The sequence below is a fragment of the Vanellus vanellus genome (assembly GCF_965231255.1).
Source record: "Vanellus vanellus genome assembly, contig: HAP1_SCAFFOLD_34, whole genome shotgun sequence".
Lineage (NCBI taxonomy): Eukaryota > Metazoa > Chordata > Aves > Charadriiformes > Charadriidae > Vanellus > Vanellus vanellus.
The window spans coordinates 2,806,697-2,877,615 of record NW_028128340.1 but is presented as its reverse complement, the minus strand read 5'-3'; positions in this window follow the sequence as shown (position 1 = coordinate 2,877,615).

Here is a 70,919-nt window from a genome sequence, read left to right as displayed (position 1 = left end):
CCCCATCTCTCCCGGTACCAAACGCCGCAGCTCCCGACCACCGCCGCACAACGGAAACGTTCTCCTTCGCGTCCGCCCACCCGCGCATGCGCCGAGGGGCAGATCCGGGCCACGCCCCCCAACGTCGCCGCGGCAACGGCGGGCGAGAGGGGCGGGGCCGCGCCGAGGACGACGAGGCCCCCTCAGCCCCGCACCACCGCTTCTCTCCGCCCCGGGCACTGCGAGGCCGAAACCAGCGCAGCCCTCCCCCAAATGCGCCGGGACCCCCCTAAACCAGCCCAATCCTCCGCAAAATGAGCCGGGACTCCCTGAAATCAGCTCAGCCCTCCCCAAAATGAGCCACACATCCGCCTGCAGAGCTCCGCCAGCCCCCCCGACGGACATCACAGGGGTGGGGGGAAAGAAAACAACCAGAAAGGTACTGAAAATAACGTGGAGACGGTGCTTAGAGATCCTTCCGAGAGGCAAAACACGGCCTTTGTTCTCATTTTTGAACACGGGGTTTCGCAGTGCTTCGCGGGCAGTGGTTATCCAGGGGCATCAGCTATCCCGGGAAGCGAACGTTCCCATCCCGTGTGGCAAAAATCCACTCGCATGAATAACTTAGACAGAACCCGCCCACAAAAGGACAAGAGGCACCTTTGGTCACCCTTTGCTTGAAGCTTCGCTAAAACTGTATCCTCAGATTGGCCCTGTCCTGCAGTTCCTTTCCCAGAGTTTTGCCCCAAACCCACGCTTCTAGCCCCGCTCCCCAAGCCCTCCCTCGGGGCCCACCGCCTTTCCCCAGCCCAGCCTGTCCTTAAAGCTTTTCTTTCCACACACAGCCCTTTCCACTCACCTCCCTCCGGGGCCTCCTCTCTCACAGACACCTCACAGCCCTGCAAACCTCCTCTCCTTCGCCTCTCCCACTCACGAAAACCCATTCCCCCCTCACAAACATCCATTCCCCTCACTCCCCCCTCACACGCTCACTCCCACACCCCCAACCATTCCCCCCACCATTCTCCCCTCCCCCCTCGACTCTTCTCTCTTCTCTCCTCTCTTCTCTCTCTTCTCTTCTCTTCTCTTCTCTTCTCTTCTCTTCTCTTCTCTTCTCTTCTCTTCTCTTCTCTTCTCTTCTCTTCTCTTCTCTTCTCTTCTCTTCTCTTCTCTTCTCCTCTCCTCTCCTCTCCTCTCCTCTCCTCTCCTCTCCTCTCCTCCTTTTTTCTTCTCCTACCCCTCTCTCTGCCCATGGGCAGCCCTGGGACCCCTTTAAAGCCCACGGAGACCCCAGGGGCCCCCTTGTCTCCCCCAGAGCCGACGGGGAGCCGTAGCTGTGGAGTCAGCTTAAGGAGTCTGCACTAAGGACTGCTGCTTTTTGGAGCGTTGGGGGAGGGGGAGGGTTGGCGGTGTGGGGAGTGGAGGTGTGTGGGTCCCTTCTGCCAAAGTGCAGTGAGAACCACGTTCACTGAACCCCTGTTCTACATGGACAGGGTCAGTTGGATGTATAGGACCAAGTTGTTGGAATAACCTCAGCTCTTTTATTAGCAATTCCAAGGCATTGGTATGTTGGTCAATCCATTCCCAGGATTTTCCCTTCCTGAGCAAATTATCAAGGGGCGAGCAATGATGGAAAGGCCAGGGGTGTGTTTATGCCAATAGCTTAAAGTTCCTAGAACTTGCTGTAACTCCTTCACACTGGGTGGATTCTGCCCCTGTTCTGTTTTTTTTAGGGTATCTTGAGGGACCGAAGCAGCTCCTTTAATCCACCAGAGCCCCAGAATTGCACTTCCTGTGGCGGTCCTTGACACTTGGTGGGGAACGGCCCCAGTTTCAGATCTGACCTTGGGGGATGAAACCAGGCTTGGGTCTAGTGGGAGGTGTCCCTGCCCATGGCGGGGGGGTGGAACTCCATGATCTTCAAGGTCCCTTCCAACCCAAACTGTTCTGTGAGTCTGTGATGGTGTCTGTCCAGCTGATGAGCTCCCACCCGAGTTTCACTCGGCGGAAAGCAGCAGCCGGTGCTTGGGTACCCAAAGGCTTCTTTTACATTTTTCCTCTTCTTTGTTTCTTAACTTTTTCAACTCAAACCAAAGGTGTCGGAAAGGGCGGCCCCGTGGGCAGAGAAATCATTCCTCCCTGCGAGATGGGCTGTGGCACCACGGGGCCATCTCACCTGAAAGGAGGAAACCCACAGGTCACTCCTTTGGGCCAAAGAGTGGAAAAAATAGAAAAGAGAAACAGCAACAACAACACACACACAGACACACACACACACATAAATCCCAACCACCAAACCAGCCCCTCGCTGAAGGCGTAAGGTGGGAAATACTGCAACAACTGTATTTTTTGCAACAGCCCCACTTAAAAAATGCTGTAATGATTCATAACGACCCATCCGACTAAAACCAGGAGTAGCGGTGACCTACCCGTCAGCTTTTAGCATCCTGCTAACCAGCTTAAAGGCACCGGTGAGGAGAAGAGTTTAGCCACAACCAGCTCGAAGGAGAAAAAGAGGATCTTGCTTTTAGGGGAACGGCTGTCTTTGCAGAAGGTAAGTGCCCCCGCGGCTCGACCGCCCCTTCAAACCTCGATTTCTCTGGCTCAGTTTTCTCTGTAACTGCTCCCACAGTGCCGAGGATCCTGCAGCTTTCCCTAAATCGTAATAAAACCTTCCCTAAATCCGGCAGCAGGTTTCTGACGTCTCCAACGCCTCCGAGCATCGCATGGGGATCCCGCACGCCACCGGTCCCCCAGGATTTCCAGGCTCTGACCCCTGGCTTGGCTCAGGTGCCCTCTTTTTTCACTCAGTTCCTCAAGTTTTAGGTAAAAGGGCACTGGGGATGCGCCTGCCTGACCCCACAGACCTGTGCCAGAGGGGGGTTTGAAAGAAATGAATAAAAAAAATACTATATGAAAGATAACTAGAATCTCTTTGGATTTAATGTAATGCTAATTAACTATTGCAAATGGGCAAAAATATACCCCCAAGAATGTAGGGAGGAAGAAATGCTCAATTTCTGTTGTGCGCCGGCCCCTCCCTCCCCCCACTCCCCTTTCTGAGCTCCCTGAGCACCCCACGGTCTGGCAGAGGGGACACGTGTGACACTGCTGTCCCCTCCCTCCTGCAACACAGAGCTCATTGCAATTACTTGCACAGAGAAACAACAAAAATTATGAAAAAAAAAATAAATTTAAAAACCCAAATTAAAGAAAACAACAAAATTTAAACCGCCCAAATTTAATAACCCAAATTACAAAAAAAACAACAAAATTTAAAAACCAAAACGTAGTTAAGTCATTAAATTTTTCAAACCCCCAAACCCACTAATTTCAGCCCTTTCCCCAGTCAGCTGGTTCCCGACCCCCACCCCAGGCAAATGGGCTTTCCCCCAAAAAACAGTGCTGCCCACTCCCCCGCGCCCCCAAAAAAAGCTCCACAGCCCCCTCCGCCTCCTCCCCACCCTCTGCCCACTCCCCCGCGCCCCCAAAAAAAGCTCCACAGCCCCCTCCGCCTCCTCCCCACCCTCCCAAAGACACGGCAGCGGCGCAGTGAGACAAACGAGAGGTTTATTCCATTCTTTTTCCCATTACGTTCAATGGGCAACAAGAGAAAAAGGGCCGACAGTCCCGGCTCCGGCGGGGGGAACCCCTCAGTCCACAGTGACGCTCCACCGACGGGACCCACGCGACGGCGACAGGGATTTGTGTCATTTGTGTTCCACAGAATGAACCCAAAATAAATTAAAAAAACCCAATGAAAAAAAAAAACTAAAACCAAACACAAAACCGCACAAAGATTCAAAGTTATAACTAACACAGATTTGCTTGGGGGATTCCCCCCCCCCCCCGTTTTATTTACAACACGGAGCGTTTCCAAACTAGATCATCTCTTACAATAAAATAAATATATTTCAGCATCTGCACAAGAAAAAGAATTGCTGCATTTCTACATGTAGTGCACTGGGGGGGGTGGGGATTAAAATAATTTAATAACCCCACCCTTTTATATTACCTTTTTACATTACACCCCCCACCCCACCCCACCCCGCTTAAGGATCTCTATTATGCGCATCATTTTAGGAAACTTCTTTCGAGGGGCCCCCGGGGGACGTGAGGAGCTGTTTGAAGGCACCGAAGCGCACAGCAGCCCCCGTCCCGCCTCGCTGGGAAGGGGCTTTGCTGCCAACTAAAGCATTGCGGGTCACTGCAGGGATATCTCTTTTGGTTCCTAAAGCGACTCCAGCAGCAGCTTTGAGAGGGATTCCTCCTCCCGCCTCCTCCCCGTAAAATTCTCCTCTGCACAGGGAAATATTAAATCCTCCCAAATTACGGAGCCGGCCGTGGGATCACGGGGCACGAAGGGGGGGACAGGCGCAGCACTGTGTCCCACAGTCAGCCCGGGGGGTTACAGACGCCTTTTAGGTGGCTCAGTCACGTTGTTAACCAAGACCTCAGCTTTCATTTAATTAAAAATAAATACATAAATAAATAAAAAATCTCACCCTGTAAGCAGCAAAAACCCCCGAGCTTCGAATGCAGAAGAGGGCCGTGCCGGGGAAATTTGCTTTACTTTTTAAGTAAGGAATTTTGGAGGCAGCCACCAAGGTTTTGTGGCCCCTGGGGAAGGGGGAGATGCAGAGCCGGACTCAGCCCGCTCTGCCCCAAAACCGGCCGCGTTTTCCCTCCAGGGTGATTTTCTTCCTTTCTGTCTCTGCTGGAGTGATGCCCGGCACGTGCCGAAAACAAGCCCAGGCTCTGGCCCCGGTCCCGGCCAGGAGGGAGTGAAGCTCAGACCCACTCCCTCCTTTTACAGGGAGCAAAACAAAATGGAAAAAAAAAATCCAAATTGTCCTATATTAGAAGTGTATAATTCCATTTTAAGGGCAGGGCAGCAATAGGGCTGGTACCACAGCCCCCCCGCCCCACAGCCACTGTGGGTCACCAGCGTAACGATTAAATTAAAGTTTCTTTTGGGAAGGGGGGAGAGACGGGGACTCTCCTGCTCTGGGACCTTTCCCCTCCGGGGAGGCAGAGCCGGAGCAGCGAGCACGGTCCTGCCCGGAGGGCAGCGTGGAGGGGACGCGCACGGGCATCCCGGAGGAACAGCAGCAAGGAAACCCGGCGCTGCACCTTTCCCTTCCTCCGAGCCTTTTTCTTTTCCTCTTTTTAAGGGCTCAACCAGTTTCTTCCCCCTCTGACCGTCACCGTGGGGCACTGGCACCAGCCGCTTTGCAAAACCCCATCCCGTAAAAGCCGCCTGATTTTGGCCCTGTTTGGGGATGCGCCGCTTCCATCCTTACAGAGCAAACTGATAGATTTGTTTTTCTCCCCCCTCCCCATTTAGCAAGAAGCACCAACGTGCCGTTGTCGCTTTGGGTGGGTTTGCTGCAGAAAAAGGCTCCCACAGGGGACGGGATAAGCCGATGGCAGGAGGGTCCCTGCACCCATCCCACCGCTGCTGGTGGAGGGCGGCAAGGGGACCTTTTCTTCGGGGTTGTCCTCTCCTCCCGGGCTCCGCGGCCCCACGCCGCAGCCCAACGACCCCCCCGAGACGGGAAGAGAGCCCGAGAACCATCTCTGCTCAACAGCTTCTTCCTGCAAAGGGGCAGGAAAAAGGAGGAGGAAAAGGCACCTTCCCACTTGCCTCCGGGCTCATCCCACCCTGCGAGAGAGACGCGGCTTTGCGAGGAGAGGGGAGGAGAAAAAAACACCACAGAGAGAGAGCCAGGGAGGGAAAAGGAAGGAAAGCGGAGGGACAGCGGAGGGGCAGCCCGGGGACACAGAGCCCCAGGTCTCGCCTGGCCGCTCCCGCCACCACCCGGCGGATTGGAGGGGTTTGATCTGAAGCGCTGCCTTATATTAATTTAACAGCCGGGGGAGGAGAAGGCGCCATTTCTGCCTTTTGCAGCTTCCAGGCTGACGGCAGAGCCGAAACAAGAAAAATAATTATCATAAAAACAAACAAACAAACAAAAATTCCCCCAAAACTCCAATGTAAAACTGGAGCGCAGGGAGCAAATGCTTTTCCTTCGCCTCGGCCCAACCGCTCGGGCGCTCCGCGCTGCCCCGCCACGGAGGGCATCCCTCTCCTGCCAGGGAGAGACAGAAGGGCGAACTGAAGGCAGGACCCCAAGCCAGACCCGAGAACCTGGTCGTGATGAAGAAGAAAGTGGAGAAAGCGTCACATACAACAGAAACATTCAGAGTTTATTTTTGGGGAATAAAAAAAAAAAGAGAAACAGAAGAGGAGGAGTGAGATATTAAAAAAATAGCACTGAACGATGAAGCGGCAGCAGTCCCTCTACCGCTACAAAGCGGCAACAACCCACACACGAACACACGGAGGCGGAACACCACCGAACTCCCACTGACTGTCATGTGCACCTCAGTTTGCTGCTCTGGAGAGAGGGAATGCCTGAAGCACACCAAGGACAGCTGAAACCATCGCCGTGGCTTAAAGAGGAATCCGCCAACTGGAAAACAAAATAAAAGCGGTTTCTGCCCATGTCTGCGTGGGCACATCCCCGAGTCACGTTCTCACGCCTCTCCTTCAAAGTCAAGATTCCTAAACATGAAAACTGGAGTTGGGGGGAGGGAGGAGAGAGAAAAGGAGGGAGAGCGTCATCAGTGGGGCTGTTGCCCCGCTCGTGAGACGGCGCCAGCAGAGAGGAGCTGGTTCGTGTGCTGCAGCCCTCGCCGCTTGCTCGGCATTGCCGGCAAAAAAATACAAAAAGCCGTAGGCACGTGCCACCGCTCGCAAAGGAGCACGGCCACGTTCCCACGCGATCCTTTACCTCTTTCCTCCCCAGATTCAGACTGTTTCCGTGCTCATAGTGAGAGCCTTCCACACGGGTGTTTTTGATATCTCATCCGAGATATTAATCTCCGAAGGATCAGTCCTGCAATAAATATTTGAGACGGCAATCTGTGACTGTGGGAACTGACGCCACCCAGCGCATCAGCACCAGCAAGAGGAACGGGGGGGAGGAGAACCAAAGCTGCGCATAAGCACAGCGGGTTGGGCGGGAGGAGGAGGTTTGGAAGGCGAGCCGGAGAGCCGCAGAGCTACAGCTCTGTGCAAAGGCTCTGCACAGAATCCCAGACTGGTCAGGGCTGGAAGGGCCCTCTGGAGCTCCCCCAGTCCCACGCCTGTCAGAGCAGGGGCACCTACAGCAGTGGCACAGGACACCTCCAGGCGGGTTTGGAATGGCTCCCGAGTGGGAGACTCCCCCACCTCTCTGGGCAGCCTGTGCCAGCGCTCTGCCGCCCGCCCTGCCCATAAATTTGCTCTTCCCACCAAGCTGAGTGCATGGCGCTGGGATGCTCAGCAAAGAAACATGGAGAAAATTCTGCCAACCCACTTCAGGCTAATCTTGCCGGGGGTCCTGCTGCTTGGTGGGGCTTTACCTGTCGCTGCTTGGCTTTGGGATATCCGCGCTGCTGGTCTTGCCCAGCTGCAGCCAAACGGAGTTTGCAGCAGCAGCTTCCATCATCTCCTGGGAGTCCTGACATAAAAAGGGACAAATCAAAGTTCTCTGTCTATGATCGAAGTGGAGATAAACTAAACACCCAGCAAAGCCCACGTGCTGCCCTCTCCTTCTGACCTTCTGTTAGCGCAGCCAGGGAAAGACCTTTCACTCCAAACATTTTGGGGGGGGGTTAAAACCACCCTTACGAGCAAATCTTTCCATCATAATTATAATGTTGATTATAAATGGCACCTTTAAAAATTATACCGCTATTCAAGTGTTAAGCACACTGCTAATTTAAAAACAAGGTTATGATGCGGGATCCAGGCTGTCAGGATCTCTTTCTATTGAGTTCGGATCTTCCCCCAACATTTCAAAAGAAGCTGTGACGGAAAGAGGCAATCTCAGAGCCCGAGGGAGACATCCACCCCCGAGCACCCAGCAAGCATCACCTCTTCTTCTTTGGCTTCATTTTTGGCATCGGACAACTTCTTCCTGCTTTCTGGCATAAGGTCATCCAAAAAGCTGAGCTCCCGCTTTGAGAAGCAGAAGTCCATCACTTTCCGGACAAACACGAGAGCCAAAACCTTCACAAAATAAGAAGGAAGAGGGGGTTGAGGTGTGAGATGATGCTACGTCTCACTCCGACGCTGCAAACGTCTCGCTGCCGAGCGGCACCGGCTCTTACCATCATGGGAAAGATGATGGCAGCACGGGACACCTTGATGGCCCAGAGCAGGACGAGGCAGATGAGCTGGATCACGGTGAAGAAATGCACCTTCCGCAAGGGAACGTGCCGCAGGTAGATGAAATCCGGCTGGTGTTTTGCCGGCATCCAAAAGAGCTTCAAGCGGTCGAAGAACTGCAAAATAAAAGCGGAAAAGTTACTCCTTGGGGCTGCGGAAAGTTTCCGGCCCTGTTGGGACGTGGAAGGAGTTTTCAGGATCTCGCGTGCAGTGAGAAATCCTGGATCCCACTTTGTTCCTCCTGGGAGCAGCACCCGTTTTCCCTTTGCTCCATCTATAAACCAGTGTGTCCATGAGAGCTGCCCACCAAATTGCAATTATTCCACGTCCTTCTATTATAGAATCACAGAAGGGTTTAGGTTGGAAGGGACCTCGAAGATCATCCAGTCCCACCCCCTGCCTTGGGCAGGGACACCTCCCACCAGCCCAGGTTGCTCCAAGCCCCGTCCAACCTGGCCTTGAACACCTCCAGGGATGGGGCAGCCACAGATTCTCAGGGCAACCTGCGCTGGTGCCTCACCACCCTCACAGGGAAAAATTTCTCCCTGATATCTCATCTCAATCTGCCCTCTGTCAGTGTCAAACCATCCCCCCTCGTCCCATTGCTCCCCTCCCTCATCCAGAGTCCCTCCCCAGCTCTCCTGGAGCCCCTTTAGGCACTGGCAGGGGCTCTGAGGGCTCCCCGGAGACCTCTCTTCTCCGGGCTGAACACCCCCACCTCTCCCAGCCTGTCCTCCCAGCAGAGGGGCTCCAGCCCTCCCAGCAGAGGGGCTCCAGCCCTCCCAGCAGCTCCGGGGCCTCCTCTGGCCCCGCTCCACCAGGTCCATGGCTCTCCTGTGCTGTGGCCCCAGAGTTGGAGGCAGCACTGCAGGGGGTCTCCCCAGAGCAGAGCACAGCAGAGGGCACAATCCCCCCCTCGCCCTGCCGGCCACACTGCTGATGCAGCCCAGGATGCGGTCGGCCTTCTGGGCTGCGATCGCGCATTGCCGGCTCACGGTGAGCTTCTCATCAGTCCGCACCCCCAGGTCCTCCTCAGACCATCTCACCCCCCCTCCCTGTTCTTCTATAAAAATATATTTTTAATATATTCTATTCTTCTGTTTGTTATTTGCCATTTCTCAGCCCACTGAATCCCCCAGTGAGGATTCCCACCGGCAGTAGAAATCGCCTTCGCTTTGCACTGAATTCCCCCATTTTCACCACACCAAACACTGCCCTGTCCCAAACCGTGACGCAGAGCGCGCTGAACTTGCCTGGTCCTCCCGCCCTACGTACCTCCTGTGCCCCCACCAATCTTTTCCTTATACAAAATACTTTCACTGCCTGCTTTTGGGGAGGTTTTCTCCCACACCACTGCTTTTTTCCTGCTTCTCTGGAGATGACACAGCAGGGAGCTGCACGCTGTAAGAGTCCGTACCTGAATCCCTCTGAGCGATGACACGCCCATGTAGAGAAAGACACCGTAAAGCACAGGCATGGGTATAAACTGGGAAATTAAAAAAAAAAAAAAAGAATGCAATAATTTATTTTTTTAATTGCTTTTTCAGTATTACTGCTCTCTTCTAGAGGCACTGCCTAAAATTGCCTAAAGCTTTCCAGTTTCCACAGGGTTAGAGATGTTTCAGCTCTCAACCCGTAGAGGTTTTGTGCGTGCGAGTGAGTGAGTGTATGCTCTGCTTTAGGCAGAGCATTTAGTTACGTTTCATTAGAATAATCTAATAAATTTTTAGTTACGTTTCATTAGAATACTCCTGTTTTCCTGAAAGGTTGGAGGAAAATAGGTCATTTCACCCATGAAACTGTACGCCACGTTCTGTGACGGCAGAAGAACATTTCTACACATTTTTGTGGCAACACGCAAAAGCGAAGTGCCTCCTTTTAGCCTAGAGCTGCGGTGACTTTGTGGGAGGAGCACACAAGGAAGCCCACGGGGATGATTTTGGTGTGTTTAGCTACTGGGAAAGGCTGTTGGGAGGCATTTGGGGGAGCCAATTGCATCCCATAAGGTGCTGCCTGCTTGAAAGAGAGCAGTGTACTGGTCTGAATCCGCTTTGTCGTAACCCATAAACACAGGTGGGCCTGAGAGACACCTGGGAATTAAAGCAGTTGTCCTGCTCACTTGCCTCAAGGACACCAAACTGGTGGAAAGGGTAACTGAGGCTGGTTCCCACCATGGGCCAAGCCTCAAGGTTTGGGATCGCCTCCTCCTCTGCTCCACACCTACTCAGGCCTGGAGGGAGGGGATGGTTTTTGTCAAACCTGCAAAAAGCTCACGCTTGTTGGGCGTTTTGCATTTTCCTCTTACCTTTAACACCGAAGTGAAGAAGACAGAGCAGCCCATGAGCACAAAGATCATCAAGCCGGTGACTCTCTGCTCTCGTATCCCCAGAAACTTGGGTTGTTCTCCTGGAGCTGAGCAGCCAGACTCCACTTTGAGGCTACTGACGTGGGTGATGGACAGGACAGTCGCAGCCACAAACCAGGGCAGCCCCATCACGGAGCACACCCCGAGCATCACGGCCACCATGAAAAGGTCCAGGTGGTACCCGCATCCTTTCTGTGGGCAGCAAAACAAGGAACAGAGCATCTCACAGCACAAGAGCGAGGACAACGTCGCGACTCAGACTCAAACCCTACTTGGGCGCAAGTCACCCTCTTGAAAATTTAAGAGAAGAATTGGCAAAAATAAGGATGGATCCAGTCTTTGCGCAAGCACCTTGCATGAAAATCTGGCAGGAGTTCAGACCAAGTGGATTTGGGAGGTTTGTGCAATAGCTACTTCTCAAAAAAAAAACAAACAAAAAAGACTATTTTCATTCATAAAGAAAGTTCTACCACTGGCAAGCAAGGCGTGACCCCGAGTTATCCCTGGCAGCGCGTCAAAACAGTTCGTTCCCCCAGCTCCTGCTGGCGTTTTGAAACAAAAACACGCTTCTATAGTGCTCGAAAATTAATTTGTTCCTCCAAAAGATTGCTCATCTGAGCTCCCCTCGTTTGCTCCCTGTGACATCACTAATCCAGCAGAGCATCCTGCCACACAGCCTGACGTCCCAAACCAACGCCTTCACAAAGCACTTGGCATAGGAGCTTCTCCCCACACCTGCAGCCCAGAGTGGGGTGGGGATGCGGTCAGCTCTTGCAGCCCCTTACCTTCAGCTTGTGCTCCTTCCTGTTGACGATGACAGCCGTGATCTGCTGGTCCATGAATATCAAGATGGTGCAGAGCAGAGCTGGGATGGGCGTGGCCAACACCGTCCACCAAGGGTTGGGCCCTATGGGGTTGACCAACCACCCGCGGTCGTCTCTGGTAGGCTGCAACAAAGCCAAAACACACATCAGGATCAACTCCCAGCCCAGCCACTTCACTGGCTTTGATTTTCCTTTCCATCGCTGTGCCGCCTCATCTCCTGGCCCTGCCTTCATGTCACCCTTTCCTACGGGGTTCAGCAGTGCCAGCGTCCTCATCGCAAGCACCTATAGATACTTCTGTAGGTATCAAGTTTTGGGTCTGGCTTCCTCTTTCCAGAAGGAAACGATGCACTCGGAGGTGGAAGAGGAGATGGTAACACCACCAGCATCCCCAGACTCAGCCCTGTCCTGTCCCACCATCACCTTGTGGCATCCCCAAGGGCTGAAAGCGGCTCCACACGAAAACACCCCATTACCTTGAACATGTGGGGGACATGGAGCTTCGGCGATGGGATCCCAACCAGGAAGTCAATGAGGACCATGATGACGATGGTGAGGAAGACACCAAAGTCACTTACTGTGGACCGTACCTGGGGCAAGAAAGCAGAGCTGAAAGGGACAGCACAAACGGGGCCATATCGTGAGATGGAAAAGTTAAAGACATCAACAGCATTAAGGCTGGTTAACAAATTCCCACCACTCTGAGAAGATGCAGCCAAATCCCTCGGTTAGATGCTGTTGCTGTGTTTGTACCTGCGAGATCTGGTGTCAGGCAATAAAATAAGTTTAATTAGGTGGAAAAGGGTGGTTTAAATTCAAACTTTAAAAAAAAGCCAATAAATATTAAAAAATAACGAAACAGACGTCTGCCACTACAGCTGCACTCACAGCTACAATGGGAATAAGGCACTGAGGCATCATTTACTCCTCAAAAGGAAGAAACAGTGTCTTTTGTGTCTTTTTCTATGGCAGTTCCTCATTTGAATCAACTTTCCCCTTGGGCACACCAGGTGAAAAAAAACCACAAACGAAAAAACAACAACCAACCAACTTTGGAAGACCTGATTTCCCACTGCCTGGGCAAAAAACTGCTCCGGGGCAGGTCGCGAGGCAGGTGGGAAACGCTACGATCGTTTTGCACTCCTGGAAATGAGTGAGGGACATGGAAGTTTGGCCTTCAAGGTCAACATTTCCCAGTTTGACCAAGCGGTGGCAAACACTGCTTAGTGCTCCTGGAAAGCCATTTTGGGAAATGAGTGTGGAGACTGCTGTTGGCCACTCTCTTCTACCTACTCTGGTTGGGAAGTAGCGGCTGGTTTTAAACTTCCTCAATAAGCCCGACAGGACAAAGGTGGAGAAGAAGAGGATGCAGCACCAGAAGAAGACATCAGGTGTGTAGGGGCCATTGTGTCCACAGGCAGGTCCACGAAACTCTCCATGCAAATACCGACATTCCTGGGGAAACAGAGCATCAGAACACAAAGGTAGTGCACATGCGGCAAGGAAACCTCGGATAACTAGGGAGTTTGGAGTATCTTGCTCCAAGATCCGTGACCTCGGGACTGCTGCTGCCAGTGGCGATTTATATTTCACGATCAGCAGCAGCTGAATAAGTGACACATGGAACTACACACGACAGCGGAGAGAGGAGATGTGATGGGACACTGTACCACAGACCTATGGCACATCCTCTGCTTGAACAGCAGGTAACCGTGGCTGAAGAAGACACCAGAGGGGAAGGAAACACTGGAAACTCTTGGGGACGGGGAAGGAGGGCTAAGACAACAGTGGCTGGAAAGGAGAAGAGACAAATTGTCCCTTCCCAGGGGCGGGCTCACAGGACACGGCCAAGGGGGGTGAAGATGTCCATAAGAGCATCCCACCCTGTGCCTGAGCTCTGCTTCCAGCAACAATGGCCCAAGGGGCTGCTCAGACACGCAAGTTTATGCACGTACCTTCAGACAGCGCTGAGTAAGAAAGCAAGGCCTGGAGTTACTAGGAACCAATTAAGGAAGCTAATTACAGCCTTCAAGCATGAACTTAAGTCCTCCAACTTCTCCAATAACCAAAGCACCCACTGAACCTTGCTCCCAGACAGAACCGCTGTCCTGAGGACGACAGTTATTGCCCACCATGTCGGGGATGAGGTGGACTCTCCTTCCCAGGCCCAAGTGGGTTAAACCCACACCATAGACTGAAGTAACGACTTTTCAGAGCAGCACTGGAACAAGTTGGAAGCCCACCATCACCTGAAGGGCTCTGAGCTTTGCACCAGGCCAGCACCCCTGGACCCCGTGGCCACGGCACGAGGAAGCAGTGACTCGGGGCACTTACAGTCACCGTGAGGTTCTCCCAGGTGATGCCAGACACATTGATCTTGGTGCTCTCCCAGAAATGCAGGGTTTCGTTGCTGGGATGGGTCGGTGCCTCACACTTACAGCTGGGAGGAGAGAAGCCAAGACAGGGGTGAGGGGAAGGCGATGGAGGTGCAGCCCTGAGCTCCTGCCAAGGGGCAGCGGCGTTTTAGGAGGAAGAAACCCACTAGGAGATGGTGAGGAAGTCCAGCTTGCTGTGCGTGTGCACAGGGTAGGTCACTCGCAGGTGACTCAGCTTCTCCAGAGCCTCGTAGATGAAGATGATGCAGGTGAGGGAGGCGAAGGCTTCTTCGGTGAAGCGGGTGATGTAGCACACCAAAGAGCTAGCATCGGTGGCCACCAGCACTACGCAGAAGAAGGCGGTCCACAGACCGATGCACGCCCGTAGAGAGAGATAGGAGAGCGCGTAGTCCCTGGGAAAGTAAAAGAAAACGCAGGGTGGAGAGGGCAGCAAGAGGCTCCGAGCCGTGCCTTCCTTCCGGGAAAGTCGGCAGCAATTCAGGAGCGTGTCAAGGCTGCGGATGGTAAATGCAGTTTCCTGCATTCCTGCCTCGGAGGCTAATTGAGGTCAGGTCCCTGTTGCGGAAGGTGGTGTTCTCCCACATCACCCCGATGCCCTAACAGCGAAACCGGCTGGGTTTGCACCCAGTTACCTGCTGCCAGCAAGCTGGGGCTTCGTAATAAATTTAATTGCAAAAAGGGGGGTTAATCTCCCATCACAGTTGCCACAACAAAAAGACTGTCATGGAAAATATCCATTTCGCCTGAAAAGCTCCTGCTTTCTCAAAAATCATCAAAACATTGGACCAGAAAACTCTTTGGATATGTGGGTAAAATATATTTCCACTTCCAGCAAAAATCATGCAAAAAAGTGCCCGAGTTTGTACTGAGAGGAAAGCAAATCTTCCCTCATTCCCAAACCAGAGTCATTTGTCTCATCTTCCCTGTGCAGCCCAGCTCGGGCATCCATATCCTTGTGGTTTCTCCTCCTCCTGCTCTTTCACTTTAACCCTAAAAACCCCGGACCACCCCATCCAACCTTCAGAGACCGAGGGCTCCTGCACCGTCACATACTAAAGCAGCAGCGCGTGATGTCTGTGACACAGAAGACAACTTAAATCTACCAACTACCACTAAGAAAAACATCTTTTCTCCATCCCTGCCTTCTGAAGGCGCTCGCAGCACCTGGCCGCAGCAGCCAGCCTTACTTGCAGAATTTGTAGAGGACCTTCTCGAACACGAGGACGGGGCCGGTGCTGCCAAGAAGGGCGAGAGGTTGGCCAGCAAAGAGGGAATACACCACGCCGGTCATGGATGCGCCCAGCAGCGACTCCATGGCACTCTGTCCGGGGAAGAGAGGCAGCAGTGAGTAATTAAATCATTAGAGGGAAAAAAACAAGTGCAAATTCACTGCAGCAAGGACTTTTGCATGAGTTTTGTCCTCCCCCGTGCCACCCAACAGAGAGAGGTGCTCACTATGTGGCCGTTGGTCGCCTCCCCCAGCAGTCCCCCGAAGGTGATGATGGGGGACATGCAGGCACAGTAGAGGAAGAGGAAGGACGCCAGACACTGCAGGCTCAGACCATCCCGAAAGTCACTCCAGAACCAGGGGGCTTTTCGCTTCACATCCCGGATCAAACCTCCAAAGAGCCTGGAGGAAGGAAAAAAAAAAACAACAAAAAAACATTATCGTGGAAGACCACGTTAAGTTTTCTTGGCTGAGGAAGGACAATCACAAGCACAGAGTAACTTCCGTTGCTAAAAAGAAGTCTCCTTCTTCCATTTTAGCCCCAGTAGAAACTGAGGCATACAAAAAACCCCTCCAACAAAAAGAAAAAGAGACCAAACCTGAGAGCCCGTCCCCTCTTATTGCAACAGTCCCTCACTTTGAGAAGCAGCAGAGCTCTACCTGGAGGTACTTACACATCTGCTTCCACCCCAAAGCAAGAAAACCTCTGTGCAACCATGCTGTGGCTCAGCCCAGCTGCCCAAATGTCCCACCCGCCCAGCCCAGGGGACCAAGCTGGGAACCTGGAGCCCCTTCACCGACCCAGTTCACCCCAAAACTCTGCTAGAAGGGAGGTGCGCACTCAGATTTTAGGGGCAAACAGAAAAACACCCCACCAAACTATTTCAGTTCACACCTTCCTGTCCGCTCCAGTTCAGGACCGCTGTGCTTCTCCGGCTTGCTGTGAGAAGCACTGTCATCGAGAGCTTCTGGCACCTTCCTTTTTTCCTGTTAAAATGGAAATAAGATAAAGATATGTCTTTGCAGCCACTGGCTTGTTTTGCTTTTTGGGCTGGGTACGTGACCTGTGAATTTGGGCCCCTGAGCAGCACCCCCAGCCGTGCTGCCCTCCTGCCCGTCCCCCTCGTGCCTCCTTCTGCCGCAGCACCCACCTGCGAAGGGACGTTTTTCGGGGGCTCAATTCGGATAGAGGGATCCCACTCTCCTGGCGGCAAAACCATGACCTGATCCAGAAACTCATCGATGCCAGCCACCAGGTCAGCCCGGTTCTTGGCTTTATAGGCAACGTCGTGGAAAACCTGCCGTAGGAGACAACCTGGTGAGAGGATGACCCATCTCGGATGTCCTAACCAGTGCAATAAGCTCTTGGCTAAATGCAAGGTCATTTCCCCCAAATCGCCTGTTGGATTGAAATGGCAGGAAATATTCCCCCCAAAGGAAAAATCTGTGCATCACAGTATTTGTAACCATCTCCACCAGGCTTCCGTCTCCTGTGGCACATCACAGCCTTCTGCTTCAAGAGGAGAAGTTTCACTGGCCCTGGCAATGCCACCACTGGGGACAGCATGCTAGGGACCCTGGGGAGAAGGATGAGGCGCGGGCTGCAGCCCAGGTGGGATTTTAGCCTCCAGCAGGCAGCTAAGAGGGACAGCAAACCCTCTTCCTCACTACTACAGAGACAGGGAGAGGTGAAGAAAGCCCCAAAAAATGACCCGGAGATATCTCTTATCTCGTCACACCTCATCCGTCATGATAGTAGCCATGGACCTGCCGATCTCATGGTACTGATGGGCTTTTCCTCCTGGTCCAAGCAAAACAAACAGGAACCTAGGCAAGAAAACCAAAATGAGAGAGAAGAACATGGCCTCACTCAAAGGGCGCCCAAGGAAATCCCTGGGAGCTCCCAGCCCAGAGCATGGCTCCAGGGGGGACATGTAGGCTCACCGACTCCGGTGATGAATTTGAAATGCATCAAAACCAAATGCAAATTTGAATTTTGGGCCAACTTTCATTAAAATTGGCCAATGGGTTTAAAAGCTCCAGCAGGGAAGGGAGAAATGAAAGCAAGGAGATGTGGGTGGGAGAAACGTGCTTGCTCCCACTGGCCGTGTTCCCCTGGGACACCCAACTGATGCGTGAATTTGGTGTTTTGTTGTGGTGTTTGTTTTTTTTTTTAAATAAAAACTTTGCGCTTTTCATTCAGACCTCGTTGGGATGGGAACTTCCGTCATGCCCGAGAGAAGGACAGCTGGGCTCAGGCGGACAAATGCCACGATGGGCTGGCGAAGGAAATCCAGCTCTCCTACGAGCACGTTGCACGCTTCAGCCCCGGTGGGAATTTTCTTCATGAAGCGCAGCTCCGCCTGGGCACGACAAGGGATTTTCAGGCCATTACCCCAAAAGCAAAGCCCACAGCACTCTGCAGAACACTCTGCAGCCAAGTTTGCAAGAGCAAATCTGGCCCTAAAGGCGTAAGAAAGCTACGAGTGTCTCACCTTGCTTAGATCCATCGCATTGCTGTCATAGTTCACCCCATTTTTAGCTTCTGCAGTGGTGGGAGATGGGTGAGGAGTGAGTGTTTGGGCTGGGAGGAGAAAGAAAGACACTCAGAAAGACAGGCAAGGAGCAATCGGGACGCTTCTTTGCCAGGAGAAGTCTAATGGGGCCAAAGCCCTGCAGAAACCTCCACCTGGTGCCAAAGCCTGGCAGAAACCCTCACCGGGTACCAAACCCTGCAGGAACCCTCACCTGGCTTGTCGAGGGGATGCACGTCTAACTGCTTCTTGCTCGTGTCAGCAAATGAGCAGACGATGGAGAGAAGGTTGTTTCTTTTCTTCTCGTTCTGATGGTGATGCTTCTTCAAAAGCACTTCTCGAACTTTTGCCCGCATGCGCTCATCAAACTCCACAGACTGCTCTTGCTGGCCCAAGATCATATCTGGAGATGGCAACGGGAAACGAAGCCGTCAGAGCAGAAAGTCCCCAAGCCCCGAACCCTCAAGCCCCCGGCGAAAGCTGCACCACGCAGGATACCCTAACGCGGGCTCAGCCTTGCTTAGCAAGACGTTTTAACGCAGTTCAGCCTTTGCAGCGAAAGGAAGAATTCTCTTTTGCTAAAAGCCATCATCAAAGTGCTTATTCATCACTCCGCTCAGATAATTATTCCCAATCCTAGATAATGACATTTTTTTGCCCAATCTGGCGTTTCTAGACAGACTCTCTAGACTCGACACATTTCAACAAATTATAAGCAATCTCTAGCACAGACTTTCCCAGAGTTTCCTTTGCCCATCGACTGCAATTTGCCAAACACAGGGAGAAACGTGCTAATAACGGCTCCGATTTCTCCAGCTCTTGCAAGGGCTGAATGGAGACCTGCCAGTCAAAGATAATTTCTCCAAAGCCGCTTTTTCAAGTAACTTCAATTATCTTCCCCACAGAAATATGCTGCTTGGTCACCTGCCATATAAACTCTGCCTTTAAAGCTCTTAAATCCTGGATGTTAAGGCAATAGGAAAAAAACAAAACAAAGAACGGGAGGAAACAGCTTGTAGTAAGTAGCTTATTTAAGGAGGTTCAGCTCTTAGGCAGACTCCGTGTTCCTAAGAGCAGCCTGCCAAGCCCTGACACTCCTTTCTGGCCAGAGAATATTCTCTAATCGCCTCTCTGACCCCACAAATTGCTTTCAAAAGGCTCCCATACTGGGAGAAAAAGCTGATGTGACTGTTGTACACCCAGTCTACATCCAAAAAGCAACCCACGATTTAAAAACACCGCGCGACTTCTGGAAAAGGATGTGCCATTGGGGCAGGGTTTGATACGGGAGTGAAGGGCACCGCGGCAAATTGAGCTCAGCCGTTCCCGGCGGGACACAGCGTGCTCAGTACCTGCGATCTCTTCAATGCTGTTGGCACAAACATCCAGCAGCACCATCCCGTTGCTGATGCAGCTCCGCAGCTCAAAGAGGCTGTGCAAGGACAGCGTGGCCACGTAGGGCTTGCTCCAGCGCTCGCCACCATCTTCCACGTCCTCCTCAAACTTCAGCCACCTGCGGACATTGGGCACGATCAGCCCCGTTGCAAGAAAACAGCCTCAGCTCTGCAACCCCTTCGGTGCAGCTATGGGGCGGCAAGAGGAGAAGGCTCCGCGCATCGGCACCTGCAGCTGCAAAAGCTTCGCGTTCCAGAGAGCGGAAGGCAGAGCCCACGGCCGCCACCGCAGCCGGCGGCAGGGATTTACCTTGCCGTTTCCTTCCACTCGGCATCTTCACCCGCCTTCAGGAAGATCTCATCCAGCTCGGTGAACAAGTGGTGGGGAACATGCTGCTCGTCCTCCTCGGTGCTGAGGATGAACTGCACCCGCTGGGATGGGGTGTCTGGGGGTAGAAGATAAATCCCGTTACCACACCTGCATTCGACCCGTCACGCTCACACGCAAAGTGGCCATCGATCGGCACCAGTTCAGCCCTAAATATTGGGCTAGCCCCTCTCCCCCAGGTCTGGCCAGGCTTGCACAGAGCCACGGAGAAGGAGAAGCATCTATTGCACCTCTGCATAAGGACGGGCCACTTTCCTTCCCCACGTTTCTATTTTTAAAGGCAGGATCCCTCTACGGAAGACCAGCCTCAATCCATTATGCCTTCAACTGCCTCCCAAATAATGCCACTTTCCCTCAGAAGAACAGCAAACCACACAAATCAGCCACACAGACCTGCTTGCAGAGGACCCCGGCACCCACGCAGCCCCGAGAAGGCTCGTGAACACTGCGGCGGGACTTACAGTGGTAGCCCTGCTCCATTGGGGCACAGTCCTTCTCCCGTTCCTTCTTCCGATGCTTCTGGCGGTGGGGTCGGTGGTGCCGGTGGCGCCGGTGGCTTTGCCTCACCAGCGGCATCCGCACGCCCACGGACAGGGTGCGGTGGCCTGCGAAAAAAGCAGTGTTTGCATCACTCTCGATATTGCGGAGATGGTTGACGCCGCTGCCACGATTAAACCAGCGCATCCATCCCAGGAGGAAACACCAACTTCTCTTCATTTTAGTTTCACTGCATCCCTGAATGTCAGAGACATCCTTTTTTCCAAGCCTGTTTAACTTTGCAACAACAGAGCAACAACAAGCGATGGCTCCGGGTCACCTAAAAGTGCCCTGAAAATATCAACCCTTGTCTAAAATTCCAGCTTTGGCTGGACAACACTCAGACCTGCTCATTAAGCAGCGACAGAAGGTAATTATTTTTAAAATCTTTGTATGGCACAAGGCAACAAGAGGAGATCCAATCAGTCCTGTGATAATGAAGTCTGGAACAAAAAAAAAAGAAAATCACAGCCCTGTGTCTGCAGCCATCAAATTATTCTCCTGACCTCTCCAAGCCAAGAGCAGCCTCTGAGAAAACAAGCTGGGAACTACCAAGCTCTGTGGCCAACGCTCACACCGCAGATGCCATGGGGGCTTTTTCCCCTCTGTCTAAAAGCCATAATATTAAAACAATGTGAAAATAACTGTGCTTGTTTATTTAGAAGCACGCCACGTTTCGCTGCAGGTGATGCATACGCTGAGCACAGGACGCGGCAGGGACTTAGCGCGACGGAAAAACGCGTGGGGCTGGTGGCACCTCTCCCGACTCACCTTCCAGCTCCTCCTTCTCATAGTGAATAGTGACAGCGGTGCTCGTTCTTCCCTGGTCAATCACCGCCTCCTCGTCGTGTCTCTGTTTAGTGAGGAGAAGAAGATACAAGTTGGGACCAGGTGAGGAGAGCTCCCTTACGTCCTCCCAGTCATCACCCATCCCTGCGGCCACGTGAGCCCAAGAGCATCACACCTCTGCGTGTCTCCTCCTCCAGGCACAGCCCTAAAAACACGGACTTGGAGGTTTTTATTCCCATACCCAAATAAAACCACCTGTAATGTCACCTGTATTGTATATACCGTGAGTCTGGAAGGATTTACTAAAAGGGGAGACAGTTGAGTGTTTCAAACCAAAACCAAACCTCCTGCTTCGTTCTTGTGGTTCCTTTCGAAAAATTAAAATTAAAAAAGGGATTTCCAAACTGGGGGTGGAGTGGGGTGGGGGAACCCAACTCCACACTTTTGAGCACAGCCAGTTTCATTCTCCAAAAGTGATACCTGCAGGACTCACTAGATGGCACTTGGCCACAAGACATGGCCACCATCAACCTCCAAAGGCCCTCAAGAATCTGCAAGGGTGAAGCTTCGACTTCAGCACAACCAGGCTCGGGCTTCTCTTGCTGCAAGCCTGCTTTCCACACAAAACTGCGTTTTTCTCCTCAAAAGAAAAGCCAAAGACTAACAGCTAATGCCCTCCTTGGCTGAAATACCACTGCCAGCGCTGCACAAAGAGCATCTGTGCCTTAAAAGCTGAAGGAGAATTACAGGCGTTCTCTTCTCCCCTTGCCCCTGGGCTGGGGAAGGGCATCACCGGGATCACCACGCTCAAAGAAATAAAAACCCAACCACGTCTCACACTCGAGTCGCAACTGCAACTTTGAAAGGGCCTCCAGGAAACCCTTCTCTTTAGAGAAGAGCAAAACACCAGAAATCTGCTTTTTATCCCCCAAATCCCTGCTTCGACTGAATGGCATCATCTGCTGCCGCGCAGCAGCAACACTCGGGAAGCTCACACCTCCCGCTCACCAGTTAATTTAATGAGCAAAAGGAACAAACGTTCCCATCTGGGAATGAGTTTTTTCTGGCCCCCGAGTACTAATTTCAAAGCCGACTTGCTGCGACCTCCCCGCCACCTCCCGGCACTCGCCCGCGTCACCCGGCAGCCGGATTATGACGCGCCTGTGGCTTTCCCGTCCTCTCTCCCACAACGATCTCCACCACCCTCCGTCCCTTCTTAGCAATGCGTCTACTCCCCTCCAGATTTACCGGAAAAAAAACTCAAAAACCCAAACCCCATCCTCAGAAAAGGCACGGGACAAAAGGGGCTTAATCAAATCGCTTTAAATGGCAATTTTAGTAAAATCATTACTTAAGTAAAACACCAATTTGAATTAAATCACAATTTAAGTAAAATCGCCACCGAAATAAAACCCCAATTTGAATTAAATCACTGTTTAAATTAAATCGCAACTTAGATACAATCACAATTGAAATAAAATCGCAATTTAAATACAACAGCGAGCTTGAGTGTGTTACAGGGGTGTCAGAGTGGGAATAAACGGAGCGATTTGGGCATCACAGCTCCCCAAATCCCCCCCGAGCAACATGGGGAAAGTCTGCTTCTCTCTCAGAAACCATTTTGGCTCCGTGCTCCCACCCACGATGCTAAACCTGCCCCCGGCAGGGCACAAAGCATCGTCCCCCCGCATCCTTCCCTGCTCTGGCGACATGCCAGTGGGATTTTGGGAAGTCTCCCCCCCTTTTTGGGGGATGCGCAGACCCTCGGCACAGCCCTCCCACCTGTAACTCTTCCAGAAGTGTCATTTTGGGACGCTCCTCCTGCTTCATCCTCAAGTCGGTCACCGGTTTTGGGGGATAACTGAGCCTCCAGATCAATCAGAGGACCAAACCCTCCGACTGCAGCCCAGTGACTCCCAGTCTGCACCATCTCCAGCACATAAACAGCGACCGTTGCTGGGATCGGAATGTTCAGGGTGACCCTGGCAGTTATTTAAAGCTATACACCCCAATACTGATCCCGCTTGGAAAACTTAGCGAATGGGGAGAAACCTGCTCTGTTTTGAGGAAAAACTCTCCAGAATAGAGAAAAGGGGTGGAAACGCTGCATCTCGGCAGGGCAAAAGGTGTTACACAGTGTTTGGGTGTATTTGAAAGCCCAAACTGCCAAAAGACCACGTGAGGCACAAACCATTGGGGAAATGCCCGTTATGGGGCAGCCCTGATCTTCATCAACATTTCCTGCATCAAATCAGGGTGTTTCAGGGAGGTCTCCCTTCGGCACAGCCTCCGTCCCTTCGCGGCTTCCATAAACCCTCATTAGCCAGACCAAGTTCTACGCCGTACGGAAATGTCCAGGGAAGCCCCATGTTTTACTCTCCTCGCTTCCGCCAGCTATCTCCAGCCCTTCTTTATGTTCCGAGCGGAGCTAATCCCTCATTTCCAGCCTACAGATTCATTTGCTGTCATGAACTTCCTCCCCGACGCTGCTCAGCACAAAGGTTGACAGCCCCGGCTCGCCCTGAAAGGTGACATGGGATGTAAAATAACACAGCGAAGGAGGGTGACAATGAGGTCTAATCCGTTAAAATCCCATCGGGATCCAAGCTCAGATCTCTGCTGCTTTTTTATTATTTAGTATTAAAGCTTCAGGCGCAAATACAGGAGAAAGAAGCCAAGCGGGTCCGTGGCAAGACACTCCGAGAATCCCATCGCCCTTCCCCAGTTGTTGCAGCAGAAATCGCGGCAAACCTCGCACAGAGATGCCACCGAAGGAAACGGTGCCACTCAAAACCCTCTTTTTCCCGATTAAGACACCCAAATGGACTCAGAAAGGTTATTTCATTGAGGAAATCGCTGGAGGATTTAAGGATTTAATAAGTCTATGGGATCTGTGGACGCGTGGGCTTGGGATGGGATGGAGCAGGATGGAGAGATGCCTCCAGAAAGCAAATTATCCCATCCCAGGATGGGTACCAGCACTTGCAGACACTTCGCCTTCCCTCTTTGTCCTTCTCCGCTGCTGCCAGGCGCCTGGAAAACATCAAATCATCGAAACTGGGCTGGGAAAGGGGATGGCAAGCTCACTTTTGAGTTTCGGAGCAGAGGGTGTTGTTCCCTCTCAAGAAAACTTCTCCAAATTATTATTTTGCTGCAGGGTCCCAGCAGGAGAGAGAGGGACTTTTGACTGTCCTGCCTCAGTTTACCTGTCTCAGTGCAACTCCTCCAGTTAGAAAGAAAAATCTTTCCCTGGGGAAGTGTTGGTGTAATTGAGGATGAGGAAAAGCACAAAGCAGAGGTTCAGGTCCGGCTTTGAGTCCTCCCGGTGCCAGGGGAGGCCAAAAGCATCGCACGAGCAGGCAAACTTCCCATCTCAGCCCCCTCATTCCGTCACTCGCAAGCTGGACTGGCCACCAGCAGCAGGAGGGAGGATTGATGTAATTAATCTCGCGCAAAGTGTAATTAATAACACTGATCCCAGTGTTATAAGGGGATGAGGGGCCAAACTGGGGGAGCTGCTCTAGTGGTGGAGCAGGAAACCCCCCTCCTCGCCCCTCTCCATCTCCATCCTACCCAGACGAAGCCACCGGTCCTGTGGCTCCCTCCTTTGCTATCGTGGGGGTCAGCACCGTCCCCTGCAGGGACCCCTCTGGCTCCTGAGCCAGGATTTGGGCTGTGACGGGGACTGGACCTGGGAGAGGACACATCTCCAGAGCCCCAAAGTGGGGCTGTGAGGGGGGGACACACGCAGGTCACAGCTGAGCATCACCAGGACGTGACCGTCTTCCCTTGCTGGCAGAGACGCAAATTCCTCTCAGTCTTTCCCGTGAGCTGTAATTTCAGGGCAGATTAATTAATTCCCCACCTCTCGTTTGCCCCCGAGAGCACCTCCTGCAGCTGGGTCCCATGGGTGCAGCGGGGGGGCGGACAGGCCCTCCCCCGGGCCAAGGAGATGCAGAAAGAGGGGGGGACCACCCAGCCACCTCCTGCCTGCACCCCAACACCGGGCGCATCCGTGCAAGCGCCCGGTGGGACAATAGCTGAGGTGACCGGGTGGCATGGGGCTCTGTGGGGACAGTGGCCTTTATCCCCCTGCTCTGAAGGGCCACAGCATCACCAGGGGGTCACATCGAGATGCGGAGGAGGGGGGGTCTGGTGGGGAGACCCCCAACAGGCATTGCCCAGGTGCCTTCCTCCCCTCCTCACATCCCTCCCGCACCCAACTTGGGTACCCCTCGCCTCCCCCTTTGAGCCCCCACCCCTCTGCCTTGCAGATGCCTTGCTGATGCCTTACACCCCCTTTCAGCGGCCTGCTGTCCCCCCTCCTTGCACACCCCCAGCACCCTATTTTAGACACCTACCACCCTCCTTACCCCCTCCAACCTTGCAGATGCCCTTCACTCCCCTTTCCATGGCCCTCACAGCCCCTTGCAGATGCTTTGCCTCCCCCATTCACCCCCACCCCCTGCTCCCAACGTGTTTCCCCCCAGCCATGAGAAATGCCGCAGTGAGCAGCCATGGAGCATTCTCCAGCCACACCGTCGGCATGGCCCGCCCGGGGGTACCAGGCATCGCCCTCCCTGCCCTGGTGCCGCTGCCCCCCACCTGACAGCTGAGGATCCCATCGGCCCGTTGCTGCTGGTGGGCATGGCGGGGCTGGGGGGGAGATAATTGCTTGATAACGATACTCTTAAGACATCCAAACAAAACACAAACAAAAATCACTACGATCACAAAAATGAGTAGGTTTCACAATAGGCTTTGCAGCTGTCAGCTCAGGGCAAACTCAAAGCCATGCAAGATTTTGTTCAACCATCCGACTTCTATTGCCTCTCGTAGATTTCTGCCATCCAAGTAGAAAACAAATTAATTTTTCTTATTTTCTCTTTTGACTGATTCCCTGTCCAATCAATACACCAAGGAGGAGATCGCGTGTAATGCCATTCTCCGTGTTCTGCCGTCTTCCAAACTGAAGGGAACTGCATTCGAGAAAGTGCTCGAAAGCCCAGCAGTTATCGCCTCTGTTTTGGACCCGCGCTTCAAGGAGATGCAGTTTCTCAGCCCCAGCCTGAGAAGCGAGTTGCACCAGCCAGTGAGAACCACGCTGTTGTGGGTTTGCAACCACCAGTCCCCATCTGCCACCCAGTCTGGGGTGCCAAACTCAGATTCCAAAGCCACGGGCGCAGATGCCGGCAGCCAGCTGCCTGCTCGCAAGGACCCATGCGCCAGCGCCCCGTCTCAGAGTAGCTACGACATCCTTCTGGGGTAGGACCCGATGGAGAGCATGCCCGAGATCCACCAGCAACTGGAAAACTACATCCTGGAGCCCCTCTGCAAGCACAGCACCAGCTGGTGGAAGAAGAACGAGCATCGCTTCCTGGCCGTGGGGCGGCTGAGCCGGCAGTACCTCGCCATCCCCGCCACCGCCCTCCTGCCAGACCAGGCCTTCGCTGCTGGGGAAAGCGCCCTGGAGCATCGGTGCACTGTCCTGGTGCCAGAGAATCTGGTCCAAATTCTGTTCTTGCATCCACATTCTGATTTTTTAGAATCAATGTGAAACAGCAACAAGACTTGGAACAGGAACTGGCACGTGGAGCCCTTCCCTGGGTCAGTGGGGGGTTAAATCGACCCGCGGGGTTTTGGACACCACAGTTAGATAGGGTGCCGGGTATTTTTCCCAAACTCCCGCCTTTTTGGCATCGCTTGGGCAGCACCGGCAGTGAGGAGCAGGCTTAGGGAAGAGGTGTGAACACGCCGATGCCTCTTCTGACTTTTAGGGTAGTTTTTTTATAAATACAAGTGATGGGAAACAAAAGGAGAATGTTCGTACCCGCTCTGCAAAGCGGGCGCTTCGGGGAAAGAAGTTTACCATGGCCCAGACCTGAAGATCAATACTTTAAAGACAAAACAGAACCAAAATACAGATTTGCTTCAACCGGGCGGGAATATTCAGCCACACAAAAAAAAAAAAACAAAACCAAAACAAAAAAAAAAAAAAAAAAAACAAAGCCATGAAAATCAGGTGGCCTGGCAACGAAAAGTAAACCTTTTCTCCCTCCCGGTACACCGCCAGCAGAGACCAGCCCCCTTCTTTAGATGTCATTCCCTGAACTAACCCAACCACCATTGTCACTGCCAAACGCTGCGTTATTTGTGCAAACAAACACCGATGGGCGCTACAGCGCAGCACGAAAGGCCAACGCCGACTCTGGCAAATAACCAAGAGGCCTCGCAGACATCCAACGCCTTCACCCGCCCCAATCCTGCTGCCGGCTTTGTCATGGCAGTGCCGCTGCGCTCTCCAGTGGGAAAACCAACCCGGGAACAGCACTGTGTGGCGCAGGCCCAGGTTCTCCTTTGCTTCGCACCACCAACCGCACAGAACGGGTTTTGACGGCTTCGATTATTTCTGGCTCAAACCCAGCAAGAGCAGCCCCAGGACTTGAACGTTCAACAGCTCAATTTAATAAATTGAGAACACATAAAAAAAAAACCTTACTCCTCTCAGAAGAGCAACAAACCTTACTCCTATCAGAACAACACTAAAGCCTAAAACTAAGAGCTAAAAGATGCCTAACTAAGACCGAAAATCTACACGTCACTATCACCTAAGGGGGAAACACTATTAAATACAATACCTTATTCTCTGCTGTTCTTATCTTCTGGGTCTTTCTGGAGCGGGGGTGACCTCGTGGTGGTGGACCCTCCGCAGAGCTCAGGCGCTGCTGGAGGCGAGAGATGGTGGGTGGGGTTTTCTTAGTGGTGGAAAGGGACCTGGTTGCTGGGCTGCACCGGCAGTTGCCCAGTTGCCAACGGGAGGAGGTCACCCTCTGGGCTTCTGCCGGCTTCGCCGCCCTTTGAAGACGTCCCCAGGGCCTTCCGATCCTCCCGTGGGCGATGGTATTTCACATGCGCGTTCCTCCCGTTGACTGTCCCAAACACCCTGGAAGGGAAAAAACAAACGGGGATTTTTAACTCCTTTTCTAAGAAAAAAAAATTTGTTAGACGACGTTTCATTACTTCTAATTTTGTGAGTTTCTTGTGCGTTTTGCTGCGTGGTGCCACACAGTCTCTGCCGGTACCCCCGGCTGGGTGGGACCTCGTTGGTTAAACACGGCAGATCATTGGGGATTAAAATAGGAGAATTAACATCACGATGGATCAAAATCGGGTCGGACTGAAACTCGAGTGGCTCTGCGTGGCACGAGCAATGTCGCTTGGCACGAGCGACTGCAGCGCGGGAGACCTCGGGCCGCAAACCGCAAGAAGGAACTTCAGTGGAACCTTTTTCTCAGCCAAACAAAGGAGAAACGCTGGGATTCTCGCCCAAGGAGATGAACCGCCCCGAGCCTGTAATGGGAGGAAAGGGCCTTCAAAGTGAGAGAGAGAAACCGTTGTGGCTGCAGTCAGCGGGAGACGGAGGAGCCCCGAGTGTAGGGGAGACGGGAGGAGGATGGAACTGAGCAGGAACAATCCCGACAGGTTCGTTGCTCCAACGGGCGCAGAGGAAAAGAGGCTATTAAACAAATGGTGGTGACAACACGTGGCCACGTGCGGCGCGGGACAGGTGCCCCAACACCTCAGGGAAGAGACCGTGAGGCCTTCAAAGGCACAGGAAAACACAGCGGTTTCAGCTAAAAGTCCAACAAAAGCAGCAGGTGGCGGCGGGACAGGGGGAATCCTCCAGCTGCCCTTAGTTCTGCTCCCCCCCGGCCATCTCGGAGAGTTTCCATCTGTTTGAGCCCAAAGCAGTGAGTTTCAAGAAGAAAAAGCGAGCAGCTCACCTTCCACACTGCCCGCAGGGAAACCCAGCTGCATCGCCTGCGCCTCCAACCCCGCGCGGAGCGTCCCCGGGATGGCGGGAGGGACTGCCTGTGCCACGGGGCGTCTTTTCGCTGCTCTTCTGCTTCTTGGTGGGCCCAAGCCGGCGCCTCTTCTTTGGGCTGCAACCAGCCTGTAAACCAGACAGCTTGTGCTCATTTCTCCTGCTCCTCAGCAAGGGGGACAGCTAAAGCGAAAAACTGGCTGGAAACATCCCCAAACGGCCCAGGCAGTGAGGGGTTTATTTGTGTGCTGGGTGGAACGCCTTCTATCAGCCCCAGCCTGCCCCGCTGAGCTCCTCCAAATGCTAAAACAGCCAAAACAATGCTGAAATTCGACGGGGAGGATGGGGTGCAAAGACAGATGGTGAAAGAAAAACCATATTATTTCTACTGTCCTCAGCAGAACAGTAGAATTACAGAGAACTGAAGTGACATGCTTACCCAGTGGCTGCCATCAAAAAAAAACCCTAAATAATATGTATTTCTGTGAGCCACATTTCTGCTTCCTGGCAAGGAACATTTTGGCAAGACCCACACAGAGGCGGATCACCGGCAGTTCCTGTGACGGAGCACTGGGACGTCATGAAACATCCCCGAAAATCATCAGAAGCAAGTTTAATGCAAAGGGGATCGTTTCCCAGAGCCCGAGACAATGCGTCCATGGGGCATCTCGCACCCACCCCCGGCAGTTCTCTTACCTTCTCTTCAGCCGCCTCCACCTCATCCGTGCCTCGCTGGAGCCTTTTGGCTGTCTGTCCTGGTCGGGTGGCGCCAAACCTGACGTGTTTTTTCCAGGTGTAGTAATATTCCACACACTGGGCCACGGTCTTCGTCTGAATCTGTCAGGAAAAAACCAGAAGCGATCGATGAGGGAAATACTGCAGGAAAACACTGAAGGCACAGACCCACAACAAATCTATCCAGTGCTCTTTGTCTGTCCCCCCCTCTGTCTGCAGTCCCCACAGCACAATGCACAGGTGAGATCAGGCCGAAAACGAGCCCCCTTCTTCTGAAAGGGCCGTAAAGAAGCCTTGGGAGGGCAGAACTGTACGTTTCGTGCCGATGGTCAGCGGAATGTGTCATTATTCTTTTAATATTTCCCATATTTTGTACCGGAGAGATTCAATTTCTTTGGTAATTACACATTAGGAAAATTATGTTTCGTACCGGTGTCTTTTTAGCATGAAGCTGCATCCCAAGGACAGGATTCCGACACGCCGTTCAAAAGATGACTTTTCTGGGTTAAAACTCCCCTCCACACTAACAACCCGCAACCCGCCTTGGTCTAACGGCTTTACCTTCTTCTGGATCAGGTGGAAATTCTTCTTATGCACATAAAAAGCCTCTTTAAACAACTGCTCCTCCAGGGGCGTCCAAGTGTCTGAGCCTGGGAAGAAACAGCCACGTGCAAATGATTAGACCACTCGCAGCCTACCTGAAATCCGCACAAGTTATTCATCACACATCCACATCTCTCCTCCTGTGGAAAGTGATTAGCCAATGCTGCAGGGAGTTCGTTAGCACGAGCAGTTATGGCTGCCAGCAGAGCTGCCGTGAAGCCAGCATGCAAAAGGAGCGTACAGCAGCGTGGGGCATCACTGTACAGGACAGCAGTGGGCTGGAACACAGGGACAAGGCACTCCCCATGCCAAAAGACCCCCGGAACAGATTAAAACAACTATTTTCCCTGCCCCGAAGAACATGAACCGTTGCTCGCACATTTTTAAAAATCACTTCTTTCAATCAGAACAAAGGGAACGGCAGTACCCGCTCGCATTCCTGGAGAAGCAACAAGCTCTGCTTCCACTTTACCTGCGTAATGATAATCAGCCAGGGGATGGGATTCAGGTCGCTGAGGTGCCCCAGACTGCAGCATCTCCAGACCCTCCTGCGGGAGTTCAGAGAACAAGACTTAGATTCCCCCTCAGGAGGGACCTCAACTCTTCAGCCCACTGTAGGAAGACGGTGCTCAGTCGATGCTCAGCAACAGTGCGTCGGGGTCACCTCCGCCCACGGCAGTCGATGGGAATATTTCCTCAATCCACACTGATGTGTTTTAAGAAACCAGAACCCGCGCAGATCTCCGGGGACCAAGCTGTGGCACCCCAACGGCCACTGCTTGCTGCTGGAGTCCTTCTGGGCTCGTCCCCGCTGCAGGCAGAGCTGCCTGCAGGAGTAGGAGGACTTCTAGTCTCCAAATTGTCAGAATTGACAAGAGACAGAACAAGCTCTTATTGATACACAGGGTCTGTCATCCCACAAGACCTTAATGCAGACGGCGGCCAACAGGCAGCACGCAAGAACTCTGCCCCTTTAGCAAAGGGATTCGAGCCTGCGGAACAGAAAACTCAGGAGCGACTCCCAGCTCACCCCAGTAATTAAGTCTGTCCTACTCCAGCAGGAATTCAAAAATAGCTGCTTCTTACCAGGGCTTCATGCAGGCGGTGCAAGGCGTGCTCCAGGTTGCCTCTTCCCCCTGGCACCACATTGGAGCAGGCGAAGTTGAGCAGATTTGTCACTAGAAATGCAATAAAAACCAACAGAAAGTCAGTTCCCATCAAGAAAGAGGAAAAGGTACGATACAAGGCCGAGGGCAAACAGAGCAGACAGACTGGAGACCCAGAAAAGGCACCGAAAAAAAGGCAGGTTATCCACTATCGCTCTCTCTCCCTTCAGAGCAGCTTTGGGACCAGAAGCTCCAGAGACAGATCTCCCCTCTACCGAGGTCGCTGCAGTTGAGGTGGGACAGCTACAAACACCCCTGACCGTCTCTCCCAGAGGATGCGACTGAGAGTGCCACCAGTTATCTGTCCCATCAGATCTGAGCACCCTCGGGTGCTACCAGCCACGAAGGCAGTCAAGGAAAGGAGGGAGAGGGTCCCAACGGACAAACAGCTGCTGTGAAAACGTGCAGTTTTCGACCCTTAGTATCTCGGGGGGGAACTGACAAGAAAAGCGTGAAGAGAAACCTCTGTCCTGTGTTTCCGGGTTCGTTGCGATGTCTCCCCAGGGCTTCCACACTAGCGACGCTCCCTCCTCCTCCTCCTCTTCCAACCGGGATCTGTCCTGCAGGTCTGGGATCTCGGCCTGAAAGTCGCTGCCAATGTTGACGTGTCTGAAATTGTTAAGGCAGAGGAGGTGAGGAAGGAGAGCTGGGAACAGCACGATAGCACGCACCCGCTTCGAAGGAGGGGACGTGTCAGGTATGGCAGTTATTTCCCAGCACAGCATCACCAACTGCCCTCTGACAACTCCCACAGCCCCTTCTCGCCACCAACAGCATTACCGTTCCACCACGTGAGCCCTTTTGCGCCCCATCGGGCAAGAAAATTGCCACTTCCTTCCTCAAAAGCCTGAGCAAACTCGCAAAGATCACTCCGAGACCGACAGCCAGCAGCAGAAGAGCTGCAACGGTGGGCCAAGACCACCATCGGAATGTTGTGCAGAAGGCGGGAGGCCGGCAACCGGCATCATGAGGTCAGCCTGAGTGGCAAGCCCAGCCTCGGCTAGCTCTGGCCATTTCTGGCCAGCACAGGGGTATACTCCAGCCAAAAATAACCCTCCATGACCCTCTGCAGTGCTGTGGGGCAGTGGGAGAAGTGGCCGATCCACAGGGAGAAGGTCAACGGCAACAGCGACGGCTGGCAGAGCCCCGGTGCCGAACCAACCACGCACCCGCTCCTCAGCCCCCTTTCCCCAGGGTTTGCAGTTATTCTGACCGCTGGGCTGGAACTCATGGCCCAATGCGGATTTTAGAGTTGACCTTCATCGGCCTAAACACAAAGTCCCCGGCCATTCTGCCCAAAAGATATATGAAAAAACCCGCTCACGGTAAAAATCATCAAGACCATCCTTTAGCCTTCCTCGCCACCCTCATCATTGCACCACTCCCCATTCTCCCAGAACTTCCCTCTTTTCGGGGAAATCTCTCACTGGACACGGAAGGTGTGGAGATGGACCCTCCGGATCTCCTGGCACAGCTGCCCCTCACCTGGGTCACAGTCGGCCCCACAGGGATTGAGCCGTTCCGGGCTTTTTCCAAGCCAAAGCCAGGAGCGGAGCAAAAGCCCGGTGGGCTGTTTCCATCCCCTCTGACACAAGCAATCCCAAAGGAGAAAGGCACATCCTTTTTCACTTTTCCAGACTTTCTTTGGAAGGCAGGAGTCTTTTAACAATATAGTTTAATCACAGTCAACGTTAGATCTGCACTCGCATTCCCTCCGTAGAGCTCACTGCCTGTCTAGCTGGGAAATCTCTGCCGCTCAATTAGCCGCAAAAGATGGGAACTGGAGAAAAATCTCCAGCGGGACATCAATCCCTGGCGTTATCAGGATACAGCCTGAAATAAGAGAGGTGGTTAAGATCCCTTCTCCTTCCAGCGACTACGTGAATTGCACCCATTGACAAATATGTACAAATATTTGTTTCAAAGTTACAGACGTCACTTTTTAATTGCGACACCAAAAAGGAATGACCTGCATTAAAAGTTCCAGGAGCGTTTTCTTCCCATACCGTGCTGGAATTTCTGAAAAATCCTGTTTCCTGCACAGAAAATCGCATCATTTGTGGATAACAAATGGCAAACTCAGCGTTTGGGGAAGGTGAGCTCCAAAGTGCTGAGGATCCATCTCTCCATTCACAGGAGGAAGATAGCAAAGGCAGTCAAAGCTTCCCAGCACAGCATCCTTACTGCCTGCCTGTTCCTATAGCCCAGGAGATCCTCGGAGCCTTCCCACAGGGAAAGGGAGGAGGGGGCTGACCACTAAGGCCGGCTGGACTGGGTAACGATTGTCACCATATTCATTTCTTGCCAAAGAACAATAAAATTCATCCATCTAACAATATAGCAGGTCCCTTCCCTGCCATGGTTCCAGCGCTGGAGGAAAGGTGCCTCTCCCGAGGCTGCATTGGGATGGCAGTGCTGCACAGAAGGACAGAGATTTTTAAATCTCTTTTTTTCCTTCCAGGGAAAAACTTGCTTTCTCATTCAGTAAAGGACAAGCTCCCCAGGCCGGGCAGGAAGGCGGCACAGCCACAATTTACTTACAGAGAAAGGACCAGAGGGGTGTGCGGTCCCTGCGCCCAAGGAAAGCGGCCATTGCCAAAGCAGAGGGCAGGACGTGTCTCATCTTCAGCAGAGAGATCCGAGTCACAGACTCACTCTAAAAGAAAAAAGCATTAACCACAAAATTAGCTAATGGCTTCCCAAACCTAAACTCAGGGCCTGTCTCTGTGGTTATAATGCAGTAACGGTCTTAACAGGCAGGCAGCTCACCAGGAATGAGATGGAGACTGACCCCCATATTCCCCTGGAAACCCTTCGATGAGGCAAATCCCTGAACGCCCTCCCAGATTGTCGGTTCTTTACCTCCACGAGGAACTTGTGGCCTTTTATTGTCATATTGGGTGACCAGAACAAGCCCTGCCATTCCTTATTCCAGCCTTAACAGCCTTCAGCGTTTCACTCCGGTCACCTCCCTGTCCCACTTCCGTCCCTGCACAGTTTTTAAGATGGCAACTGAGAAATTAGGTCTTGTGGTTCCCATTGAAACACCCATTAATTCATACAACCAAAAGCTAGGCAAATGAAAAGGCGATGTTAAACCTCAGCCCCCCCCAGGGAAAAGAAATGTGCCCGACGAGGGGCTAAAAGGCGCTCTGGCAAACCACCCCCCTCTCCAAACTGCAGTTTGCTCCAGGAAACTGACAAGTTTTCTTCCTCTGCGGCCTTAGCCAGGCTATAGAATTTTCCCACCCTGCAGGGAAAGAAACAATCCTCAAAAGCAGATGTCATTCTGCCTGCAAGGAAAGCTTTAAAATAGGCATTCTGCCTTTAAAAAAAGAAAAATAAAGGGAACATCTGAGCTAGTTTCTCCATGAAAATAACACTTTGCACTTGCTCAGCAAAGCAACGCTCATTAACCAATCTCGTAAAGCTTCACAGGCATTAAGAAACACTCCAAGTAACACACGTGCGTGCACCCTGTAAGCACACGTGCAAAGAGGAATCCCCGTTTACGCACCCCGGCTATATCAAACCGCACTATTTCCCTCACAAGCTGTGATGCAAATGGGCCACGCTCCCATTCCTCGGCTCCAGAGCTCCGGCGATGCCGGGATCATGCCAACCCTCAGCCGCTGCGGGCATCAGCTCTGCTAACACCCCGCTGACGGGTCAGTGACAGGAATCTGGGAGCAGGAAGGGGATTGTACCACCCAGGCTCCCCAAAATCCCCCGCACTTAAGAGGAATGCAAATCTCAGGCTCCCCTAAGCCAACACATTTCTCACCGTGACCGCCGCACTAACACCCAGAGCAGTTTTTAAGCAGCACGCACCAGGTTTAACCTCCACGCCTGAGAAAGTCCCTGTCCTGAGGGCTGCCGGTCCCCTTGGCCCAATGCAGGAGGCAGCAGCAAACCCCTCCAGACAGGGCAAGAGGTGCTTGTAAGAGTGACATCCAGCTAATAACCAAAAAGCACTTAAACCAATCCCAAACTTTGGAGACATTTAGTCTCGGGCCAGCAGCAGCATGTTGCTCAGTAAGGCACACTTCCACGACTCCCCTCAATTAACCGTCACCTCCAGAGCGCGACCTCTGAAGGTGAGAAGTTCCTTTAGGTTGACTCTTGACGTCCCTTTCCCTCCCACAGGCAACGAGACCCCAAGTATTTCTACTTGAGAGTGCGGTTCCCCTTCCACGGGCACCCAGCTCGCTCTGCAGTTTTGGATTATCACCGACCTCTGTGCCAGCTCCACCAAGAAGCCAGGTGAGAGGCTCCGAATCACGTTACTAAAGATCCCAAGGCTTGACCTTGTTCCATTTATTTCTAAACCTTTGGCCCTGGATCAATGAGTTCATTGTTTTCAGGGAGTTCCAGATGTAAGCGCTGAGTACTGTTATTGGTGAATCCAGAACTGTCAACAGTGATAAAAAACAGAGCGCAGGAAGACAGTAAGGCCTCCGAGTCCCAAACTCAAATAACAGATGGCTAAAAAGGAAGGAGGAGCACACAGACATACTCGAATCCTGCTGAAAATAGTCAGCCATGGCCAACAGGAGCCGAGGAGGCAGTGGCCGTGGCCACCTGGCTCGGGGGAGCCGCGCAGCTCTGCACGTATTTCGAGAGCTTTTCAGAACAAGTAATAAAAGCTTGACAGCAGCAGGGAGTGCAGGAGTCGCGGCAGCAGTTGCATCGATAAGCAATCTGCGCAACAGTTCCTAAAACAGGGGCTGCCCACAATCAGAAGTTGACTCTTTGGTACAAACTCCCTCCACACCAGTCATCACACAGGGGAAAAAAAACAACCAAGCTATTGTAGGGCTCAGTATTACCCATTTCTCTGCAGCTGGACAGAAATACACACTTCTGCGGCTTTTCCCACACTGGAAAATTCAAAGCACCCAAACAGGGCGCGCTTTTAGAGACATCAGCAATTAAGTTCTCTGTCCCCTCCAGAAAAGCCTTTTCCTAAAGGCGCTCTCCTCCCAAGGGCAGACCCACAAAAAGAAGCCCTCTCTGCTTAATCCATTTCACAGAGAATTTCAAATGCAAACAAGAATTAAACAGGACGTCTTTTCCCCGCTTCAGGAAAAGCCACTAATAGAGACCTTGGCAACATATTTAGCAAATCTGTCATTGTAATGCCTTTGCATTGCCCATTTCCACCTGGAGAGCAGGCTGAAAGGACTCTTATAAAAAAACCCAAACCAACCACAAAACATATTCCTGTCTAGGGGGTAATTTTATGAAACGATTTGAACACCTTAACGACTTGAACATCTTTTTACAGGTACAAGGCAACAAGAAACATTCTCGAGGTGAAAAAAAAAACAAACCACCTATTCACCTCTTTACCCCAAAGATCTTTTCACCACACGGATTCCACCACCAATACACAGCTGCTAAATATCCCCGGCTGCTGCTGATCCGTAAGAAACCCTTCAAAATACAAGAGAATGCCAAGCCTGGCGCGCTGATGGTGCTGCTAGGGCTGTGAGTCGGAGCCCCTGAGGACGGAGTCGCAGCCCCTGAGGTTGAAATCAGCCCCACACTCAGGCACAACCCGGGGTTTTAAGCCTCGCTACAAACCAGCCCCCCGCTTTTCAAGACAAACAGGGAGATTCACCTCAAAATAAACCACGTTCTCGACGCCAAAGGGGCACTGGTCCATGGCCGCCGCCGCCCTTAGGGCCAGTTCCATGGGGCTTCGCTTGACCTGGAGCAGAACTCGCGGGCGTGAGGACAACGAGCCCCCTACACAAAATCTGAAAAAAAGGAAAAGTTAAATAAGATTTGCTGTTACTCACCCACCAAAGCCTAACCACTACAACTGGCCCTTTCACAACCATGCCTGATCGCAGAAGAAAACTGAAATATCCCAATTCCCGCTTCAAACACAAGGCGTGGAGCTGCCCAGACCCTACGTGTGGGCTGGGAAGACAGGGGGCTCTACTCAAAACCCGCAGGAAAAGAAAGGGCAGGAGTGTTTTCCCAGCCCTGGAAGAGCTGTGGGGAGAAGGTGGGAGGGAGGAAAAGGCTGCCCAGGAGTGGGGTAGGGGGAAGGAGAGGGCTCCATCCATGGGGGAAACGCCGTTCCTGGCCACACAGGCGGCTGTGGGACCACCCTGGGGATGGATTTGGGGGCTCTCCCTGAGGGAAACACTGCTCCCAGCCATGCAGGAGGCTGTGGGACCACCCTGGGGATAGGTTTGGGGATGAGGGGGGATCTATCCCTGAGGGAATCACTGCTCCCAGCCATGCAGGAGGCTGTAGTGCAATGACAGAGATGGATTTGGGGGCTCTCCCTGAGGGAAACCCCATTCCCGGACACACAGGAGGCTGTGGAGCCGCCCAGGGGACAGATTTGGGGGCTCCCCCTGAGGAGAGCCTGTGGGGAGGAGGGAGGCGGGGGCCGCCCCAGGGCCGGGGCCACTCCTGGAAGGGGAGGGGGGGATCTCCAGCCGCCCACGCGGGGCTGCCCGAAGCCTGAGGAGATGAAAAGAAGAGGAAAAAAGAGGAAAATTCCCTCACCGCCATCGCCTCTCACAGCCCCGGCCCTCCCCGCCGCGCCTCATGGCGGCTGTGTGCGGTGTCACCTGAGCGGGGGGCGGGGGCTGAGGCAGGAAAAGGCGAGAGGGGGAGGGAAGGGCCATTTTGAATGGGAGAAGAGGGGAAGGGGGGGCGAAAGATGGGGGGAGGGGAGGAGAGAGGAAGAGAGGATGGGGGGGGGGGTGGGAGCGAGTGTGTGAGGGGAAGAGGTGTTGCGTGAGGGGGGAGCGAGGGGGGAATGGGTTTTCGTGAGAGGGAGGTTTGCAGGGCTGTGAGGTGCCTGTGAGAGAGGAGGCCCCGGAGGGAGGTGAGTGGAAAGGGCTGCGTGTGGAAAGAAAAGCTTTAAGGACAGGCTGGGCTGGGGAAAGGCGGTGGGCCCCGAGGGAGGGCTTGGGGAGCGGGGCTAGAAGCGTGGGTTTGGGGCAAAACTCTGGGAAAGAAACTGCAGGACAGGGCCAATCTGAGGATACAGTTTTAGCGAAGCTTCAAGCAAAAGGTGACCAAAGGTGCCTCTTGTCCTTTTGTGGGCGGGTTTTGTCTAAGTTATTCATGCGAGTGGATTTTTGCCACACGGGATGGGAACGTTCGCTTCCCGGGATAGCTGATGCCCCTGGATAACCACTGCCCGCGAAGCACTGCGAAACCCCGTGTTCGAAAATGAGAACAAAGGCCGTGTTTTGCCTCTCGGAAGGATCTCTAAGCACCGTCTCCACGTTATTTTCAGTACCTTTCTGGTTGTTTTCTTTCCCCCCATCCCCGCGATGTCCGTCGGGGGGGCTGGCGGAGCTCTGCAGGCGGATGTCCATCTCATTTTGGAGAAGGCTGGGCTGGTTTCGGGCGGTCCCGGCTGATTTTGGGGAGGGCAGGGATGGTTTCGAACTCGCAGTGCCCGGTGCGGGGCTGCGGTGGGGCCCGGCCCCCTCGTTCTCCTCGGCGCGGCCCCGCCCCTCTCGCCCGCTTTCGCCGCGGCGACGCTGGGGGGCGTGGCCCGGGTTTGCCCTTCGGCGCGTGCGCGGTTGGGCGGACGTGAAGGAGAACGTTTCCGGTGTGCGTCGGCGGTCGGGAGCTGCGACGGTCGGTACCGGGGGAGATGGGGGGGACCGGGGCCGAGGAGAGCGGGAGCGGGAGCGGGAGAGGGAGAGTGGGCGGGCGGGCGGGCGGGCGGGCGGGGCGGCGGCGGCAGGAGCGGTGGTGCGGAGGTGTGCAGGGCCAGTTCGGGGGGTTTGTGGGGTTGCGGGACCGGGCTGGGGGGCTCGGGGGGCGGCCTGGGCCTGTTTGGGGGGGACAGAGCCGAGTGGGGGGTCCCCGGGGGGAACAGGGCCGATTCAGGCTCCCCCGTCCCCCGCTGCCGCCCCCTCACCCCCCGCTCGCTCCCCGCAGGTGGCGGCAGCCCCGGCCGCAGCGCAGAGTGCCCGGGGCCGGCCTGTCCGGGCGCTTGGCTCCGCTCTGGGCTCCGCTCTCAGCCCCCCCCGGCAGGTCAGCCCGGCCGTGCCCCCTTCGCCCGCCTCCAGCCCACGGCCGAGCCCCCCCACGTACCCCCGAGATGGGTCGGGGGGTGTCAGCGCTGGGCCCCCTGAAGCGGGGGTGGGTGGTGGGCACGGGCATTGCTGGGAGCCCGTGGGCAGCCCTGGGACCCCCTTAAAGCCCACGGAGAGCCCCGGGGCCCCCTTGTCTCCCCCAGAGCCGACGGGGAGCCGTAGCTGTGGAGTCAGCTTAAGGAGTCTGCCCTAAGGACTGCTGCTTTTTGGAGCGTTGGGGGAGGGGAAGGGTTGGCGGTGCGGGGAGTGGAGGTGTGTGGGAGGAGTCCCGTATCTTTGGGAGCTTTGGGGATGTTGGGCAGATTTGGGGGAGTGGGGGAGGGGTCCCCTCCTTTGGAGCTCCCTGGTTCTTTTCTTCCAAACTGTGGGAGGCAGCGGGCGAAGGGGGAAGGCAATAGAGTGAGTTGCTGTACTTCAGTCCTGGGTTGAGAGTCAGCGACTCTGCTCCCTTGCTGCTCAGCAGACTCTTAGCTCCGTGGGGCTCTTTCTCCAGACAGGCTACGACTACAGAAACGGCCCCACTTCCTCGGAAGAGTTGTCAGCGGTGACGTCTGCTGGGAACGTACTGCCTGACGTTGGATAGACCTGGCACCACGCAGCAGCTCAGAGCTCCACAGCGTATGCTTCCACACTCAGTCCCGTCCCCTGCCTGGGAACCCGCTCTTTCTCGGTCCCTGCTGGCAGCTCCCGTGGAGGCTCCTGGCCCAGGACCGGCCCCGGTTTCCCCACTGCTCCACTAGCAGTGATGGGAGAGCTGGGGTGTCCTGAGTGTGTGAGCACCACTGGCTCTGTTGCTGCACTGGGCCAGGGCTCCAGGATGTCGTAGAGGGAGCTCTGAGAAGAGAAGCTGCTCCTCAACAGGCTGCTGCAGTCCTCCGAGTTGGCCAGCAAGCACAGGCTGCAGGGTGCAGCCGCACAACCCTGGGGTGCCCGCCGTGGGAAATGTTAAAGAAATAAAATGTTGGTCTCTATCCCTGGTGCTGTGGTTCATCCTGCCATCCCGCGGCTGGGGCTGTGCCCCCCTCAGTGCCCGACCCAGTGGGACAGGCTGGCACTGTGGGCACCCACCAACCTGGGGGGGTGGTGGTGTTGGGGGAGCTGGGTGGGCTGGAGAAAGGGAGGAAGCACCTCTTGCAACCAGCTGGGCCCTCTCCAGCCACAAAAGCCTCCCCAGAGGCACCAGAGGGGACCCCTAGATCCTTGAAGGGCTGCCCCAGACACCCTCTGGCCTGCAAGACTCCCCCCCCAGGACCCCATAAGGACCGCCCAGGACCCCTTATGGACACCCCAGTGGCGTCCGAAATCTGGGTTCTTTACCTGCTGGGCAAGCCAGTAACACACTGTGTGGGAGCAGCCAGCCAAGCCGGTTTCAGAGCACCAGAGGTGAGAGGCAGGGAGCTGCCATCCCACTCAGCTCCATCCCCGCCGTGCCTTGGCTGTGCAGAGAGAACTTGGGGGGAGCTGCAAAACAGCTCAGCCCGGGCTTATCTCAAGATGGCACAGAACAACCAAAACCAAATGGCCCTTAACAATCAAAATGCCCCGAGTCCCATCCCACCACTCTTCCCGTGACGTTGAGCGCCGGACATCACAAATTGGCAACAGAGACTTCGCTATGGCACCACCAGAGGGAAATATCCCAGACAGTGTAATCCACTCGGGCATAATCCTGCACCCTCACCGAGTCAGGAAATATAAACCGCGGGGTCTGGGGAGACAAATGGGGAATCCTCCAAGGATACAGCTGGCCCCTAGGAGATCCGTCCCCCCCATCCAGGACGCTGTACAGGGTAACTTCCCCGGGATGGAGCGACCTCACCTGAGAGAGAGAGGGTAAGTGACTAAGAAACATCCGTACGGTATAGGGCATGCGATTGAGTTTGTGACTGGTGCACTCTTCTAAGGCATTAATATCTAGCGCCCTTGTGGTTTGTGTTGCTACTTGTCAGGGGCATTTGTAGCTCGCAATAGTGGATCCCGCTAATTTCTTTTAAACTGCAATAGCGTAATCGCCATCGCACACACAGAACTTGCAATAGTGGTGTATTGGACCTGTGAGAGAAGTCCAAAGAAATTGTTAATTTGAACCTCTCAGTGAAGCCCTTTTTCCCGTTTTTTCACACACACAGAGCAGAGGTATTTCTAAGTTTATGCCATTAATGCGCAGAAATGGGCTGCTTGTCCCAAAACAGGAGTGCTCACACCTTAGTTCCAAAAATCTCCACTTTCATTCATTAATTATTACATATTCGAACAATTAATACATATTCCCTGTCATTCCCTCTAATGACTGGTCCAGATTTCTTTGCTTCCCACGTAAAGGAGTGCGCAGACTCTGTCTTTTTTTTCCTTCTTTTGAGTAGGTGGTACCGTTTGGGGAGGTGGTCAATGAGTGGGTGGTCACCATCTCCCCCTGCCGGAACTCCCCTTTACCTGCTTTTCCTCTCATCTTGGCACTTCCGAGTGGTTTTCGGGGTTTGCTGACCAGGCCTACAGTTCATGGCTCTCTCGACAGGAACCCCCTGCTTCTCAACAGTGCTCCATCGCCTGCTGGGTAGTTCCTTAACTGAACCATAGATAAATCGTGTCCAGTAACTATTTCTCTATGTGAAGATGAGGTCAAGAAATGGCGTTGGGGCAGTAGAGAGGACTTGAGCAGCAGCAGGTTTCCTTTGTTGCTTCAATGACATTTAATTTTCCTAGTTGATGTCCGTTTTACTACAACAATTCCCCCCTTTGAGACTTATCCAAGTCTTTCTGTACTTGGATGAGCCTCATTTTCTATCCCGTATCACTAATACATAAGATTGAGATAATTGCTTGATAACGAGACTCTTAAGACATTCGAACAAAACTCACTATGATGACAAAAACCTTTGCAGCCATCCGGTCAGGGAAAACTCAAATGTCATTCCCTGGACTAATCCAACTGCCATTTTCACTGCCGAAAGCCGCGTTATTTGTGCAATCAAACACCGATGGGCGCTACAGCGCAGCACAAAAGGCCAACGCCGACTCTGGCGGATAACCGAGAGGCTTCGCGGCCATCCAACGCCTTCACCCACCCCAATCCTGCTGCTGGCTCTGCCGCGGTGGTGCCACAGTGCTTTCCAGTGGGAAAACCAACCAGGGAACAGCACCACGCGGCGCGGACCCAGGTTCTCCTTCACTTTGCACCATCAACCGTGTGGAACGGGTTTTGACGGCTTCAGTTATTTACAGCACAAACCCAGCAAGAGCAGCCCCAGGACTGGAACGTTCAACAACCCAATGTAATAAATTAAGGAGAACAACACATAACCCCCCCCACTTACTCCTATAACAAGATAAACATCCTGACTCGTACCAGAAGAACAACAAACCTCACTCCTATCAGAAGAACACTAAAGCCTAAAACTAAGACCTAAAGGATGGCTAGCTAAGACCTAAAACCTACACGGGACTATTACCTAAGGGGGAAACACTACACTATTAAATATGATAACTCTTTCTCTGCCGTTCTCAACTTGTGGGTCTTTCGTGAGTGGGGGTGACCTCGTGGTGGTGGACCCTCCGCAGAGCTCAGGTGCTGCCGGAGGCGAGAGATGGTGGGTGGGTTTTCCCAGTGGAGGAAAGGGACCCGATTGCCGGGCTGAACCGGCAGTTGCCCAGTTGCCAACTAGAGGCGGTCACCCTCTGGGCTTCTGCCGGCTTCGCCGCCCTTTAAAGACTCCTCTGGGGCCTTCCGATCCTCCTGCAGGCGATGGTATTTCACGTGCGCATTCCTCCCGTTGACTGTCCCAAACACCCTGGAAGGGAGAATACAAACAGGGATTTTGAATTCCTTTTTTTTTTTTTTTTAAAAAAAAAAAAAAAAATCATTAGATGACATTTCATTATTTCTACTTTTGTGAGCTTCTGGTCTGTTTTGCTGCGTGGTGCCATACAGCTTGTGCCAGTACCCCCGGGTGGGTGGGACCTCGGTGGTTAAACACGGCAGATCATTAGGGATTAAAATAAGAGAAGTAACGGCGAGACGGCTTAAAATCGGGTCAGACTGAAACTCAAGTGGCTCTGCGTGGCACAAGCGACTGTAGTGCGGGAGCCCTCGGGCCGCAAACCGCAAGAAGGAACTTCAGTGGAACCTTTTTCTCAGCCAAAAAAAACGAGAAACGCTGGGATTCTCGCCCGAGGAGATGAACCGCCCCAGGCCTGTAATGGGAGGAAAGGGCCTTCAAAGGGAGAGAGAGAGAGAGAGACCCTTGTGGCTGCAGTCAGCGGGAGACGGAGGAGCCCCGAGTGCGGAGGAGATGGGAAGAGGATGGAAATGCCGAGTCTCCATCGGTTTGAGCCCAAAGCAGCGGGTTTTGAGAATTAAAAACGAGCGGCTCACCTTCCACACTGCCCGCAGGGAAACCCAGCCACATCGCCTGCGCCTCCAGCCCCACACGGAGCGTCCCCGGAATGGCGGGAGGGACTGCCTGTGCCACGGGGTGTCTTTTCGCTGCTCTTCTGCTTCTTGGTGGGCTTTTCATTGGGCCCGAGCCGGCGCCTCTTCTTCGGGCTGCAACCAGCCTGTAAAGCAGACAGCCTGTGCTCATTTCTCCTTCTCCTCAGCAAGGGGGACAGCTAAAGCGAAAAACTGGCTGGAAACATCCCCAAATGGCCCAGGCAGTGAGGGGTCTATTTGTGTGCCGGGTGGAACGTGTTCTATCAGCCCCAGCCTGCCCCAGTGAGCTCCTCCAAACACTAAAACAGCCCAAACAATGCTGAAACTCGGCGGGGAGGATGGGGTGCAAAGACAGATGGTGAAAGAAAAACCGTATTATTTCTACCGTCCTCAGCGGAACAGCACTTTCCTCCACAAAAGTCTGTAAAATGGGTTTAAAACGTAGAATTACTGAGCACTGAAGGGACATGGTTACCCGGTGTCTACCACCAAAAAAAACCCTAAATAATATGTGTTTCTGTGAGCCAAAGTCCCATTTCCTGGCAAGGAAGGTTTTGGCAACACCCGCGCAGAGGTGGGTCACCAACAGTTCCTTTGACGGAGTACTGGGACGTTACAGAACATCCCCAAAAATCAGCAGCAGCAAGTTTAACGCAAAGGGGATCGTTTCCCAGAGCCCGGGACAATGCGTCCATGGAGGAGCAGCATCTCGCACCCACCCCGGCAGTTTTCCTACCTTCTCTTCAGCCTCCTCCACCTCATCCGTGCCTCGCTGCAGCCTTTTGGCTGTCCATCCTGGTCGGGTGGCGCCAAACCTGACGTGTTTTTTCCAGGTGTAGTAATATTCCACGCACTGGGCCACGGTCTTCGTCTGAATCTGTCGGGAGAAAACCAGAAGCGATCGATGAGGGAAATACCACAGGAAAACAATGAAGGCACAGACCCAGGACGGATCTATCCAGCGCTGTTTGTCCTCCCCTGTGTCTGCGGTTCCCACAGCACAACGCACGGGTGAGATCAGGCCGAAAACGAGCCCCCTTCTTCTGAAAGGGCCGTAAAGAAGCCTTGGGAGGGCAGAACTGTACGTTTCGTGCCGATGGTCAGCGGAACGTGTCAGTATTCTTCTAGTATTTCCTGTATTTTGTACTGGAGAGATTAAATATTCGCTTGATATTCGGGCAAATTCGGTAGACATTAGAGCCAATTATGTCTTGTACCGGTATCTTTTTAGCATGAAGCAGCATCCCAAGGACAGGATTACAATGCACCATTCAAAAGACGACTTTTCTGGGTTAAAACTCCCCTCCACGCTACCAACCCGTGACCCGCCTCGGTCTAACGGCTTTACCTTCTTCTGGATCAGGTGGAAATTCTTCTTATGCACATAAAAAGCCTCTTTAAACAACTGCTCCTCCAGGGGCGTCCAAGTGTCTGAGCCTGGGAAGAAACAGCCACGTGCAAACGATTAGACCCCTTGCAACCTCACGGAAACGCGCACAATTTATTCGTCACGCGTCCACATGTCTCCTCCTTCGGAAAGCAATTAGCCAACACCGCAGGCAGTTTGTTAGCACGAGCAGTTATGGCTGCCAGCAGAGCAAGCCCTGCACGCAGTAAAGCCGGGGCGCGAGGGAAAGGAGGAGCGTTGGGCGGCGTGGGGTGTCACCGCAAGGGACAGCAGCAGGCTAGAACACAGGGACGAGGCATTCCCCGTGCCAAAAGGCCCCCAGAACAGATTAAAAAGACTACTTCCCTGCCCCGAAGAACACAAACCGCTGCTCGCACGTTTCTAAAAATCACTTCTTTCAATCAGAACAAAGGGCAGTACCGCTCGCATTCCCGGAGAAGCAACAAGCTCTGCTTCCACTTTACCTGCGTAATGATAATCAGCCAGGGGATGGGATTCAGGTCGCTGGGGTGCCCCAGACTGCAACATCTCCAGACCCTCCTGCAGGAGTTCAGAGAACAAGACTTAGATTCCCCCTCAGCAGGGGCCAAAAGATCAACTCTTCAGCCCACTGTGGGAAGATGGTACTCAGTCGACGCTCAGCAACAGCGTGTCGGGGTCACCTCCGCCCACGGCAGTTGATGAGAATATTTCCTAGTCCAGTAGGAATTCGAAAAGAGCTGCTTCTTACCAGAGCTTCATGCAGGCGGTGCAAGGCGTGCTCCAGGTTGGCTCTTCCCCCCGGCACCACATTGGAGCAGGCGAAGTTGAGCAGATTTGTCACTAGAAATGCAACAAAAACCAACAGAAAGTCAGTTTTCGTCAAGAAAGGAGAAAAAGTGCGATACAAGGCAGAGGGCAAACAGAGCAGACAGACTGGAGACCCAGAAAAGGCACCGAAAAAAAGGCAGGTTATCCGGTATCGCTCTCTCTCCCTTCAGAGCAGCTTTGGGACCGGTAGCTCCAGAGACAGATCTCCCCTCTCCCGAGGTCGCTGCAGCTGACGTGGGACAGCTACAAACGCCCCTGACCGTCTCTCCCAGAGGACGCGACTCAGAGCACCACCGGTTGTTATCTGTTCACTGTCCCACCAGATCTGAGCCACCCTCGGGTGCTACCAGCCACGAATGCTGTCAAGGAAAAGAGGGAGAGGGTCCCAACGGACAAACAGCTGCTGTGAAAACGTGCAGTTTTCGACCCTTAGTATCTCGGGGGGGACCTGGGAAGAAAAGCGTTAAGAGAAACCTCTGTCCTGTGTTTCCGGGTTCATTGCGATGTCTCCCCAGGGCTTCCACACTAGCGATGCTCCCTCCTCCTCCTCCTCCAACCAGGATCTGTCCTGGAGGTCTGGGATCTCGGCCTGAAATTCACTGCCGACGTTGACGTGTCTGAAATTGTTAAGGCAGAGGAGGTGAGGAAGGAGAGCTGGGAACAGCACGCTAGCACGCACCCGCTTCGAAGGAGGGGACGTGTCAGGTACGGCAGTTATTTCCCAGCACAGCGTCACCAACTGCCCTCTAACAACTCCCACAGCCCCTTCTCACCACCAACAGCATTACCGTTCCACCACGTGAGCCCTTTTGCGCCCCATCGGGCAAGAAAATTGCCACTTCCTTCCTCAAACGCTGAGCAAACTGGCGAGGTTCACTCTGAGACCGACAGCCAGCAGCAGAAGAGCTGCGACGGTGGGCCAAGACCACCGTTGGAATGTTGTGTAGAACGCGGGAGGCCGGCAACCGGCATCATGAGGTCAGCCTGAGTGGCAAGCCCAGCCTGGGCTAGCACTGGCCATTTCTGGCAAGCACGGGGGTATACTCCAGCCAAAATAACCCCTCTGTTACCCTCTGCAGCGCTGCGGGGCAGTGGGAGAACTGGCCAAGCCACAGGGAGCAGGTCAACAGCAACAGCAAGGACTGGCAGAGCCCCGGTGCCGAACCAACCGTGCACCCGCTCCTCAGCCCCCTTTCCCCAGGGTTTGCGGTTATTCTGACCGCTGGGCCGGAACTCACGGCCCAACGCTGATTTTAGGGTTATCCTTCTTCGGCTAAACCCAAAGTCCCCATCCATTCTGCCCAAAAGATGTATAGAAAAAACAGCACAAGTTAAAATCATCGAGATCATCCTTTAGCCTTCCTCGCCGCCCTCATCATCACACACCGCTCCCCATTCTCCCAGAATTTCCCTCCTTTCGGGGAAACTGCTCACTGGACACGGAAGCTGTGGAGATGGACCCTCTGGATCTCCTGGCACAGCTGCCCCTCACCCTGCTCAGAGTTGGCCCCACAGGGATCAAACCGTTCAGGGCTTTTTCCAAGCCAAAGCCAGGAGCGGAGCAAAACCCCCGTGGGTTGTTTCCATCCCCTCTGCCACAACAGCAATCCCAAAGGAGAAAGGCACCTCCTTTTTCACTTTTCCAGACTTTCATTAAAAGGAGGAACCTCTGAACAACGTAATTTAATTACCGTCAACGTTGGATCCGCGCTCACATTCCTGCGTAGAGCTCACTGCCTGTCTAGCTGGGAAATCTCTGCCGCTCATTTAGTGGCAAAAGGTGGAAACTGGAGAAAAATCTCCAGCGCGACATCAATCCCCGGCATTATCACGATACAGCCTAAAATCAGAAATGCGGTTAAGATCCCTTCTCCTGTGAGCGGCTATGTGAATTGTACCCGTTGACAGATGCATACAAATATTCATTTCAAAGTTACAGACATCACGTTTTAACCGCTACACCAAAAAAGAATGACCTGCATTAAAAACTCCAGGAGCGTTTTCTTTCCATAACACGCTGGAATTTCTGAAAAATCCATTTCCTGCACGGAAAAACACATTGTTTGTGGATAACAAATGGCAAACTCAGCGTTTGGGGAAGGTGAGCTCCCAAGTGCTGCGGATCCATCTCTCCATCTGGAAGACAGCAAGGGCAGTCAAAGCTCCCCAGCACAGCATCCTTACTGCCTCCCCTTTCCTACAGCCCAGGAGATCCTCGGAGCCTTCCCACAGGGAAAGGGAGGAGCGGACTGATCACCAAGGCTGGCTGGACCAGGTCACCATTGTCACCACATTCGTTTGTTGCCAAAGAACGATGAAATTCGTCCACCTAACGATATAGCAGGTCCCTTCCCTGCCATGGTTCCAGCGCTGGAGGAAAGGTGCCTCTCCCGAGGCCGCATTGGGACGGCACTGCTGCACAGAAGGATAGAGATTTTTAAATCTCTTTATTTCTTCCAGGGAAAAACTTGCTTTCTCACTCAGTAAAGGACAAGCTCCCCAGGCCGGGCAGGAAGGCGGCACAGCCACAATTTACTTACCGAGAAACGTGCAGAGGGCTGTGTGGTCCCTGTGCCCAAGGAAAGCGGCCATTGCCAAAGCAGAGGGAAGGACGTGTCTCACCTTCAGCACAGAGAACCGATTCACAGACTCACTCTGAAAAAAAAAAAAAAGCATTAACCACAAAATTAGCTAATGGCTTCCCAAACCTGAATTCAGGGCCTCCCTCCGTGATTATAAAGTAATAATGGTCTTAACAGGCAGGCAGCTCACCAGGAATGAGATGGAGAGTGACCCCCATATTCCCCTGGAAACCCTTCGATGAGGCAAATCCCTGAACGCCCTCCCAGATTGTCGGTTCTTTACCTCCATGAGGAACTCGTGGCCTTTTATTGTCATAGTGTGTGACCAGAACAAGCCCCGCCATTCCTTATTCCAGCCTTAACAGCCTTCAGCGTTTCACTCCGGTCACCTCCCTGTCCCACTTCCGTCCCTGCACAATTTTTAAGATGGCGACTGAGAAATTAGGTCTTGTGGTTCCCATTGAAACACCCATTAATTCATACAACCAAGAGCTAGGCAAATGAAAAGGCCATGTTAAACCTCAGCCCCCAGGGAAAAGAAATGTGCCCGACGAGGTGCTAAAAGGCGCTCTGGCAAAACACCCCCCTCTCCAAACTGCAGTTTGCTCCAGGAAACTGACAAGTTTTCTTCCTCTGCGGCCTTAGCCAGGCTGTAGATTTTTCCACCCTGCAGGGAAAGAAACAATCCTCAAAAGCAGATGTCATTCTGCCTGCAAGGAAAGCTTTAAAATAGGCATTCTGCCTTTAAAAAAAGAAAAATAAACGGAACACCTGAGCTGGTTTCTCCATGAAAATAACACTTTGCACTTGCACAGCAAAGCAACACTCATTAACCAATCTCGTAAAGCTTCGCAGGCATTAAGAAACACTCCGTGTAACACACGTGCGTGCACAAGCTGTGATGGAAATGGGCCACGCTCCCATTCCTTGGCTCCAGAGCTCCGGCGATGCCGGGATCATGCCGACCCTCAGCCGCTGCGGGCATCAGCTCTGCTAACACCCCGCTGACGGGTCAGTGACAGGAATCTGGGAGCAGGAAGGGGATTGTACCACCCAGGCTCCCCAAAATCCCCCGCACTTAAGAGGAATGCAAATCTCGGGCTCCCCTAAGCCAACACGTTTCTCACCGTGACCGCCGCACTAACACCCAGAGCAGTTTTTAAGCAGCACGCACCGGGTTTAACCTCCGCGCCTGAGAAAATCCCTGTCCTGAGGGCTGCCGGTCCCCTCGGCCCAATGCAGGAGGCAGCAGCAAACCCCTCCAGACAGGGCAAGAGGTGCTTGTAAGAGTGACATCCAGCTAATAACCAAAAAGCACTTAAACCAACCCCAAACTTTGGAGACATTTAGTCTCGGGCCAGCAGCAGCATGTTGCTCAGTAAGGCACACTTCCACGACTCCCCTCAATTAACCGTCACCTCCAGAGCGCGACCTCTGAAGGTGAGAAGTTCCTTTAGGTTGACTCTTGACGTCCCTTTCCCTCCCACAGGCAACGAGACCCCAAGTATTTCCACTTGAGAGCGCGGTTCCCCTTCCACGGGCACCCAGCTCGCTCTGCAGTTTTGGATTATCACCGACCTCTGTGCCAGCTCCACCAAGAAGCCAGGTGAGAGGCTCCGAATCACGTTACTAAAGATCCCAAGGCTTGACCTTGTTCAATTTATTTCTAAACCTTTGGCCCTGGACTAATGAGTTCATTGTTTTCAGGGAGTTCCAGATGTAAGCGCTGAGTACTGTTATTGGTGAATCCAGAACTGTCAACAGTGATAAAAAACAGAGTGCAGGAAGACAGTAAGGCCTCCGAGTCCCAAACTCAAATAACAGATGGCTAAAAAGGAAGGAGGAGCACACAGACATATTCGAATCCTGCTGAAAATAGTCAGCCATGGCCAACAGGAGCCGAGGAGGCAGTGGCCGTGGACACCTGGCTCGGGGGAGCCGCGCAGCTCAGCACGTATTTCGAGAGCTTTTCAGAACAAGTAATAAAAGCTTGACAGCAGCAGGGAGTGCGGGAGTCGCGGCAGCAGTTGCATCGATAAGCAATCTGCGCAACAGTTCCTAAAACAGGGGCTGCCCACAATCAGAAGTTGACTCTTTGGTACAAACTCCCTCCACACCAGTCATCACACAGGGGAAAAAAAACAACCAAGCTATTGTAGGGCTCAGTATTACCCATTTCTCTGCAGCTGGACAGAAATACACACTTCTGCGGCTTTTCCCACACTGGAAAATTCAAAGCACCCAAACAGGGCGCGCTTTTAGAGACATCAGCAATTAAGTTCTCCATCCCCTCCAGAAAAGCCTTTTCCTAAAGGCGTTCTCCTCCCAAGGGCAGACCCACAAAAAGAAGCCCTCTCTGCTTAATCCATTTCACAGAGAATTTGAAATGCAAACAAGAATTAAACAGGACGTCTTTTCCCCGCTTCAGGGAAAGCCACTAATATAGACCTTGGCAACATATTTAGCAAATCTATCATTGTAATGCCTTTGCATTGCCCATTTCCACCTGGAGAGCAGGCTGAAAGGACTCATAAAAAAACCTCAAACCAACCACAAAACATATTCCTGTCTAGGGGGTAATTTTATGAAACGATTTGAACACCTTAACGATTTGAACATCTTTTTACAGGTACAAGGCAACAAGAAACATTCTCGAGGTGAAAAAAAAACAAACCACCTATTCACCTCTTTACCCCAAAGATCTTTTCACCACACGGATTCCACCACCAATACACAGCTGCTAAATATCCCCGGCTGCTGCCGATCCGTAAGAAACCCTTCAAAATACAAGAGAACGCTGAGCCCAGCGCGCTGACGGTGCTGCCAGGGCTGTGAGTCGGAGCCCCTGAGGACGGAGTCGCAGCCCCTGAGGTTGAAATCAGCCCCACACTTAGGCACAACCCGGGGTTTTAAGCCTCACTACAAACCAGCCCCCCGCTTCTCAAGAAAAACAGGGAGATTCACCTCAAAATAAACCACGTTCTCGACGCCAAAGGGGCACTGGTCCATGGCCGCCGCCGCCCTTAGGGCCAGTTCCATGGGGCTTCGCTTGACCTGGAGCAGAACTCGCGGGCGTGAGGACAACGAGCCCCCTACACAAAATCTGAAAAAAAGGAAAAGTTCAATAAGATTTGCTGTTACTCACCCACCAAAGCCTAACCACTACAACTGGCCCTTTCACAACCATTCCTGATCGCAGAAGAAAACTGAAATGTCCCAATTCCCGCTTCAAACACAAGGCGTGGAGCTGCCCACACCCCACGTGTGGGCTGGGCAGACGGGGGGCTCTTCTTCTCAAAACCCGCAGGAAGAGAAAGGGCAGGAGTGTTTTCCCAGCCCTGGAAGAGCTGTGGGGAGAAGGTGGGAGGGAGGAAAAGGCTGCCCAGGAGTGGGGTAGGGGGAAGGAGAGGGCTCCATCCATGGGGGAAACGCTGTTCCTGGCCACACAGGCGGCTGTGGGACCACCCTGGGGATGGATTTGGGGGCTCTCCCTGAGGGAAACACTGCTCCCAGCCATGCAGGAGGCTGTGGGACCACCCTGGGGATAGGTTTGGGGATGAGGGGGGATCTATCCCTGAGGGAATCACTGCTCCCAGCCATGCAGGAGGCTGTAGGGCAATGACAGAGATGGATTTGGGGACTCTCCCTGAGGGAAACCCCATTCCCGGACACACAGGAGGCTGTGGGGCCACCCAGGGGACAGATTTGGGGGCTCCCCCTGAGGAGAGCCTGTGGGGAGGAGGGAGGCGGGGGCCGCCCCAGGGCCGGGGCCACTCCTGGAAGGGGAGGGGGGGATCTCCAGCCGCCCACGCGGGGCTGCCCGAAGCCTGAGGAGATGAAAAGAAGAGGAAAAAAGAGGAAAATTCCCTCACCGCAATCGCCTCTCACAGCCCCGGCCCTCCCCGCCGCGCCTCATGGCGGCTGTGTGCGGTGTCACCTGAGCGGGGGGCGGGGGCTGAGGCAGGAAAAGGCGAGAGGGGAAGGGAAGGGAAGGGCGGCGGCATTTTGAATGGGAGGAGAAGGGAAGGGGGGGCGAAAGATGGGGGGAGGGGGAGGGGGAGGAGAGAGGATGGTGGGGGGTGTGGGAGCGAGTGTGTGAGGGGAAGAGGTGTTGCGTGAGGGGGGAGTGAGGGGGGAATGGGTTTTCGTGAGAGGGAGGTTTGCAGGGCTGTGAGGTGCCTGTGAGAGAGGAGGCCCCGGAGGGAGGTGAGTGGAAAGGGCTGTGTGTGGAAAGAAAAGCTTTAAGGACAGGCTGGGCTGGGGAAAGGTGGTGGGCCCCGAGGGAGGGCTTGGGGAGCGGGGCTAGAAGCGTGGGTTTGGGGCAAAACTCTGGGAAAGAAACTGCAGGACAGGGCCAATCTGAGTATACAGTTTTAGCGAAGCTTCAAGCAAAAGGTGACCAAAGGTGCCTCTTGTCCTTTTGTGGGCGGGTTTTGTCTACGTTATTCATGCGAGTGGACTTTTGCCACACGGGATGGGAACGTTCGCTTCCCGGGATAGCTGATGCCCCTGGATAACCACTGCCCGCGAAGCACTGCGAAACCCCGTGTTCAAAAATGAGAACAAAGGCCATGTTTTGCCTCTCGGAAGGATCTCTAAGCACCGTCTCCACGTTATTTTCAGTACCTTTCTGGTTGTTTTCTTTGCCCCCATCCCCGTGATGTCCGTTGGGGGGGCTGGCGGAGCTCTGCAGGCGGACGTCCGTCTCATTTTGGAGAAGGCTGGGCTGGTTTCGGGCGGTCCCGGCTGATTTTGGGGAGGGCAGGGATGGTTTCGAACTCGCAGTGCCCGGTGCGGGGCTGCGGTGGGGCCCGGCCCCCTCGTTCTCCTCGGCGCGGCCCCGCCCCTCTCGCCCGCTTTCGCCGCGGCGACGCTGGGGGGCGTGGCCCGGGTTTGCCCTTCGGCGCGTGCGCGGTTGGGCGGACGCGAAGGAGAACGTTTCTGGTGTGCGTCGGCGGTCGGTACCGGGAGAGACGGGGGGGACCGGGGCCGAGGAGAGCAGGAGCGGGACAAGGAGAGCAGGAGCGGGACAAGGAGAGCAGGAGCGGGACAAGGAGAGTGGGCGGGCGGGGCGGCGGCGGCGGCAGCGGCAGGAGCGGTGGTGCGGAGGTGTCCAGGGCCAGTTCGGGGGATTGTGGGGTGTCGGGACCGGGCTGGGGGACTCGGGGGGCGGCCTGGGCCTTTTTGGGGGGGAGCAGAGCCGAGTGGGGGGTCCCCGGGGGGAACAGGGCCGATTTAGCTCCCCCCTCCCCCGTCCTCCGCTGCCGCCCCCTCACCCCCCGCTCGCTCCCCGCAGGTGGCGGCAGCCCCGGCCGCAGCGCAGGGTGCCCGGGGCCGGCCTGGGCGGGCGCTTGGCTCCGCTCTCAGCTCCCCCCGGCAGGTCAGCCCGGCCGTGCCCCCTTCGCCCGCCTCCAGCCCACGGCCGAGTCCCCCCAGGTACCCCCGAGATGGGTCGGGGGGTGTCAGCGCTGGGCCCCCTGAAGCGTGGGTGGGTGGTGGGCACGGGCATTGCTGGGAGCCCGTGGGCAGCCCTGGGACCCCCTTAAAGCCCACGGAGAGCCCCGGGGCCCCCTTGTCTCCCCCGGAGCCGACGGGGAGCCGTAGCTGTGGAGTCAGCTTAAGGAGTCTGCCCTAAGGACTGCTGCTTTTTGGAGCGTTGGGGGAGGGGGAGGCTTGCGGTGTGGGGAGTGGAGGTGTGTGGGAGGAGTCCCGTGTCTTGAGGGAGCTTTGGAGGTGTTGGGCAGATTTGGGGGAGTGGGGGAGGGGTCCCCTCCTTTGGAGCTCCCTGGTTCTTTTCTTCTAGACTGTGGGAGGCAGCGGGCGAAGGGGGAAGGCAATAGAGTGGGTTGCTGTATTTCAGTCCTTGGTTGAGAGTCAGCGACTCTGCTCCCTTGCTGCTCAGCAGATTCTTAGCTCCGTGGGGCTGTTTCTCCAGGCAGGCTACGACAACAGAAACGGCCCCACTTCCTCGGAAGAGTTGTTAGCAGTGAAGTCTCCTGGGAACGTACTGCCTGACGTTGGATAGACCTGGCACCACGCAGCAGCTCAGAGCCCCGCAACGTATGCTGCCGCTCTCAGTTGGCTCCATCAAATCCTCCGACCTGAGAATGCCAGAGGTACAGAGTTGAAACGGGCCCTTCCTCACCCACTGAGTCAGATGAACCTTTTTGCGCCCAAGTTGGCTGGAGACTGCTTCTGCCTCGCCGCCTTCAGGCGGAGCATGGCTGTGAGCAGGGGAGCTCAACACAGAGTGCTTGCTGATTGCAGCCTGCTCCCTCGGGGGAGCACCCGCAGCCGTGGGACGGGAGGAGGAAGGACAGCACGAGGGCTAGAGACAAACATTTTATTTCTTTAACGTTTCACATAGGGGGTACCCCAGAGGGGTTCCTGGCCCCACACCCCACAGCCGCTCAGTATTCGGGGCACTGTTGGTCTTCTGGGCCTGGCGCTGTCACCGCTTGCAGGGCTGGCAGAAGCAGACACGGCTAGTGGCATCTCCACCAGCCCTTCAAGTAGCCCCACAGCCAGGCGCAGCCCTGCCGCGGGCACCTTCCTGTCCTGCACAGCCCTGGGTCTGCCTGGCCACACTCCCTGCCCGTGGTCTTGCAGGACTCCTCCGTCTTTGCCTTCAAGGCCTGGAAAGTGCGGGTGATCTCCAGCACCCGCTCCACCTGGTCCATGTCCATGGCTGGGGGCCTTCCGGGGGACAGGTGCTTGTCCGTGGGCCTCTGTGTCCTGTCCATCCCCTACCTGGGAACCCACTCTTTCTCGGTCCCTGCTGGCAGCTCCTGGCTGAGGACCAGCCCGTTTCCCCACTGCCCCACCAGCAGCCATGGGAGAGCGGGGTTGTCCTGAGTGTGTGAGCACCACTGGCTCTGTTGCTGCACTGGGCCAGGGCTCCAGGAAGTGGTAGAGGGAGCTGTGGGAAGAGGAGCTGCTCCTCAACAGGCTGCTGCAGTCCTCCGAGTTGGCCAGCGAGCACAGGCTGCAGGGGCTCTTGCGGTGGCCCTCGGGGGGCCCAGGAGCCCGGGGGGTGCCTGGACCAGAAGGAGCTGTCCCCACTGATAGGACCTATAGGCGGCAGAGGAGGGCAGGGGGACCTGGGGGCTTGGGGGGGGGGGGGGCAGGGGGTAGAGAGAGGCATCACTGCTCAGATGGTATATGGTTGGCAGGGAGCCCAGTGGGTCCTGTGGGGCCTGGTGCTCCCTCCTCGCTGCCTCCTTGGTTGCCCTGCAGAGGAGGAGAGAGAAGAGACCCGCTGCACCCCGTCTCCTCCGCTGGAGCCCACGGGCAGCACCCCCTCATCAGCAGGCGGGCAGGGCTGCCCAGCGCAGGCAGGGCAGGGCACGGGCTGAGGGTCTGGGGCAGGATCTGGGGGTCTCCCCCACACTCCCTGCTTCTCCTGTGTCGACTTGAGCTCCCATCCTTCATCCGCTAGCCGAGAAGCTGCTGAGGGAGGGGACGGAGTGAGCGGCCGGCAGCCCCTGGCAGAGCCCCGGCTCAGGGCTGCCGTGGGGTGTGGGCTGTTTGCACGGTGCTCGGTGCCAGGGCCACTCACCTCTCTGCTCCTGCGCGTGGGCTCTTGCATCCGTTATCCCTTGATTCGGCTTCTTCCAGTCCCTCTGCAGGACCCCGGGAGCTGGGTGAGACAGGAGCAGCTCCCAGCCCCGCGCCGCAGCCCCCCACACCACCCCACGCTGCGGCACAGTGCGGTGCAGCAGTCGCCTACCTGGAGCCGCTTGGTCCGTAGCACAGAAGAGACCGCGCTGAGCCCCATCAAAAGCATCACGAGCGGAGCCAGGTGAGCTGCGGGGGGGACGTTGGAGTCCCTCCTGGCACCAGCTGCGGTGCAGCCGCGCAACCCTGGGGTGCCCCCCATGGGAAATGTTAAAGAAATAAAATGTTGGTCTCTATCCCTGGTGCTGTGGTTCCTCCTCCCATCCCGCGGCTGGGGCTGTGCCCCCCTCAGTGCCCGACCCAGTGGGACAGGCTGGCACTGCTGGCACCCGCCAACCTGGGGGGGTGGTGGTGTCGGGGGAGCTGGGTGGGCTGGAGAAAGGGAGGAAGCACCTCTTGAAACCAGCTGGGCCCTCCCCAGCCACAAAACCCTCCCCAGAGGCACCAGAGGGGACCCCCAGATCCTTGAAGGGCTGCCCCAGACTCCCTCTGGCCTGCAAGAGTCCCCCCCAGGACCCCTTACAGACACCCCAGTGGCATCCCAAATCTGGGTTCTTTACCTGCTGGGCAAGCCAGTAACACACTGTGTGGGAGCAGCCAGCCAAGCCGGTTTCAGAGCACCAGAGGTGAGAGGCAGGGAGCTGCCATCCCACTCAGCTCCATCCCCGCCGTGCCTTGGCTGTGCAGAGAGAACTTGGGGGGAGCTGCAAAACAGCTCAGCCCGGGCTTATCTCAAGATGGCACAGAACAACCAAAACCAAATGGCCCTTAACAATCAAAATGCCCCGAGTCCCATCCCACCACTCTTCCCGTGACGTTGAGCACCGGACATCACAAATTGGCAACAGAGACTTCGCTATGGCACCACCAGAGGGAAATATCCCAGACAGTGTAATCCACTCGGGCATAATCCTGCACCCTCACCGAGTCAGGAAATATAAACCGCAGGGTCTGGGGAGACAAATGGGGAATCCTCCAAGGATACAGCTGGCCCCTCGGAGATCCGTCCCCCCCATCCAGGACGCTGGAGGGGAGCATTTGCATCTGAGCACGGCCTTTCCTTTAACCTCTAGAAAAGCCGGCTTTTGCTAAAAAACAAATGTTCCCCTCCCGCCCCGGCCCCCTCTGAAATGAAATAAATAAATAAATAATTAAAATCCTTACAAAACTTTAAAATCACCCTTAGTTTTGTTAGTGTTATATTAATTCTAAAAACTGATGAGCCGCTGCGCTGTGCGCCGCAGCCCAACCTCCCCCCCTCAACGCTGGGCGAGCTCCTCTGGCCATGCCTGGGATGAAAACCCGGTGGCTTTTTGGAAATAAAAAATAAAAAATTAAAAAAAAAAGAATAATAAAACCTCTCTTTCTCTCTCTCTCTGCCTGTGTTAGTCCAACTAAAGGGATAGCGTCGGGAGGCGAGGGAGGAGGAAGGGGGAGGCTGTGGGATGGAGAGAGCCCTCCCCATACCCCTCGGCTGTGCATCCTCGCAGCGCCGCGGGGAATGGGGGGAGTGGGGTGTGTTTGGGGGATCTTTGGTTTGCACAGGGTGGCCGTGGTGGGGGCTCAGCCCCATCCTTACACTGCTGGGGCGCACGGGGCTACCAGGCACAGGGTCCCTCCCCCAGTGAGGTGCTTTGGTGCATTGAGGTGTTAGATGGGGTGGCACAGCCCCTGCCCGCCCCGGGAGGGGGGACACCGCCTCTCTGGTGGCACTGGATGGGTGGGAGGGATCAGAGCTGTGGGAGCCATGGAGAAAGGCGTGGGGGTGTCCCTCGTCATGGCAGCCCCCAACAGCCCTAACCCGCCACCCCAAGGGACACCCAAGCCCCATCTTGGTCCTCTCCCCGTTGGGTGACGCCCTTCCACCCACCCCGGAGGTGCGCTCCTCTCCTGCGGGGGGGACGCCCAGCGCTCGCCTGGCTAGAGAAGCACCGGGGGGGGGGTTGGTTAGGGGGCATCTGAGCTTCCCCATTACACGGGCCTAATTACTGTGCTGTTAATAACCATTAATAACCACTTTGGCTCTGCTAACCAACTGCGGCGAGGCCCCCACCCCGCTTTAGCGCAGGCTTCCTGATGCCAACACCTCCCACAGCCACTGGGTAAAGCGACGCCTGGCAAAAAACCACCACCCCCCAAAAAAACCCCCACACCACATCCCCCACTCCCCACCCACCCCTTCTCCCCCCATCACAGCCATGGGGCAAACTCCCACCATCACCACCCCCCAATCTCAGCTCGGCCGTGACCCCCCCCGAGACACTGGAAAGAGAGCAACGGAGAGCGAGCTCAGGCTCGTGTGAGCTGGAGAGATTTCTCTTTGGGTTTTGATGTTGTCGTTGGGTGGGATTTGGTTGTTTTTTTCACAGAACACTTTGCAGTAGAGGACAAAAACGTGGTGTCGCAGCCCCCGGGGCCGGCGCTGGCACCGCCACCTCCCCCCACGCCCCGACCCCCCGGGTCCTGTCCCTCCTCCTGCCCGGCGGCTGTTCCCACTTTCCTTCCTTGGTTTGTTTGGTTTTTTTTTTCTTTTCTACCTTTGTTTTTTAATATGTGGGGTTTTTTTCCGTTTTCCCTTTTTCTTTTTTCTCCCTTTTGTTTTTTGCTTCCCCCTCCTTTTTCCTCTTTTTCCCCTTTTTGCTTTTTCCCCCTTTTTTCTGTTTCCCCTTCCCCCCCCCCCCGTTTTTTTCTCTCCCCCCGCCTTTTCCCCTGTTTTTCTTTTTCATTTTTCCCCCTTTTTTTCTATTTCCCCTTTTTTCTTTTCCCACTTTTTTTTTTTCTCCTCCCCCCCCCCCCCCCTTTTCTTTTTCCTCTTTTTAAACAAGCTCTCTCCCGAAGGAGCGGCCCCTGGCTCTCCGCTGGCAGAAGGAGCCTACGGAAGAGCTCTGGCACTGACACGGGCAGGAACACCCACTCCCACATCGCAGCACAGCAGTTAGTTTGGCAACACCCCCACCCCCTGTCACAAGTGAGACCTGCACAGACAAAAGGCTCCTGAGTGAGGGCACTGGGGCAGCCCCACCTTAGAAGCAGCAGAGGAGCAGAGCCGTCCGGAGCCATCAAGAGCACAGGAAGGGCTATTCAGGGCCTCATTGTCTGCGCCGAGTGACCGTCTGCTGAGAACTGCTCTGGCGGCTCAGAGCTCAGCCCCAGCAGCAGTCTGGAGCCAACGGGGAAAAGTACACTGGGAGGAAGACTGGCAGCCTTCCTCCACAACGCCCCGGAGAGAATGACCACAGTGGTGCCTATCCCCATCGTTTTGTCCAACTCGTTTCTTTTTTTATTAGAAAATTAATAAAAAAACCCTCCAACTCTCAGGTTTCCAAGGCATACAAAATCTCTAAAAGGGAGACACAAGCGTGAGGTGCTGAGGTACCCAAACCTGCCCCTGTTAGTCCAACTAAAGGGACAGCGTCGGGAGGCGACGGAGGAGGAAGGGGGAGGCTGTGGGATGGAGAGAGCCCTCCCAGTACCCCTCGGCTGTGCATCCTCGCAGCGCCGCGGGGAATGGGGGGCTGTGTGTTTGGGGGGGTCTTTGGTTTGCTCCCCTGACCTGCTGGGGGTGGAGGAGGAGGATTTGGGAGGGGTGGGTGTCCAGTGGCGGGGTTACATTCATCAGGTGGTGCTGGGCGGCACGGCGGGAGCCTCCCTTGCTGTGCTGCGAGGCCGGGGCTCCCGGAGCGTGTTTCTGCTCCTGCTGCTTCACCTGCTGGAGCATTTCCCTCATCCTGCACCGTGCAGTCTTGGGGAGGAGAGGGGAAAAGCAAGAGGTGGGGGTCAGGGCACTGTTTCTCCCCCCACCAACCACTCCCGAGCCCCCACTGAGCATCTCGCTGCTCCCAACTTGTCACTCTGGACAAGCTGTAATTAATTTCAGGTTGTTTGGTTTTGTTTTTTTTTTTTTTAACTTGTGCTTCACTCCTCGAGAGAGCCTGTATTTTTTGGGGGGTCGCCATCCCGCCAAAGTGGACAGGAGACAAGGTTATGGAAGATGCACCCAGGTGGGATGCGCATGGATTTGCCCGCACCGGGGAGTCCATTCACACCCTGGGTGCTGCTCTGCACAGCATCCAAAACACCCAATTTTAGCTCAATCGAGCCAATCTTCAATTTCAGTTCTCGCACAGCCGGGGGGAGCTACCGAAACACCTTCAGTGCCTCTTGGGGACACAGGGACCTCCCAAAAGAAGAGCAGCAGGTCGCTCGGGTGGTGCTGGGCTCAGCAAGCCCCACACCTTTCCTCGGTGGATGAAAGCGGCCGGGGAATATCGGGTAAAGCCACAGCCAAACAGTACCTGACTGGCAAAGAAATGCCCAATGATTTTAACGATGACCTCCTCGTTCTCGTCCGGGGTTTGGTCTCATGGCACAATGACTTCCACACTGGTTAAGTTTTGCAGTTCGTTCACCTGGAGGAACCACAAGAGGCTTCTGTTGTGGAAGAGCCAAAAACCTCCACTACCGGTGTCACCACGGCACCAGGCACCCTGTGTGTCTCCCCCTTCCTTGGGACCAACGAGAACCACCACCAGGACATGGGGGCTGAGGGTCAAGACATCGCTGAAACCACTGTGCACCCGGGATTTGTCCCCCTGGGGTGGGCAGGGGTGATGGGTGATGCCCAACTCTGCGTCCCCGGGGCACCACCACCTACCGTTTTGCCACCTTTGCCTATCACACGGCCAGCAGCGAAGGAAGGCACCTTGATGTGGGCTTCAAGCTTCACTTCTTTCGCGTTAAAGAAGTTTGCCTCTTTCAGCTTCCCAAATATTCACCCCTGGGCCTGGGAAGCAGACGGACGGGAAGGAAAACCATCAGGCAACGCCCGCTGTGCCTCTCCATCCCCAAAGCTGATAATGTCCCCACGTCCAGCAGCATCAAAACCACTGTACCCAGCAAAGAGCTCCCCTGGCGCTGAGGGAGGCCAAGCCAGGCTGCCAGCACAGTGCTGACCACAGGGACGCCCGCGACTTGTCCCTTACTGTCCCCCCCACCCACAGCCCCCACCCAGAGCACCTTGAACTGAGCCTCGGGCGGCCCTGTGATGATCACCATCCGCTCGCTGGCCTCGGGACCTTCTGCCGTGGCGATCTGGGGAGGGATGGGGGAGAGGGAGCATGAGCGCGGCCCCCACTTTGGCGAGACCTTCCCTCGGTGGCATTTTCCCCCCAGCGCAGGGCAACCCCCCCATGCAGGAGCATCCCCTCCCACCCAAGCCGGGCTGATAACCGGGGTGCTGCAGGCCTTGCCTTCCACTAATGACAGGCTGGAGAGGTGGGCACATGCCAACCTCATGAAGGTCAATGAGGCCCAGTGCAAGGTTCTGCACGTGGGTCGGGGCAATCCCAAGCCCAAATCCAGGCTGGGTGGAGAATGGACGGAGCGCAGCCCTGAGGAGAAGGACCTGGGGGTGCTGATTGATGAGAAGCTCAACATGAGCCGGCAACACATGATCGCAGCCCAGAAAGCCATCCATATCCCAGCCTGCATCAGAAGAAGTGGGCCAGCAGGGCAAGGGATGTGGTTCTGCCCCTCTGCTGCGTTCTGGTGAGACCCCACCTGGAGTACTGCGTCCAGCTCTGGAGCCCCCAACATAGGAAAGACATGGACCTGCTGGAGCGGGGCCAGAGGAGGCCACAGAGATGCTGTGAGGGCTGGAGCCCCTCTGCTGGGAGGACAGGCTGAGCGTTGGGGTTGTTCAGCCTGGAGCAGGCGCCGGCCAGGTGGCTCCGTACAGACCCGAGAGGTACGCCCAGGAGCTCTATGGTGGGAGAGAAAACGAGGGTCAGTGACGGCCACAGCGTGCCAGACCTTTCCCAGCCACCCCCAGCCCGACGCAGAGCAGCGTGCCACCACCATGAGCCCGGCAGGGACACGGGGACAACCCTTCAGGCCCTGAAACCCCCCCTCACAGAGCACGGGGGCACCCGAAGGGTGCATTGGGGTGAGCTGCGGCCCCGACCCAGCACAACGGGGCTGGGATGCGGATGGGGACACCCAGGTACCCCCAGTTCCTCCCCGCTGCCATGTTTCTGCCTGTGTCCTGCCTTTGTAGGGGAAAACCGGCCCCAATGGCCTTTCAGAGCAGCCAAAACCCCTCAAAGCTGAAACCGTGCTGTGACCACCATCGGTCCCCTGCGCAGAAAGTAGGGGGTTGGCGAGAACCGAGCACCATGTCTGGTTTGGCTCTGATTTCAACCACCGTTTCACTTTTCCAGGTCCAAGAGAAGAGAAAGCCAAGGCTGAGGAAGATGTTCCCCCAAGACCTGGGCTGGGGACAGGGGGGAAAGCAGCAAGGGGTGCGTGCCAGCACCCCAACCCAAGTCAACCCAACCCAAAGCCTCGTCAACTCTTCCATGTCTCAAATCCATCAGAAATCTCCCCTGGCAGTAGACACAACTCTTTCCTGCTCTGCGTTCCAGCAAGTGCAACCAGATGCTACCTGCAAACCACCATTTCTCACGTGGAGAAGGAGCAGACCCAGCTCCCCTGCCCAGGCTGGATGCCGCTCTCGCTCCCAGCCCTCTGGCTAAACCCGCTGCGCCGAGGTTGTGCTCCCTCGCACATTGAGCCCACGCTCCCCGTGTCCACCCTCTGCTTCTGGCCACGGGCTGCTCCATGGCTCCTACACCAACATGTCCTCTCCTGCCCAGCCAGTCCTCAAGGCCAGCTTGGACACCGCACCTCCTCACTTCCCTCCCTTCACCAGGAGCCTCATTCCTTCTCCTCCATCCTTGCCAGGTCTCTCGAGCTCCACAGTTGAAGCTACAGCCACTGGCCCCAGGTCCTGCTGAGGATGCAGTCAGAAATGACCACTCCATGGTGTGAAACATAAAGTACTTGGGTGGAAGGAGCAGAGGCCTCACCAGGGTGGCTTCAAAAAGGTCCCACAAAGCTTTGGGCTGAAGGGGGTCCCACCAAAGGCTGCCCTTTGGGACACCTGCCCAGCTCTTCTCCAGCACACCAACAAACACTCAACCAGATGCTTCCCCAAGGCCGCGCTTGCTCGGGAGGTCACCGTGGGCAGAGCATCCTCCCGCACAGCCGGACCAACTGACCCTTCTCAGTGCCCTCCGGGGCCACCGCGCACATCACACTCACATGCCCCTCCGCACCACCAGCCTGGCACTCACCCTTCTCCTCCGACTGCTCTGCTGCTGGCGTTGCCAGGAGAAGAAAACAGCACACGTAAACTTCAGACAACAGCACAAGTGAACTTCAGAACTCAGCTTGGCCACTGCAGTTAAAGACAATAAGAGATTCTTTCAGTATATCAATAGAAGAAGGAAGACTAGGGAAAATGTAGGCCCACTGGTGAATGAGACAGGTGCCCTAGTGGTGGAAGACACAGAGAAGGCAGAGTTCCTGAATGCCTTCTTTTCTTCGGTCTTCACTGCTAAAGCTGTCCCTCACAAATCCCATACTCTGAAGGCAAAGGAGAAGGTCTGGAGAGAGGAAGATTTTCCCTCAGTTGAGGAGGACCGGGTCAGAGACCACTTGGCCAAGCTGGACATTCATAAGTCCATGGGCCCTGACGGGATGCACCCGTGAATGCTGAGAGAGCTGGCAGATGTTATTGCTGGACCACTCTCCATCGTCTTTGAACGGTCATGGAGAACAGGAGAGGTGCCTGAGGACTGGAGGAAGGCCGACATCACTCCAATCTTCAAAAAAGGCAAGAAGGAGGACCCAGGGAATTACAGACCAGTGAGTCTCACCTCTGTCCCTGGGAAGGTAATGGAGCGACTCATTCTGGATGTCATCTCCAAACATGTTGAGGAACAGCAAGTTATTGGAAGTGGTCAACATGGATTTACCAAGGGTAAATCATGCTTGACCAATCTAATAGCTTTCTATGATGTTATAAGTGGTTGGCTGGATGAGGGGAGAGTCGTAGATGTCATCTACCTTGACTTTAGCAAGGCTTTTGACACTGTCTCCTACAACATCCTCATTGGGAAGCTGAGGAAGTATGGGCTAGATGAGGTGACGGCGAGGTGGATTGAGAGTTGGCTGTGGGACAGAACTCAGAGGGTTGTGATCAGCGGCACAGAGTCTAGTTGGAGGCCTGTAATCAGTGGTGTCCTCCAAGGGTCAAGACTTGGTCCAATTTTGTTTAATATATTCATTAATGACCTGGATGAGGGGACAGAGTGTATCCTCAGCAAGTTTGCTGATGATACCAAACTGGGTGGGGTGGCTGACACCCCAGAGGGCCGTGCTGCCATCCAGCGTGACCTGGACAGGCTGGAGAGCTGGGCAGAGAAGAACCTAATGAGGTTCAAGAAAAGCAAGTGCAAGGTCCTGCACCTGGGGAGGAAGAATGTAAAGCACCAGTATAGGTTAGGGGCTGACCTGCTGGGAAGTAGCTCTGAGGAGAAGGATCTGGGGGTCCTAGTAGACAGTAAATTATCCATGGCCCAGCAATGTGCCCTTGTTGCCAAAAAGGCCAATGGAATCCTGGGCTGCATAGGGAAGAGTGTGGCCAGTAGGTCGAGGGAGGTCATTCTCCCCCTCTACTCTGCACTGGTGAGGCCACAACTGGAATACTGTGTCCAGTTTTGGGCTCCCCAGTTCAAGAGGGACAGAGAACTGCTGGAGCGAGTCCAGCGAAGGGCAACTAAGATGATTAAGGGATTGGAGCATCTCCCGTATGAGGAAAGGCTGAGAGAGCTGGGAGTCTTTAGCCTGGAGAAGAGAAGGCTGAGGGGAGACCTTATTATGGCATATGAGTATCTAAAGGGTGGGTTGAAGGAGGATGGAGCCAGGCTCTTTTCAATGGTTCCCAGTGAAAGGACGAGGGGCAATGGGCTCAAGTTAGAACACACAAAGTTCCGTTCAAATACACGGAAACACTTCTTTACGGTGAGGGTGTCAGAGCACTGGCACAGGCTGCCCAGGGAGGTGGTGGAGTCCCCTTCTCTGGAGATCTTCAAGACCCGCCTGGATGCAGTCCTGAGTGATGTGCTCTGGGCAATCCTGCTTTGGCAGGGGAGTTGGGCTGGATGATCTCTAGAGGTCCCTTCCAACTCTGAAAACTCCATGATTCTGTGATTCCATAGTGGAAACTGCTAAAACAGCATTAACTGCACGAGAGTCCAGGAGATCGGGCATCTCAGACTGAGTTCGTGGTTAAGGAAAGTTCAGAGTTACGAGATTGCCCTGATCCAACAAAATCTAACGCAGATGCTTTAAAACTTAAGCGACAGCCTCACTCTGATTTGCCAGGATTTTATGAATCACCTACGAAGAAGTCTAATACTGCAAGTTTCACAGGGGAAGGTACTATGTTAGCAGACTTTAATGAAGATGTCCCTTTTTGATATGATCCAGTTGAAAAATGGAGGCAAATAAAGCCAAAGGCACTGGACAGTGGAGATACAGCATGTGGAAATGCAATAGCGTGTCCCGTCTGACGACGAACGGATCAGCCTAATGAGCACTCGCCTTTTCCTTATGGAGTAATTAAAGACTTGAGACAAACTGTTATGCAAAATGGGTTAAGTGCACCACATACTCAAAGTTTGCTACAAGGAATATTTGGGGGGAATGAGTTAACACCCTATGATATTTGGCAAATTACACGTTTAATACTTACTCCTACGCAAATGGTATTATTTGAGTCAACGTGGAAATCTGCTTGCCAAGTGGCAGCCCTTGCAAGCAGCGAATGCTGCTGCGAAAGAGTCTTTGTTAACGCAGCTTGTTGTGGGAAATGCTAATTATGAATGTCAGTGTATTTTGCGTTCGTTACAAAATCCGACGATAGTCCAAATGATTGAGGCATGTCAAAGAATCAGTTCTAACTCTCATAACATGGAGATGTTGGCGACAACTTTTGCTGCAGCGGTGAAAGTACGAGGAAGTTGGTTTTTGTGTGGGCCGGCTACAGCCCAGCGGTTACTTCGGTCTTTCACAAGTGTGTCGCGTGAATCTGTCAGATCATTCAGAATCTGTGCATAAAAGCATTCACATGTTAAAGGAGGGGGTCAGAAAGTTGCAAGTAGACAATGAATGGAATTGGTTGAACGATTTGTTATCTGGTTGGGGAATTACAGGATGGATAGCTGCAATCATTAAGACAGGATTAATGATATTGATCATAATTTTTTTTATAGCATTAATTGTTCCATGTTTATACTCTTGTCTGCAAAGGGCCCTGCAGAAGATGATAAACTCGGCGTTTCTAATTGAAAAACAAAAAAGGGGGAGATGTGGGGACTGAGGCAAAAGAAGGGTTAAGTGGGGTAGAACTAATCGGGAGGAATAAGCAGCTGCAGCACTGTTCTGGCAGACGACGAAGTTGTGTGAAGCTCCTCCCGAGATAAGGAGGTGCTGCTCACAGGGAAGAGAGATTCCCTTTTCGGTGGGAACATCTTTTGGAGTACGCGATGGTGTAAACAAGCAAAGTAGAAAATTACTGCCTTGGTAGAAAAGTATGTACTTTATTAAGCACGCTTGCTTAATACAGCGGATTCCGGTTTCGATCCTGCATATCGCAGTCCGCGCGTTCCCACCGCCACACGCCCCCTCCCCCGCGGGCCGCCCCCCGGCCCCCGGCAGCGCCCCGCTCCGCCCGCCCGCCCCCGCCCTGGGCAGGAGCTCCCCGAGCCCGCGCCGCCCCGCCGGAGCGCAGCGGGACGAGCAGCTGCAGCGCCCGGTGCCGCGGGGCCGGTTCCTGCGCGCCGTCACCCGCGGCGGGAGGAGCCGCACCGCGCCCGCGGGCACCGGCGGGGCTCGGCTCCGCTCGGATGGGGTCGGATGGGGTCGGCCCATCACTGCCCCAGTGGTGGGAGGGGAGAAGGGAACCCCCCCTCTTTGCCAGCACCGCCTCCTCCCCACAGTGTCCCCCAGAGAAGGCTCTGAACTCGGGACGATGCCAACGCGGGGGGGGACTGCAGTCTCTGCCCTCCCGCACCCACTCCGAGGGGATCTTCCGCTCTCGGACCATCTCCTGCTCCCGCTGCGGGGAGTTCCTGCTCTGGATGGATCCAGCCGGTTATGGAGGTACAGAGGGAAGTTGGACTCTCGCGTCCGCTATGGGGAGGTCAGAGCTGGGAAGCGCTCCGTACCCCGGCAGCAGCGGGGGGGGTTGAGCTGAGCAGGGAGGTGTTGGCCGGGCAGGAGGAACTGCTGCGCCGTCCCTGTCTCCCTCCAGAAGGACAGCGGCAAGAGAGGAGTGTGGGAGGAGGAGGTGGCGGGGGCAGAAGAGGAGGGGGAAGGGGAGCCGAACGCGGAGGAGCTGCGGGAGAAGAGCTGGACCATGGGGCTGTCCTGCCCCCCGCTGCCGGGCACGGGGGTCTGGGGGCACCGAGGGCTGGAGCTGTGCTCCGCAGGGCTGTGCTGGCCCCCAGGTGTGGTTTTAGTGTTGAATTTCTGTAAATGACTGGCTTGTAGAAGGCAGGTGTAGATTTGGGGAGGGGGGAAGCAGGAGCTGTGGCCGTGGGGGGGTGCATGCAGCTGAGGGGGTGGAGCTGTGACCTTGCTGGGCAGGAAGGACCACGGACCCGTCCGTGTCTGACCCCTGCAGCCCCCCCGGCTGTCCCCCTGCAGCTCTAGGGGAAGGGGCTGCCAGCGTCGGACAGGCGGCTCCTGCTCCTGCCCCCCTCCGGGGGAAACGGGTCACCGGGGCTGCGGGCAGAGCCCCTCCTGTGCTCCCCGGGGGCTCTCGGGACAACGCCAAGGTGCCGTCAGGGGCGACCTCCTCTTGCAGTAGCAGCGGGGGGGGGCAATGCCGCCCGAACCAAGGTGCCTGCCTGTGTCAGGTTCTGCAGGCAGCCTGTGGGCAGGGACGGTGCCCGGAGGGGGCTGGGGGGACCCCGCGCTCTTCCCACATGCCTGCAGCAGGGCAAGCAGCCCCAGGACCCTCCAGCTCCCCACGAGCGCTGGGGGATGTGCCTGTCCCCACCATGGCACCGCTACGGGGAAACAATATCCAGAGAGACATTGCAACATGGCAAAATGCATAGCGAGAGTCGTAGCTGAGAGGCTCCTGAATGGTGACCCTGGGGCAGCTCTACCTTGGAAGTGGCAGAGAGCAGAGCCATCTGGAGCCATAGAGCAGCGGCTTTGGCAACCAGATAAGGACAGTTGACCAAAACAATACAGTGATTGAAAAGGAGTCAACGACTCCCAGAGGATTCTGAAGGACCATCGAGAGACTATAATGGGCATACCGGGGTGGGTAGTAGCCTATGGTAATGAGTTCCCGGAAAAGTCATGAACATGTTAATCATTTCCCGAAACCCTTGTGAATGTGTATATATGGCATGTCTATAAGGTGTATAACTAACCCTTTACGGTGTGCAAGTTTGGAGGAGCGATCCCCCTTGCAACAGCGCTGCAATAGACATAGCTGCTTTGTAACTCTGCGTGAGTTGTGGAGTTTGTTTCCGCACGTCAGCACTGCAGGGCTCAAGGATGGGGACGACACCCCCCCCCCGTCCCGTCCTGTCCCGTCCCGTCCCCCCCCTCCATTCTGCCTGCAGGGAGCAGCCCCAGGCAGGGATGCTGAGCACGGGGGTTTCTTGACAGGCCTGGGGCTGGCAGTGGTGACACGTGGGGGCTGTAGGACATGTCCCACCCAGGCAGGAGTGCAACTCCTTCTGGGGGCGGCATGTCACTCAGAGCTGGGGGGGACTTGGATGGTCTCGGGCAGAGCGAGTGTTACCCCAGCCTGCCACCATGGCCCTTTGCAGCTCCGGTGGTACCCGGGCAGGGACGGGATGGGCTGGCCTGAGGCTGGAGCACCCCAGGGTGATGCCCCCCCACCACAGAGCATCCTCAGACCAATGGGCGCTGTGGGGATGGTGGGGCAGGGCTGGATAAAGGATGTGGGGCCAGGGCAGGGCCAGGGCCATCACCTGTAGCTGTAGCCAAGGGGAAGCCGAAGTCCTTTTGGGGTGAAGGTGGTGGAAGGAGTAGCGAGGGCGGCACTCGCTGTCGGACAGGTCCAGGTTGCAGTTCCAGCTGATGGTCACACTGATCACCCAGTCCTGCAGCAGGGACCAGCAGACCTCACACAGTGCCAGCACGCTGCGCGCACAGCATCCCAACGTGCACGGACCACCATGGTCACAGCATCTCCAGGGGCACGGCATCCCCATGGGATACAGCACCTACCTCCTTGCGGGCGTAGAGTCTCCACAGACATGGCAATCCCCCAGGCACAGCACCCCAGTGGGCATGGCAACCCCCACGGGCATGGCATCCCTGCGGGCACAGCATGTCCACGGGTATGGCATCCCTGGGGGCGTGGCAGCATCCCCCCGACCCACACTGCTCCCGCCCGGCCACGAGCACAGCCCCATCCTCGCCCTCCCCAGCAGGACGGGGCTGGGTTGCCACAGGCGTTGGGCCACAGGCCCTTGCCAGGGCCGCCGTTGGCACTGCCTGCTGGCCCAAGAGTGCCCGGGAAGGGGCTTCCCAGAGGAGCTGGCCGGGCAGCAAGGAGCAGGTCCCAAAGGACGGGAAGACGCTGGGGACGGGCAGGGGGGCAGAGAGCGGGGGAAGGATGGAACAGCGTGGAGTGCCTCTCCTGGGGGGGACTTGTCTGCTCCCGCAGGTGCAGAGGGCAGGGAGGGCCCTGCGGGGACGCTGCGCTGCTCGGCCACCCGCCCCCATCCCCGGCAGAGGCGGGAGGGAGTCCCGGGGAGGCGGCACTGCCTCGCTCCGGCCGCGCCTGCCGCCTGCTCCCCCCGCCCGGCTCGGCCCGGCTCTGCCCGCACGGCTGGCTGGATCGGCTGGGCCGGGCTGGGCTGGGCTGGGCTGGGCCGGGCTGGGCTCGGCTCGAGTGGGCTGCGGCCCTGCGGGCCCGGGCCGGGCCGTGCGGCGGGAGCCCCGGCGGAGCGGCGGGGCAGGTGTGGGCGCGGAGGGGGCCGGGGGTCCCGGTGGGTGCGTGCGGGGGCTGCGGGCAGGGGGCGTGTGGGCCTCGCTCCGCGGAGGCTGCGGAGGCCGCGGCGGGGCCCGAGGGCAGAAGCGCGGGGCCGGCGGGCCCGGGAGCGGGTCCCCGCGGGAGCGGGCAGCGGCGCAGCCGTCGGGCGTCCCCCGGGCGCGGCCCCGCCCCTGCCCGCTGCTGCCGGGGGTCTGGCGGGGCGGCCGTCGGCGGGCAACGGGGGTGCGGAGAGGGGCCGGGCTGCGGCCGCTGGCGGCGCTCCCCCCGGTGCCGGCGGGGACGGGGACGGGGACGGGGACGGGCCCGGGGAGAGGCGGGCTGGCGGCGGGGCAGAGGCTGCGGGGCTCCCCCGGGGCACAGGGTCGGGCCCGGGCCGGTGGAGACGCTCTCGGGCTGCGGCCGGGACAGACGAGGCACAGCCGGCGGCTCTGGCAGAGGAGACGGAGGCTCCGCTTCGATTGCCCACTCCGTCCTGAGGCAGCATGGCGCCTGCAGCCTGTGCAAGCAGGCCGTGCCCGGCCCAGGGCAGAAGACCCCCGGGGGGCTCGTGCAGGGAGGTCCCGGAGGTGCCCCTGCCAAGCTGGCACAGGGAGGAGAGGCGGAGGGATGGAGGGCACCGCTGGACTCCCGCTCCTGCCAGGACAGGGAACCGCTGGCCACAACTGGCCCCGAGGAGCCCTGGCAAGGGGCCGTGCTCGGGGCTGCAGAGGAAGGCGAAAAACCCCCGGGGGCCCGTGCCAGTGTGCCCCGGGGGAAAAATTCCTTCCTGACCCCAAAACTGGCGATCGCCTGTTCCCTGAGCACTCGAGCAAGACATTTTGCGTGACCTCCAGGGCAGCGGTGGCTCCAGGGGACACGTGCACTGCCCAACCCCTCCTCTACTTCCACTGGGGGCACCTCAGGGCCATCCCAGCATGGAAACCTGACATGGTATTCTCTACCAAAACACTCTTTTACTATGAAAATGTATCTTCCAGGGTCCACCCAAGACTCCTCCCAGGCAACTCCTGGAGCCATTTGATCACTGCTTTAGGGACCTGAGATCCCAGGAAGC